The following is a 61,882-nucleotide window of genomic DNA, read 5'->3' on the forward strand; positions in this document are numbered from 1 at the left end:
ACTCAGCCACAACCCTAGCTTATTGAGAGCCACAGCCAAAGCGGCCCCAGCAAACTTCCAGCTGATTGGCTCCTCTGCGGTGATGCTCATGAGCTGTTTCCCCACCCTTTCAGACCACGGAGATGCTCACTGGGGGACTCTTTTGGCTCCGCCCATGCGACCCAGCCAATCGGCCTCAAAAGTGGGAGGAGTGGGGGTTGAGAGGCTCACCCAAAGCTGGTGGTGGCAGTTGGTCTCTGAGGGAATTCCTGAAGAGCTTGTGTGGTGCAGAGTGTGTTCTAAAAATAAAGTTCGTTTCTGCTTGACAAGTGGCTGGTGAATTGTGCCCAGCCAGACTGCCGCACCAGCCCAGGACAGTCTTCTTGACAAGTGACACTGGTACAATCCACATGCCCAAACATCCCTTTCTGATTATATTTTACACCACATGTAACAATCAACTAAAAAATGGAGCCTAGACCAAAATGTAAAATCCCAAATGGCAAAACCTTTAATGGAAAATACAGGAGAAAGTTCTTGTCACTTAGAGGTGGGCAAAGTTTCTTACTAGAACACACACACACACAAATACGATGCATAAAATAAAAAATTAATAAATTGGATTCATTAACATTAAAATTGTCTATTCATTTGAAAGACACTGCTACGGAAGAAAGCAATTTTCAGACTAGAAGAAAGTATCTGCAAATCACATATCCAATAAAGGACTGGTATCCAGAATATGAAAAATTTTCACAACTTAATAATAATGGTAATAATAAATAATAAATAGACAAAAGATTTGAACTAAAAATACTTTACCAAAGATATGCAGATGACAATGAAAAGATGCTCCATATCACTAGATATTAGGAAAATGCAAATTAAATCCATAATGAGATATCACCATAAATATATAAAAAGGCTTTTTAAAAAATCTGACGGGACTGGGGGTTGTAGCTTAGTGCTTATCTAGCATGCGTGAGGCCCTGGGTTCAATCCCAAGCATTTAAGGGTGGGTGCAGGGGGGGGTGCTGGGGGGAGGGAGAGCGGGGGGGATGGAGGAGTTGGGGGTGGAGAGGGGGGGATAAAAAAATTCTGACAATATCAGGTGTTGGGAAGCTTCTTGGAAGAAACTGGCCTTTATAGAGATAACTATTCACTTACGTATGGCCCAGCACTCCCACTCCTAGGACTTTATCCAAAAGAAATGGAAAATATGTCCTCACAAAAGATAAATACCTGCATGCTCATCTATATGAGTTGTGTATACATGAAGGTTTAGATGCATAAATGTTTATAAACATGAAAGTCACAGCTTTTTTTTCACAATTTTCCCAAACTGGAAACCAACCAAATGTCCATCAGTCAGTAAATGGCTGAAGTCCCTGTGGTCCAGCCATCCAACAAAATACTGTTCTGTAAAAAGAAATGAATGGCTGAGAAACACAGCTTCTCACATGTCGAATGCATTGTGCTGTGTGAAGGAAGACAGACTCAAAAGGCTACATGTGGTTCCACGCAGACGGCACTCTAGGAGGGCAGGAGGCTGCAGGGACAGAAGTCAACGGGGTAGTTGCCAGGGCCTAAAATCGGAGAGGAAGAGGCTGGCTAAGTTTGGGCTCTGGAAGGCTTCTCTACTACAGTGTTAGTAATGGCCTTGGTGACCGGGTGGTTGTTGCACAGATGTAGGAGGTTGTCAAAATTCATAGAACTGGATGCCCCCAAAGGACAAGTTGTGTTTTTTTTTGTTTTGTTTTGTTTTACATACAAATTATTCACCAATAAACCTGATGAAGAAAAAATTCCAAAAGGGGCAAACAGAGGAAGCCAGTGACCCTGAACCTTCAGGTTAAGGGTAGGCAGTTGAACTCCCATCTCCAACTACACTTCCTGTTCTCACGGCCAGGCCACAACAGATCTGAGTAAATACGTGAATAAAGAACAAATAAGCCAGGCGTGATGGTGCACACCTGTAATCCCAGCAGCTCGAGAGGCTGAGGCAGGAGGATGGTGAGTTCAAAGCCAGCCACAGCAACTTAGCAAGGCCCTAGCAACTCAGTGAGACTCTGTCTTTATATAAAACACAAAAAAGGGTTGGGGGATGTGGCTCAGTGGTTAAGGGTCCCTGAGTTCAATCCCCAGTAACAAAAAACAAAACCAACCCCCCCCCCCAAAAAAAGAAGAAGAAGAATATATGCGTGTCCACCAGAGACTAGAGCCTGATCTTGTGCAGTCTCCACAGCGCCCAGCCTCTCCCACCATGACTCCCAACACAACTTAATTCCTGCCCCTGGGAATTGCTTCAACCTCCCCCACCCCCATCCCAGACTCTGGGCCACTTCCCACCTTTGTGCCATTGCATGTGAGTCCTTGTGCCTGGGTAACTCTTTGGGGGAACCTGTACCTGTGGGAAAACACCCGTACCCAAGGACTCTGGGAAGTGCTATGTCCTACTCTGTCCCACTGGATGGTCAGGATTTCGCGTCGTGCCCTGTGCATAGAATAAATGCTGGTGCGAGCATGTCACGCAGCAAACACCCACTGGTCAAAGGAGGCCACGCTGGAGGACATTTCAAATGAGAGAGAGACTCCTTCCTCTGGGGGACAACCCATTTTCCCTTTCTCCTGCTAACTAGGTAATAGTCACGGTTAGTACTCGTGCTGTGCTTCCTGAGCCTTGTTCAGAAGCCCTTTACTTGTAGGAATCTATGTCACCCTCCGACAGCGCCATATATTATCATCATGTTCATTTACGGATACGGGGACGGAGGCACGGAGGGGTTCTGGGTGTGTGGTCACAGACACCAGGAGCAAGGAAGGGCAGACGTGGAGAAGGAAGTCTGGGTCCATGTTCACAGAGGCTACCACACTCTGGGGTGCCAGTCGGGGGGGAAGGACTAGAAGGGCTGAATGTGAGTCATGTCCTCCCAGAGGAGCAGCTGTCCTCCGTCCTTAGGGAGCCCAGCACCGGCAGATGGCTGGCATGCAGCTGTGGGCATAGTGACCACCCGGCTAGGCCCAGCCCGGAGACTGACTGAGTGGCCCCAGCCCTGTGGGGTCACCGGGGCTGGCACTGGCCGGTGGTGGCTGGCCTCTCAGAGGTCTGGGATCCCCGGCCTCCTCCAGCCGGGCTGCAGTGCGGGCTCCTCCTCTCCCTTCCTCCCACACAGCCCCTCCTTGAATCACGAAGCCAGACCCCAGCCCTGGTGTTGCTCAATGGCCAGGAGCCCAGTTTCCTGTGCGCAGCGCCTGACGTGTGGGTCCCTCTCTCTTCTGCAGTTCAAGGGAAAGACAAGATCTTGCACAAGGCACATCAGCCCTTGGCCAGGGTGGGAGGCATGGAGCCTCTCTGGCTGCTCATCCTGCTCTTTGTCACAGGTAGGTCCCCCCCCCCCATTCCTTCTTTCCCTCCCCTTCCTTGAACATATGACTAGGTGGAGGCGGGGAGCTGGCACTGGGCTGAACTATGAGGCAGATGGAAGTCCTTGCCTCGCCCAAGTGACCTGTTCTGCACAGCGTCCCCACCCTGCCGGGGGTCTTCGTGCCTGCCCCTCCCCCCCCCCCCGATCCAAACCCACATGGGCCCACCTTGGTGGGATGGAGGCTGAAGGGACTTCTGGCCCCCAGTCTTATGGGAAGGAGAGAATGCTGACGGTGGCATCTGAGGCTCTGGCTGGCAGTCGGGGGAAGTTTGGGGGGCACTGGTAGGAGCCCCTAAAATTATGAATCACTTAAGCACAAGACCAGCTTCCAGGGAGTGGCAGGGAGAGAGGGAAGGAAGGAGGAAAGACCTGGAACTGTGTCCTGCATCTGGGAGAGGACCCTCTCACCCTTGGAAGGTCCCCTTGGCCTCAGCTCTTGATGGGAGGTATGGAATAAGGGTTTTGGCCACCGAGTTGGGGGCACTGACACCCCCAATTTTGCACATGATGGCCTCTTCCATTGGGGAATGGTACTTCTTGCTCCCCAAGGCAGTAGAAAACCTGGGTTGAGGAGAGGTGATGGAGTCTGTTTCCGCAGCTCCTGGTGGAGGGGGAGAGGAAAGGAGGTGCGTGGTGGCCCCTGGTGGCCCGGCTGGAGGCAGGGGGATGGATGAAAGGGGATGCGTTGGGGGGCCACTGCGCATTGGTGTCTCTGGTTCCAAAAAAGGCAGATCGTCAGCTTCTTGGTCTGACCTTTCCAGTTTCTGTCACAATAATGGCTGGAGACGGGGGTGGGCAGGAAAGAGGCCCAGGCAGGAGGCTCCGGGTGACTCCCTGGTAGCCCCTGCCTGGCAAGAAGCGGGGTCTCCACGTCTGTCTCCTCCACCCCAAAGAGGATGCCCAAAATAGCAGCCTCATGCCTCTCCCAAAATAGTTCTGAAACAAGTCCTTCCTGAAAGGGGAACAAAGCCACAGAAATAGGGAAGCTGGAGGCTCAAGGTCAGGAGAGAGGAGACTGTGGAGCACTACCAGTGTGGGTGCCACAGATCAGGCAGGCGCGTTCCCAGCCCACTGGGAACCAGCCCCAGCCCTGAGGGGCCAGCGGCCCTGCTGTCTTGAAATGAAGACAGGACAGGAGGGGTCCTACTCCCCTAAGACAGGAAGAAGATATGCAGAAGAGAACTGGAGGGGTTTTAAAAACCATGTGTTTCTGGAAAGAGGCCCAGAGAGGGCCAGTTTCTTCTCTAAGGATGCCCAGCAAGTCACAAAGTGAGAAAACCAGCCTCAGGACCTAGGTTTCCCGGTTCCCAAATTCCCACAAAAACATGCCTGAGCTGTGCCAGGTACCTGTTTCTTCCTCCCCATTTGCACAAGCTCCTTATGGACAGAATTTTTGTCCATTTGGTTCGCTGCACATAGCAGGTGTTCAACAAATATTTGGTAAATAAATGGAGGAGTCAACGAATGTCTCCTCTGCAGAGTCAGGCGGAGCCCCCAACACCACAGTGCTCCAGGGCGTGGTGGGCCAGTCCCTGCAGGTCTCCTGCCCCTACGACTCCACCAAGCACTGGGGGCGGCGCAAGGCCTGGTGCCGCCAACTGGACCAGGAGGGCCCGTGCCAGCGCGTTGTCAGTACGCACAGCCTGTGGCTGCTGGCCTTCCTCAAGAAGTGGAATGGGAGCACGGCCATCACGGACGATGCCCTGGGCGGCACCCTCACCATCACCCTGCGGAATCTTCAAGACCACGACGCTGGCCTCTACCAGTGCCAGAGCCTCCGTGGCCGTGAGGCCGACACGCTCCGGAAGGTGCTGGTGGAGGTGCTGGCAGGTGAGTGAGTGGCTGTTGGGGCCAGGCCTCATGTTTTGGGCATCTGTGTTCAGGACCATAGGGTCCCTGGGAAAACTCACATTGTGAGTCCCATGGACGGTTTTGCAGGTTGCTCACTGTGCAAGGGAGCCAAGTCCAGCGGGGACTCCTCTTGTGCCCTGGTGCAGGGCTGTGTTACCTGTAGGCGGGGCATCTTTCTCTAATTTGCATTCATTGTCTGAGTTAGCCTTGGTCTTACTTTCTCAAATTGCATCACCCATTTGACATCTGATTAGCATGTGAACACCTACAGGTGGTCCTTAAGGGGCAGCAGATTAATCTATTCACTTGCCCACTCAGTCAAGGAAGTTTTCTGGTGCAGAAAAACAACCCTCAAAGGAATGCTTGCTCGGGAATGTGCTTCACTTCTCCGGTTCTCCATTTCCCTATCCTGAAGTGGAAATGATGGGGCTGGCAGTGTAGCTCAATGGTCAAAATCTTGCTTAGCATGTGAGAGGCCCCTGTTTTTTCCCCAGTACTGCTAAAAAAAAGGGGGGGTGGTTTAAATGGAGATGATGGCGTTTGTCCTGGTGACCCCAGGGGGTGACACCGGAGGCAGACCTCCTGACACTGAACTGAATTGAGATTAGCATTTCAGGCCTGAGGAGGAGAGACACCCTTGAGCTTTGCACAGGGACCACCCTTCTGCCTGTCTCTAGGAGACAGCTGTGTCCCAAAGAAGGGCAAAGATCCCTTCCTGACTCTCCTCTTTTCCGGTGACCCCCCGTATGGCTCTTTATCATCAACGAGGGTCAAACGTATCTCCTTAAGGAGGGGCGACTGCCAGCCCTGGACACCAATCCCCCCCTCTCTTTCATGGAGTCGGGGCACAGAGACGTGCATTTCCAGCCCTGTCAGGGTCTTAGGCTCAGTCGATTCTCAAGAGGATGGCAGGAAATGATATAGTAATAATAACCCGTTGCTTGTGCAGACAGCCCGACAGTTTAAACCCATCCACGATTCCATTTGGATGGAGGGAGGGAGGGATGTGTGATGGAGAGAGGGATGGCAGCCCCTGAGCGCCTGTGTGACACTAGATACTCCGCAGAGTGGCTCCTGCTGACTCCTGCAGGGAGGAGGTGTTCCTAACAGCCCTGCTGTCAAGGTGAGGAAATTGAAATTCAGAGAGGTTCCATGCAGAACAGGAACTCCCAGGGCCTCACTGACCCCACCTGGGTTCTCCCCACCAAGGCAGCTGGCCCGAAGGAGGGCAGAGCTGCAAAGTGACATCTCTGTCTCCCGCAGACCCCCAGGATCACCAGGACACGGAAGACCTCTGGGTCCCGGAGGAGTCCGGGAGCTTCGAGGCTGTCCCTGTGGAGCACAGTATCTCCAGGTACAGTGAGCAGACCCTGGCAGACTCCCGCGCTGCAGAGCCCACGCCAGGTGGGGACGGAGGTCCCAGGACTGCAGATTCCAGGACAATTAGAGCAGGAGAGGTCCTGTTTCCCAGGTCCTGTTTACACCCTGCCCGTCAGCTGGCATGTCTGGCGTGACGGTGCCAATGACAGGAGACTGAAATCCTTCTGAAACACTTTGGCTCTCCGATGCCTGACTGGGGAGCCCCCCACCCCTCCCCTGGCAGCCCAGGACCCCATGCCTCAGCCACAGCGAGAGTCGCAGCACCAGTCCCAGACTCCTGGGTCCCCGCCCTTTGGTCCATGGCTGAGTGTCAGTGTTTAAATGCTCATGTAACCACTGAGTGCATGTGCATGTGCACACACTCACACACCTTAGGAGACCACGGGCACAGCAGACAGCCGCTGGGCCAGGGAGGGAGGGTGGTGTGCAGGCCCCGCCAGCCCACCCGGGATGTGCTGGGCCGAGAGCTTTCCCAACCCTCTGGGGAGACTCCAGCTTCCAGGCCGCCTCGAGGTTCCCAAGTGTCCTCCTTCTCTTTCTCAAGGGAGACCCCGTTTCCACCTACTTCCGTCCTCCTCCTCCTGGCCTTCATCTTTCTCAGCAAGCTGCTGACTGCCGGCGCTCTCTGGGTGGCAGCCTGGCGGTGGCAGAAGCTGAGGAGCTTTCCAGCCAGCGGGCTGGGCTGTGGCTACGACCCAGGGCACCAGCTCCAGACGCTGACAGGTGGGCTCGGGAGCCTGGCCACGGCTGGGGGGGCGGCAGGGCGGGAGGGCTGAGCACGGATCCTTGCAGGCCCCACAGACACATGAGAGGAGAGGACCCCAGATGGGAGAAGCTGGGGAGAGGCCATCCAGGGGCCACCCCAGCCTGCACGCTCCAGACTCCTGGTTCTGCCCCAGCAAGACATCACTCAGCCTGTACCCTGCTTGCTCTGGGGCCCGGAAGGAGGCCGTGTGTGTGTGTGTGTGTGTGTGTGTGTGTGTGTGTGTATGTGTGTGTGTGTATGTATCTCTGTGTGTGTGTGTGTGTGTGTGTGTGTGTGTGTCTGTGTCTGTGTCTGTGTGTGGGGGGGTGTTTTGGGAGGCAGGTCACTTCTCAACTCCTGGGCTTTGGACATTAAACACTCTCAGAAGTCAATCCACGACTGTCCTGTTTTACTGGATTTGGGGCTTCCAGAAGGTCTTCTCTTTTGCTTCCTGGCTAGGAGAATGACTTTAGATGAAGGAAAGCTAAAGGATCTCACTGCTTAGGGCCTGGGGTCCTAGGTACCATGTCCCTCTATTCTCAAAGGCTCCCATCTGGCCAACCTTTTCCTTTTTCTCTTCCCTTCCCTAGATTCAGTCATTAAGTCCCCCTTCTCCTGTCACCCTCTGTGCTCATTCCCTCCCTCTCCTTCCCTCTCCCCACTCTCCCTCCCTCTCCCTTCCCCCTCTCTCTCTGTCTCTCCTCACCCTCCTCCCTCTCTCATCCCCTCCCCCTCCCTCTTCCTCCCTCTCCCTCCCTCCCCCTCTCCCTCCCTGTCTCTCCTCTCCCTCCCCCTTCTTTCTCTGCTCCCTCCCTCCTCTCTCCCCTTCCCTTCCCCCTGCTTCCTGGGACTATTGACAGCTGTTAGGTGCAGGACAGGCTGAACTAAGCTGTCTGCAGGGCAGGCTGAACCAATGTTAGCTGCAGGATGACCCAGGCACTCAAACCCCCTCTGTCTGGTCTTTTATCACCTGTTTGCGTCAAGTCTGAACACTCAACCCCACTCAAGGCTGAGCACTCAACCCCCACCTGTCTGGTGCGATGGAAACCCACATCTAGCCCCTGCCCCGTCTGCCTGAAGGCAGAAGATGACACCACTGTATGACCCAAACACTGCACGCCAACAAGGCAGCCTGCACACCAGAGACCCCATTAGATTTGGGCTATAAAAAGCTCCCTCCTGCAGGCCCCTCTCTCTTGCTCTTGTTCTGTCTTCTCTTGCTTTCACTATCCCTCTTACTCTCTCCTCTCCTCTCTCTCTTTGCTCTCCCCCCCTTTCTTCTCTCTTTCCCCGCTCTTTCTCTCTCACTCTTTTTCTCCTCTGTTGCACGGCTGCAATAAAGACCTCTTGGTGGCTCAGAGTGTTGTGGTCACTTTCCTTTCACCAGCCTCATCCCAGCCCCAGGCGTCCCTCCACCAGCCCCTCCACGGCTCCTGCCCTCAAGGCCCTGCACCTGGCAGGCGGCTGACTCATCCTTTCACCCCCTGAAGTTTGCATCCACCAGGCTACTTCCCTCCAGACAAGTGACGAGGGGTGGGCCACAGTGCAGCCCATCAGAGCTGAGATGTGGTCCAAGCCCCTCATCATATTAAAAAGAAACCAAGGCTCCAAGACGGGGCTTCCTTGGGTTCCCCAGTATTGCCTCGGGATCCAAAGTTCACTTGGCACTCAAGGGACCCTTCCCTCTGCTCAGTCCCACTCATTCATCCATTAATTTATTCAGAATGTCTGGTGGTCTCTGCCAGGAACCATCCTGAGCACTGCAGGGACAGCAGTGAACAGCAACTAGGCTTCCACCCCCACGGAGAGTGGTCTGGGGGAAGAAGAGGGAGAAAAACAGGAGCACAACACAGCAGGAAACCTGACCCGTGTGCCCTGCCTGAGGGCAAAAAGTGCCAGGGAAAAAATTAAACCAAAGCCAGGTGGAGAGTCCTGGCTGCAGAGGGCTGGGGAGGGGCTGCTTTAAACGGGCAGTCAGGAGGTGCCATTGAGGTGTCCCTGAAGGAGGGGAGGAAATGAACCAGGACAGCATGAGGGGGGGTGTTCCGGGAGGGGCTTCTTCATCTTACGCGGGAGTGAGGGGGAGACGGGGTGAGGTTCCTGAGGGCAGGCTGCAGCAGGAGGAGGAACCAAGTGGGCCACAGCCCTGGGCTCTCTGCTCCGGCCCCAGGTGGTTGGACTTGGGGTCACTGAGAAGGTGCTCAGCACAGAGGTCACGTTCTAGCCTCACGTCACTCCCCTGGTCCCAGCTGTGTCCCCACCCTGCCTCCCACCCCCCTCAGGCTGCTCCCTGGGCCCCCACCCTGGAGCTCTGATTCTGGGCTGAACTGTTTCTCGGGCTTCCCTGGCTCAGTGGCACATCAAACTCCCTCATTACATCCTGGGCCAGCAGCCTTGTCCCCACAGATTCTGGACAAAGTCTAAGTGCCAGGACTGAGCTGAGCCCTCGGTACCTACTCCCCTATGGGCACCAACAGGAGGAGGCGTTGGGGACACCTGGCGTCAGGCACAGTGGCCCTCAGCTCCAGCTCAGAATGGAGCTTCCTCAGCTTGAGAACGCGGACTTTTCTCCTCCCTGCTCTGCCCCCTCAGAGTCCTCCACCTCTGGATTGGGATCACCACTGGGGTCCCCAGCCCTAGGCTCAGGAGCACCCTGGACTGAGGGCACGCAGATCACTGAGCCTCAGTTTGACCTCTGCCCCTGGCCAGACAGGCTGAGTGCCTCAGACCCTCTGAGCCTGTGTCCTCACCCACAAACAGAACTAACCAACAAACACTCCCCCTCCCATGTCTGGCAGTCTTCACAGGGTTGTGAGGTTAAAACTAATATCATTTGTGAGAGTCCCTGGCCAGCTGTCTGGTACACAGTACGTCCTCAATGGACTCACTTCCTCCCGGTCTTGTCCAGCAACATAACACCTCCCTGGAGGCCAGCCTCCTGCCTGGCCACCTCTGTCCCAGCAGTGGACAATATTCATTTGAGGAATTCAGTTGAATGTTGAACATAATTCTGCTGTCACAAAGCACTCCCAGGTGGCTTATTAATGTGAAAATAACTTTCTTGCAAGGAAATTAAAGTGTTGGCAGAACAGATAAATACCTGGTTTGCTCAGGACTTTCTGCCATGTCCTGGGAAAACCTTCAGTCCCCGGCGTGCAGGGCTAGTGGGTCACCCTACCACCAACCTCACTAGGCTCAGCTTACCCTAGTTGGCCGTCTCAGGCTCCCAGGGCCAGCTTCCCTTTCTCGACTCCCTTGTGCCTAAAGGAAAGAAGGACAAGAGAGGGGAGAGGAGTGCTGCAGTCTGGCTGGGCACAAAATCACGAGCCACTCAAGCAGGAACAAACTTTATTTTTGAAACTGCCACCAATGGCCCCGTATGCTCCCACTCCCGGGAAGATTGCCGACCGAGCCACGCGGCTTCTCCCCGGTCCCAACAGGAAGTCCCTCCTCCGGAATTCCCTCCTACCGCACTTCCCCCAACCAATGGGAACTCTCCAGGAGTCCCGTAGCAGGCCAAGGTGAATAGCAGGAGTCCAATATCCATATGAATGCAAATCTTAACATAATCATATCATCTCAATGGCTAGCTGGCATCACCTTTCAACCAAAAATGCCATGCATCATATTACTTGGCTGTGGCTCTTAGCAGAGGAGGGAGGGAGGGTGGCTTTTCCAGTCCTATCTTAGGCCTCACCCTGCAAGGTGCCCCACCCAGGTGTCCCCACAGACAGCTCTAGTCTCTTTTTATTTTATTTTATTTTTTTAGTTGTAGATGGACACAATACCTTTATTTTATTTACTTGGTGCTGAGGATCGAACCCAATGCCTCATCCATGCTAGGCAAGTGCTCCACCCCTGAGCTACAGCCCCAGCTCAGCTCTAATCTCTTTGACGGCTGCTGTCCACCCTGGTGCCCGTGGTCAGTTTATTACTCACTTTCTGTCCTTGTTCCTCAGAGTCCAGGCACTGGGCTGCATGAATGAAGGCCTGGTGTCTCCAGTGTGGGAAGTGGGTTTGCATCCCAGGAGAGGAACCCCAAATTATGAGATTTGCAGTTTATGTAGAGCATCTGGGATGTTGGTCTATCTTGAGAGAGAGCAGAAGGGAAGGAGGGAGTGAGAGAAAGAGAGAAAGAGGGAGAACTTTGTTCTCCAGCATGAATGAATTTTCTCCAGGGAGGAAGGGGAAGGCTTCGAATCTCCCTGGAGGTGACACTGTCTCTAGCTTCCAAGGCAAGACTGAGCATAGTCACCCCCCACCCGCAGTGTTCCTCTCTCAATAGGCCTCTTTGCAAAAAAGGTGAAGAACTGAGAATTGTCTCCCAACAGAGAGGACAGAACATTCATGAAACAAACTAGTATGCCATCAGTAAAGAAAGCCTGGAGGAAAGAAAGAAAGAGAGGGGCGGGGAGGGAATGATCTTGCAGATTAAAAATATTAAAGAATAAAAATTTAAAAGATAGTAAAAGAAGAGGTAGAGAAAAATATGAGGAAATCTCCTAAAAGGCAGAGCAACATGGACACAAAGACGGAAATGAGCAAAGGTACGAAAAAGAGATGGATATGAAAGATTCCACATCCAACTAATTAATAAGTTGTAGACAAAATGGAGGGAGGAAAAGGAATACAGAGAAGTAACTGTCAAGGAAGTAATCTGGTTTCCAGAGCCGAGGAGCTTGGATCCCTATGGAAAGGGTCTGGAGTGTGCAGGGGAGACAGGAGCCAGCCCCAGGCCAGGTGCACCACGGAGGGAGGTAGCGGTACTGGCTGTGAAGGGGCACTCAGGAGGGGCAGTGTCCTGAAGCCCTGGGGGTGTGATGGGGGCATTTGTGAATAACTTAAAACCAGCTGGTCTTGGACATTAGTAGGCCACGTTCCTTCCTCCTTTGTAGCTTCCCATCCACAGATTTGGAAGACCCTGAAGGTCACCCTTCCTTCTTCTCTGAGATCCTGCCCCTACCTCCCCCTGTGGCTGGCCCCCGCCCTGGGCTCCTGCCTTTCCTCTGGTCTTCTCACCAGCCCTGCTGGCCCCTAATTGCAGGGTCAGATCCTGAGCACTAAGCCAACCAGCGTTTGGAAGAGCTCCCTATCCCCAACCCTGGAGATGCCCACCAGTCCCTACCTCCCACTCTGTGGTCACGGAGAGCCCCATGTGACCATCAGAGACAGATGTTTCCTTCCCTCAGGGGAATGCTGTGTCAGTGACCAGGCGAACCCCAGAACTGACATCTGCCAGCCCAGTCATGGGCCCCAGGCTTCTCCTGCTGCTGCTCCTGGGACGAGCAGGTAAGGCTCAGATGCAGCTACTCGTCCTTCCGTGTCCAGGAATAGCTGGGGTTCCTGCAGATGCCATATCCCCACGCTAGAGGCTGGGTTGGGAGGTGGCCCCAGCCCCCAGCCCACATTCACTCCCACCTCCTTTCCTTCCCTAGGTCAGGGCTCCGAGGGCAGCCTCCCAGAGGTACTGCAGGTGCCCGTGGGGGGCTCCATTCTGGTGCAGTGTCACTACCGGCTCCAGGATGTCAGAGCCCGGAAGGTGTGGTGCCGGTTCTTGCCTGAGGGGTGCCAGCCCCTGGTGTCCTCGGGGGTGGATCGCTCAGCCCCAGGAGACAGGCACATGTTTCTCACCGACCTGGGAGGGGGTCTGCTGCAGGTGGAAATGGTCACCCTGCAGGAGGAGGATGCAGGGCAGTACGGCTGCATGGTGGAGGGAGCCCTGGGGCCCCAGATGTTGCACCAGGTCTCTCTGGAGGTGCTTCCCTCGGGTGAGTTATCTTGGGCCTTCCATCACCCTCTGACCTGCCCTCCCAGCCCCCACCTGTGGCCAGGGCTCTTGGGCCTTGAGGGACGGGGGTGCCTGCGGGGAGGCCGTGGGAGAGATATCTTCATGACAGCCCTGTAGGGAGCGGAAACTGAACTGGGTGGGAGTCTGAGATAAATCACCTCCCACATCATGGGTTCCCCTGCCACAAGGAGGCTCCTCCTCACACACCATGGTTTTTGCTTCCTTTTCCAGCATACTCAATGCTATCTTTTTTTTTTCCTCCTTAGAAATGTTTTAAACAAAATTGAGTTTGAGCCGGGTGTGGTGGCGCATGCCTGTAATCCAAGAGGCTAGGGAGGCTGAGGCAGAAGGATCGTGAGTTCAAAGCCAGCCTCAGCAAAAAAGTGAGGTGCTCAGCAACTCAGTGAGACCCTGTCTCTAAATAAAATACAAAATAGGGCTGGGGGTGGGGCTCAGTGGCCAAGTGCCCCTGACTTCAATCCCTGGTACCTGTCCGACCCCCCAAAATTGAATTCCAGCATACAAATAAATTAAAATTTTTATACCTTTAAGATTTTTCATCCTGTAGTTACGAGTTTGATGACCTAAAATGAACTGAATTCATATCTTAACCTGACAAGTCTTCATGGAGCGTCAAGTGGGTATGTGACCTCCAGGCAGGGTACAACTCAACTATTTCAAATCATTCAGTTTTAAAATGGAAAAAGTGTCATTAATATGTAGGCCCAAATTCTCAACCCTAATTTCGGTATATAAAACACTTTGTTTTTACATTTCATTCATGCAGTCCACATCTTTCAAGTATTTAAGTACTAAAATAAACATTTTTTTAACCAGAAAAATAAGATACTATAATAAACTATACTGGAGGAAAATATCAGCCACCTAAAGTGAGGACTGCTGCTACTTTTCTCTGATGGATACTGACTTTTTTCCCCACTTTTTTGTTCCTCCTTTTCTCAAATCATTTGTGTCTAATCCCCAAAGAATAAAATTAAGAAATGTATTCCATAAATAAGAGGGTAGACTGAATGGTGAGTGGAATCTGCTCATCTTGAGTTGTTAACCTGTACCACAAAAATAGTGGTTAATTCACTATTAATGTCACTCTGTGGTCAAGGAATTCTTTTAAATTCCTAAAAGGCAAATTGTGATAAGCCTCACTGGGAAGAGGGGGCAGGGAGGCAGGTCCCCAGAGCCCTCTGCAATGGGTAGCAGCTGAGGAGGATGCAGGTTCAGGCAGCTGTGTGGAAATGGTATGGGGAAGCCAGGGGCTGTGGCCTGAAGCTCAGGCAAGCATCTAGCTTCAGAGAGCATTGACCAAGGCAGCCTCATGGCACCAGGAGGGCAGGACATGGGCAGCAAGATTGGCACCACAGCACTTTCATGGTGAATCTCTCAAGAATAAGGTGAGGCCCCATCCTAGAAGGCCTGAAAAGACTGGCCAGGTACCCAAACTGATGTTCTGGCCCAGGTCAACTAAACCTGAGACCTGTAGCCAGAATTCAAGCACTTTGTAGGGATGACAGTCACAAAACTGAGTCTCGGGTGCTAGTGAGGCTCTCAGAGGGTGTCCCCGTGTTGCCTCACATTAATGCTGACCTGAGGGCAGAGCTTGGGATGGGGCTTGACCAGCACTCAGGTGGGACCACAGGGTCACGGGTATATAGAGAGGCAGCATTTGAGGCCAGTGAGTTGGGAGCAAGGTCACCACTGAGGGTGAAGCTGGAGAGACCTTTCCTGGGTGGGGGCAGAAGACAGGCAGAGATTACTCAGTGGTTTTTCTGCATAGTCTGGGCAGCCTGGGAAGACTAGGGGGGTGCGGGGCGGAGCAGGCAAAGGAGAAGAAATGCAGGGGGACAGGGAGGGAGCTGGTGGCAGAGGAAAGAGGGTACATTTGCAACTAGGTAAAGATACAAAGAGTCAGCGCCATTCCCCAACCCACAGAGTGAGAGGCCCTGAGGACGTCCCAGCTGCTCCTTTGTGTCCCTTTCACAGGACTTCTCCTTCCTTGGCTCCATTTTCCTAGTCCCTCAGACCCCAACAACCCATGGAAGCCTGCCCACAGTGGGTGTTTCTCATTAAATGTTTCCTTCTGAGTTAGCTCCTGGCCTGAGAGAGGAGGAGGAGGAGACCCATAAGCATGGCAGTCTGGCTGAGGATCCCTCCTTGGACCCTGCAGGCAGTGCCAGCCCCTGGGAGCCCAGCCAGCAGAAGAGGTACTGGCAAGACTGGATTAGGATGGCTGGGAGAAGGTGACTGGTGAAGATGTGACTTATTTTGAGCTCTAGACTAAATTGAAGGGGGATTCCTTCCATCCCTGGGAGCTTCTGATTGACAGACAAACTGACCAATCTCTTTACCCCAGTTCAGCATTGGGTCCTTCATCCTAGAGGATCTTCAGCCAGGAGACCTTGATAATGTGTCCGTCTACCTGAGTCTACTCTCCCCATCCTGTTCCATGTCCTCTCAACCCTGGTTCCCCAAGAATGTGGCTCTCCTCTCAATGTTCCAGAGCTCCTGGTTAGCAACTCTTCATAGGGTTCAGGGCTAAGTCTACCTATTCCTTTCTGTCCCTCAGCATCCCCTTGATCTGGTGTGCTGTGTCCCTTCTGGGCCTTCTGGTGGCAGCTGTGGTGCTGTTTGCTGTCATGACCAAAAAGAGAGGTCAGTAGCTGTCTACCCACCTATCCCAGCCTCAACCAGTTTTGCAGATGAGGCCAGGAGTCTAGGTCTGTTCCCCTACAGAAAGACTTGTCTGGGCTTTAGTTAAGCACCCACACCCTAGAATTCCCATAGCTGAGGGGTGAAGAGGAGGGAGGGAGTCAATGGGGGCAGGCCTGGGGAAATATCAAATTGGAAAGAATGGGGGATGAGGATTAGAAGAAAGGGGATGGAATAAGTAGGGGAAGGGTTCTAGGAGGTAGACTGAATATGGAAGCAATAAATGGGTGAGGAGAGATGGGGAGACTGGAGGAGGGGTCTGGGAGATGAAGGCTAGAGGTTTAGCGGTGGGAAGGGGCAGGCAAATATGCACTAGGAAAAAAGTTTCAAAGGCTTCTGAAGGGAGTGAGGGAGTGGGAGTCAGCCCTGGAAGTAGACTGTGTGCTTTTGTCTGTCTTGCCAGGGAACAGGCCTGAAGTCTATGACCAGTTCCCGAGCCAGAGAGTTGCAGGCACGGTAAGAGGCCTCTGCAAGTCCACCACCAAATTCCCCCAGAGTCTCCATTCATCACAATTGCTGAGAGGTCCCAGGATGATAAGGTGGAGAAAGGAGAGGGACCCAGTCCTCTTCCTAAATGCTATAAACTTGGCCCCAGTGATCACCTGGGTAACTCACCTCCCTAGATCTGGGGAGTAACTTGGTCTTGAAGATATTCATCAACTTTCAAAGTCCTCCTGTCCACTGACAGACATACTTAGGATTGGAGAGAGGTGGAGGGATGGATATCCAGGGTGCTCCCAGGCTTCCCACTGAAGGTAACTGGGGCATGGGGGGCACTCCCTCTGCCTGACCTGCCTGCTTTTGTTGCAGGGCCCCTCCTCAGTAGTCCACCACATCGACGATTCTGGACCCACTGCTGTATTGCCTTTGGACGCACCATGTGCTCGGCTTGACTCATCAATTTCCTTCGACAATGCCGCCTACGCCAGCCTCCCTCTTGATTGCCCACCTGGGAAACCTCCATCCCCATCCTCACCTCCTCTGCCTCCTAAGGTTCTATGTCCTCCAAGTCTGTGACATATGCCACGGTTTTCTTCCCAGGAGGGGACAAAAGCAGAGGGGCCTCCTGGGAGTCTGTTCAGGATCTACCTAACAGTCAGACTCCACCCAGCTGAACTGCTCACCACACTGTACACGCAGGGGGGCTGACCCTGGGGGCTCTGCGTACCCATCCCCCCAGCTCAGATCCTGTATTCTCAGAACCTATGAACAACTAGGGATTATCCAATATCCTCACTTTACGGATAGGGAATGTGCTACTCAGATATGACTGAGGGGTCTTGGGGAAGACCCCTGCCCCACGCTGCTTCCTCTGCCATTACACATTGGGCTAAATAAACTCTAAATGATGATATGTGAACTCTTAATGGTTGATTTGGGAAGGAAAGGGACCAAGTTTGATAATCACTTGGGCTGCGAACCAAAGTTATTTTGGTCCAGTGTTTGTGCTGTGTGATCTCCTGGCTGTCCTGCAGCAGTTTCTTCCCTGGTCAGAACCTTGCAGTGCAGTTTGGGTCAAGGGTCACCCAAAAGACTCATCTGAAACTATTTTCTGCCTCTTCCCTAAGGCCTGGAAGTAGATTCATTTGCTTGAGTCAAGGAAGCTCTTTTGCTTCCTGCTTTGTGCCTTTTGAACGTGACATGTTGATAGCATATGATGGGACAGTGGGGCACTTAGTGACAAGTTAAAGGAGACCCAGGACAGATGGGATATGGGAGATGGGCCTGAAAAGAAACAGGAGTTAAGGAGAGAAATAAAAATAGACACCATGTCTGTTCCCTGGAAAGACAAAGGAGTTTCAAACATTAGGGTATAAAAGACCTTTGTAGACATCAGGCTGACCAGAACTGGCTCTCTTGGTTAGGTGACCATCTGGTAGCTCTGTTTCCTTTGGTCTGAACTATAGAGGCTGGGAAAAGCCCAGTGGAGAAAAGGCACAGCAGGTCAGGGAGGGCTGTGGCTATGTTCAAGTGTGAATGAAAGTTAGTCCAGGATGGAAACAGAAAAGCCTTTAAGGTCTCTGCCAGAACTTCATCTGAAACTGTTCCTTTGAAAACATCTGCCCAAACTGGGATATACAACTTAAATGCAGGAGATAAGTACTCAGGAACCTGGCCATATTACAATCGCAGAGAGTTTAGCCTAAAGAGATTTTCCCTGGTCAGGTGTGGTGGCACATGCTTGTAATCCCAGCTACTCAGGAGACTGAGAAGGGGGATCGTAAGCTCAAGGATGGTCTGGTCAACTGGTGAGATCCTGTCTTAAAAAAAGGAAGGAAGGAAGGAAGGAAGGAAGGGAGGGAAGGGGCAGGTTCTAGATGTAGCTAAGTGATAGAACACTTGCCTAGCAAGTGTGAGGTTCTAGATTCAGCGTCTAGTACTATAAACAAGAACAATAACAACAACAAAAGTGGTTTTCCCCAGCTGGAGGAACCCTAAGGTTTGACTTAGGCACATTAAGAGAAGGGTCAGGGGCTATGCCTAAGTCTAGGGATAGTGTTTTCAATGAGCTTGGGCAGGATGTTCTGAGTTTCCTGGGGATAAAAGTTTCAGGTGGTGACAGAACCTATTTAACTTTTTTTCCTTGTGGACTCAACTGTCAGGTTACTCACCAATCAACTAAGCCCTAATTTTCTCTGGATAAGATGATTAAAAACTGGAAGAGACAGGAGGCAGACAAAGGAGAGAATAAAGATTAAAAACAACCAGAGGGAAAAACGTGCTCTGAATGTATTTAAAACTTTTTACAATTTGGCAGAAGTAAAATGTCTATTCAACAGTGCAAGGAAAATACTAAGGAAGATGATATGATCAAGTGAATGGTGTGGAAGTGGGAAAATGAAGAGTAAGTACTCCTCTACTTACCATGGGATTATGTCTCGATAAACCTATTTTAAGTTGAAAATATCATAGTTCAAAATGCATTTAATCCAAGTGACCTACCAAGCATCATTTGCCTAACCTACCTTATATGTTCCCAAAACACATTAGCCCATAGCTGTACAAAGGCATCTAATGCAAAGACCGTTTTATGCTAAAGTATTAAATATCTCACATACACACACACGTGAGCATTTTGTAGACTTGATGGGATGCGAGAACTCAAAATTCAATAACGTAAGAGCAGTGGCAACACAGTGCACTATGGATAACAGTGGTTTTCCCTCGTGATCCTGCAGCTGAGTGGGAGCTGTGACTCATTGCTGCCACCCAGAATTGTAAGAGAAGATCTACTGCATATCACTAGGCTGGGAAAAGATCCAAATTCAAAATTCTATGTATGGTTTCTACTGAATGGGTAGCACTTTTGCAACATTGCAAGGTTGAAAAATCACAAGTTGAACCATTGTAAGTTAGGAACTGTCTGTATATAAATTCTGTCAGTGCTCCTGATAAGAAGTCTATGAATAGAAACCAGAGCCATAGTTATAAAGGCAACTTCTAAGATGCAAATACTGACTTTCTAAATTTTATCATAAGAAACCACATGCAAAACAAATGCAAGCTGCCTGGTAGGACAATTTCTTCATATTAGAATCTTTGGAATTCAGCTAAAAACGTGCTCTGAGAAAAATTCACACCTTTACCAGTGATTAGGCATCTTATTCAAATAGCTAATTTTAAAAGAAAAAAAATAATACATACATAAGACATAAATAGTCCTTCATAATACATAAAATAAGAGAACTGATTCTTTGAAATGAAATAAAAGACAAAGTTATTACTCAAGAAGGGTCAAATAAGAAATTAAAAGTGGGAAATAACACAGATTCAAAGACAATGAAAAAACAATAAGTATTTTTTGTCTTTTTTTGGGTACCATGGATTGTACTCAGGGGCAGCAACCACTGAGCCACATCCCCAGCCATATTTTGTATCTCACTGAGCTGCTTAGTGCCTTGATTTTGCTGAGGCTTGCTTTGAACTTGTGATCCTCCTGCCTTGGACACCCAAACTGCTAGGATTATAGGCACGAGCCATTGTGCCCAGCAACAATAAGAATATTTTTGTGCTGGACTTAGGGGTATTGATAGAGTGGGAATGATGATAAAGGAGCCTGAAAGAATTTTTATTTTATTTATTTATGTGTGGTGCTAAGGATCAAACCCAGTGCCCTCACACTGTAGCTCTGCCACTGAGCTACAACCCCAACCCCTGAGAGGAATTTTTTGATTGAAATGTTCTCTTAACCTAATTGTACTACTAGTTGTATTGATACTAGTATATACATTTGTCAAAACCCATTATTAAAATGGGTATATTTTCTTATATGTAAAGTATATTTTCATAAAATTGATAAAAACATACCTTTTTTTTTTTTTTTTTTGTATGTGTGTGGTTCTGGGGATCGAACCCAGGGCCTTGTGCATGTGAGGCAAGCACTCTACCAGCTTAGCTATTTTCCTAGCACAATAATATATACTTTCAAAAACAAAACAAAACAAAAAAGAAAACTTTCAAGATTCAGTGGGGAATAGTTAAAATAATCTTAGAGGAAAAGGCCTTTTAAAGTATAACACAAAATTAAGAAGCATAAAACACTCTCGGATACATTAAAATTGCTACATTAAGACACATTAAAAAATACTTGGAAATCAATCTAACAAAAGAGGCAAAAGACCTCTACAATGAAAACTACAGAACACTAAAGAAAGTAACTGAAGAACTTTCCTTAGAAGATGGAAAGAATTAATATTGTCAAAATGGCCACACTACCAAGATTTAATGCAGTTCCTATTAAAATCCCAATGACATTCTTCATAGAATTAGAAAAAGCTATCATGAAATTCATTTGGAAAGATAAGAGACCCAGAATAGCCAAAGCAATCCTTAGCAAGAAAAGTGAAGCAGGTGGCATCACAATACCATCTGACCCAGCTATCCCACTCTCAGGTCTACACCCAAAGGACTTAAAATCAGCATACTATAGTGATGCAGCCACATGAATGTTTAATAGCAGCACAATTCACAATAGCCAAACTGTGGAACCAACCTACATGCCCTTCAATAGATGAATGGATTAAAAAAACCCCGTGGTATATATGTACAATATATATTACTCAGCATTAAAAGAGAATAATGACTGGGAATATAGACAATGCTTCAATAATAACCCCAAATGTGAACGGCCTAAACTCCTCAATTAAAAGACATAGACTGGCAGACTGAATTTATGAAAAAAAAAAAAAAGACCCAACAATATGCTGCCTTAAAGAGACTCATCTCACAGGAAAAGACAACCACAGACTGAAGGTGAAAGGATGGGAAAAAAAATGTATCACTTACATGGACCATGTAAACAAGCAGGGTTTCCATCCTCATATCAGGTAAAGTGGACTTCAAACCACAGTTAGTGAAAAGGGATAAAGAAGGATATTTCATACTGCTTAAGAGAATCATACATCAATAGGATATAACAATCGTAACTATCTATGCCCCAAACAATGGGGCATCTATGTTCATCAAACACACCCTTCTCAACTTCAAGAATCAAATAGATCACAACACCATAATAATGGATGGCTTTAACATACTTCTCTCACCACTGAATAGATCTTCCAAACAAAGCCTAAACAAAAATATTATAGAACTCAATAGAACAATCAATAATTTAGACTTAATAGACATATATAGAATAGTCCATCCATCAAAGAGTAAATACATTTTTTTCTCAGCAGCACATGAATCCTTCTCCAAAACAGACTATATATTATGCCACAAAGCAAGTCTTAGCAAATACACACACACACACACACACACACACACACACACACACACAGATACTACCCTGCATTCTATCTTACCAGAATGTAATGATATCATGATAAAACAAAAAAAAAAAAAAAAATAGAAGTTACTCCAACACCTGGAGTATGAATGAACAAAGGATTGCAGAAGATATCAGGGAGGAGATAAAAAATTCTTAAAAGGCAAATGAAAACCCTGATACAAAATATTAAAATCTCTGGGATACTATAAAGGCAGTATTAAGAAGAAAGTTCATTGGATGGACTTCATTCCTTAAAAGAAGGAAAAAGTCAACAAATAAAATGTCATACCAATACATCTTAAAGCCCTAGAAAAAGAAGATGTTAACACAAGTTAAACAGATCAATTTCAAGCAATGAAATAGAAGACGCTATCAAAAGCCTACCAACCAAGAAAAGCCCGGGACCAGATGGATTCACAGCTTCAAAGAAGAACTAATACCAATACTCCTCAAATTATTCCATGAAATAGAAGAAGAGGAAACTCTTCCAAACTCATTCTATAAGGCCGGTATCACCCTGATTCCAAAACCAGACAAAGACATATCAAGGAAAGAAAACTTCAGACCAATATCTTTAATGAACATAGATGCAAAAATTCTCAATAAAATTCTGGCAAATCGAATACAAAACCATATTAAAAAGATAGTGCACCATGATCAAATGGGGTTCATCCTAGGGATGCAAGTTTAGTTCAACATACAGAAATCAATAAATGTAATTTATCTCATCAATAGACTTAAATATAAGAATCATATGATCATCTCAATAGATGCAGAAAAAGCATTTGACAAAATACAGCACCCCTTCGTGTTCAAAACACTAAAAAACCTAGGGTAATATGAATATATCTCAACATTGTAAAAGTTATCTATGTTAAACCCAAGACCAAGATCATTCTAAGTGGAGAAAAATTGAAAGCATTCCCTCTAAAAACTTGAAGGAGACAGGGATGCCCTCTTCACCACTTCTATTTAACATAGCTCTTGAAACTCTAGCCAGAGCAATTAGACAGACAAAAGAAATTAAAGGGATACGGGGCTGGGGATGTGGCTCAAGTGGTATGCATTTGCCTGGCATGCGCGGGGCACTGGGTTTGATCCTCAGCACCACATAAAAATAAAATAAAAAAGATGCTGTGCCCACTGAAAAACTAAAAAATAAATAATAAAAAATTTCTCTCTCTCTCTCTTAAAAAAAATAAATTAAAGGGATACAAATGGGAAAAGAAGAATTTAAACTATCACTGTTTGCCAACAACATGATTCTATACTTAGAGGATCCAAAAAATTCCACCAGAAAAATTCTAGAACTAATAAATGAATTCAGCAAAGTAGCAGGATATAAAATCAACACCCACAAAATCAAATGCACTTCTATACATCAGTGATGAATCCTCTGAAAGAGAAACTAGAAAAACTACCCATTCACAATAGCCTCAAAAAACAAACAAACAAAACAACAACAACTTGGGAATCAACAAAAGAGGTGAAAGACCTCTACAATGAAAACTACAGACCACCAAAAAAAAAAAAAAAAAAAAAAAAAAAAAGAAATTAAAGAAGACCTTAGAAGAGGGAAAGATCTCTTATGCTCCTGGATAGGCAGAATTAATATTGTCAAAATGACCATATTACCAAAAGCGCTATACAAATTTAATGCAATTCCAATCAAAACCCCAATGACATTCCTCATAGAAATAGAAACAGCAATCATGAAATTCATTTGGAAAAATAAGAGACCCAGAATAACCAAAGTAATCTTTAGCAAGAAGGGTGAAACAGGTGGCATCACAATACCAGACCTTAAAAGAGCCATAGTAACAAAAACAGCATGGTGTTGGCACCAAAATAGACTTGTAGACCAATGGTACAGAATACAAGACACAGAGACAAAATCACATAAATACAGTTATTTCATATTAGACAAACGTGCCAAAAACATATATTGAAGAAAAGGTAGCCTCTTCAACAAATGGTGCTGGGATAACTGGAAATCCATATATAGCAAATGAAATTAAATCCTTATCTCTCACCGTAAACAAAAATCCATCTCACAGTGGATCAAGATCCTAGGAATTAGACCAGAGACTGTGACTAACAGAAGAAAAAGTAGGCCCAAATCTTCATTATGTCAGATTAGACCTCGACTTCCTTAACAAGACTCCTAAAGTGCAAGAAATAAAATCAAGAATCAATAAATGGGTTGGATTCAAACTGAAAAGCTTCTTTTCAGCAAAAGAAACAGTGAGGTGAGCAGAGAGCGTATGGGAGCAAGTTTTTGCCACATGCAAATCAGGCACTAATCTCCAGGATATACAAAGAACTCAAAAAAAATACCAAAAAACAAACAAACAAACAAAAACAAAAACAAAACCCACAAATAACCCAATAAGTAAATGGGCTAAAGAACTGAACAGACACTTATCAGAAGATATACAATTGATCAATAAATATATGAAAAAATGATCTCATCTCTAGAAATCAAAATCAAAACTACTCTAAGATTTCATTTCACTCTAGTCAGAATGGCAATTATTAAGAATACAAGCAACAATAAGTGTTGGCAAAGATGTGGAGATAAAGGTACACTCCTACATTGCTTGTGGCAAATTGTTGCAACCACTATGGAAAGCATATGGAGATTCCTTATACAAGTTGGAATGGAACCATCATTTGACCCAGTTATCCCACTCCTTGGTTTATATCCAAAGGACTTAAAGTCAGCATACCATAGTGACACAGCCACATTAATATTCATAGCAGCTCAATTCACAATAGCTAAACTGTGGAAGCAACCTAGATGTCCTTCAACAGATGAATGGATAAAGAAAGTGTGGTATATATACACAATGGAATATTACTCAGTCTTAAAAGAGAATAAAATCATGGTATTTGCAGGTAAATGGATGGAGTTGGAGAATATCATGTTAATTGAAGTAAGCCAATCCCCCCAAAAAACAAAGGCCAAATGTTTTCTCTGATAAGTGGATGCTGATCCACAATGGGTGTGGCCAGGGGAGCAGGAGAGGAATGGAGGAACTTTAGATAGGGCAAAGGAGAGAGAGAGGAAGGGAGGAGGCATGGGGGTAGGAAAGACAGTGGAATGAGATGGACATCATTACCCTAGGTACATGTATGAATTCACCAATGGTGTGACTCTACTTTGTGTACAACCAGAGAAATGAAAAATTGTGCTCCATATGTGTACTATGAATTGAAATGCCTTCTGCTGTCATGTATAACAATTTATAACAAATACATTAATTATTAATTTTAAAAATAATAAGTAAAATAAAGCAAAAAAAAATGGACAAAGAGGACTGGGGATGTAGTTCATGGTAGAGGACCCCCCACTTCAAGGAAAACAAAAGCAATGATTTTCATTAGATTTCTCCAAAAAGTTATGCTCAGCATCATTAGTCCTTAAGGAAATGCAAATCAAAACCATGAGATACCATTTCATACCTATGGAAAGGCTACAAGAAAAAGATACACAATAACAAGTGTTAACAAGGCTTATGGAAAATTGGAAATGTCATATATTGCTGGTGAGAAAGTAAGTGGTACAATGACTTTGGAACAGTCTTGCAGCCTCTCAAAAAGTGAAACCCAGAATTTCTATATGACTTGATGATTTCTGGGAATTCATAAATTACATACATATATACCCAAGAATATATCCAAGAATTCACACAAAAACTTGTACATGAATGTTTATAGTAGCATCATTCATAATACTTAAAAGTCAAAACAAGCCAAATGTTTAATAACTGATGAATAAACTGATAATTAAAGTGTGGCATATTTGGGCTGGGGCTGTAGCTCATTGGTAGAGCACCTGCCTTGCATGTGTGAGGCACTGGGTTCGATCCTAAGCACCACATAAAAATAAAGATATTGTGTCCAACTATAACTAAAAAACATATTTTTAAAAAGTGTGGCATATTTACACAATGAAACATTATTTTGCCATAAAAAGTAATGTTACAACATGGATGAATCTTGAAAATGTTAAGTGAAAGAAGCCAGATGCAAAAGACCATATGTTCTGCCAATTATAATAAGTATCCAGAACAGGCGACTGTATAGGGACTGAGAGTATACTAGTATTATCAGGGACTAAGGAAAGAGGAGCAAAGGATGACAGCTCATGGGCACAGAGATCCTTTTTGGGATAATAAAAATGTTCTGGAATTAGATAGTGATGATGATTGTATGACCCTGCAAATAGAACTTAAAATATTGAATTGTATACACCAAAAGGGTGAATTTTATGTTATGTGAATTCTATCTTCAAAAAAGTGCCAAAAGGGAAGAATGCAGCAACAACAAAAGTATGTAGTGGCACTGTGTATCACCACCATTTGTGGAAAAGAAGGGTGTGATAAATATACATGATTACTTGCATATGCATAGAAGAATTTTGCCAGGCTTCACAAGGAAGTGTTAATACAGTTCACCTCTGGAGAAGCCAACTGGAGACAGGAATGGGAAAGACTTTTTTAAAAGTGTTTTTGTTCCTTTTGAATTTTGTACCATATTATAAATGCATTATCTATTTTTGAAATATAAAAATTGAATTGGTAACAATAGCTAACATTTGCTGTGTGCTTACTATGTGCCAGGTTCTATTCTAAATGCTTTGTATTTATTTCATTTTCACAATGACATTATTTTGTGCTCTTTTTATTCTCATCTATAGTAAAGGAAGTGGAGGCATACACAAGACAAATTACACACCCAAACAAACACAGCTAATAAGTCCAGTCCTTGCTTTTGACTGCTACTCTATAGTGCCCCTCAGAAATTTAAAGCAGTGAAGAAGGTGTGGGGGGAAATGTTGGTGAGGAGAGAGAAAAGAGTGGGCAAGGGGGAGATGGAGGAGTGCAAGGGGGAGATAGAGGGCGCAAGGGAGAGAAAGAAGGGTGGCAAGAGGGGAAAAGGGGTGTGAGGGCCTGAGCAGACTGCACAGCATGATTTATCGGGCAAGTACAGCTCCCTCTTTGCACACCTTTCCCTCCTTGTCCTTCAATTTCCCTTCTTGGCCATTTGCAGAGAACAGTGAAGACTGGGTATAGGACAGGTTAGTATAGGCCAGCTCCTGTAAAAGCCTATACAGCCTAGAGGTTAACTTCTGGAATGAAATCTGAACTAGAATCCCTGATTTCCATTTGTGGCTGTTTCTTTTCTTTTTTTAAATATTTTTTTTAGTTGTTGATGGACATTCATTTATTAATTTATTTATATGTGGTACTGAGAATCAAACCTAGTGCCTCCCACATGCTAGGCAAGTGCTCTATCACTGAGTCCCAGCCCCAGCCCTTGTGGCTACATTTCTTGGGTAAAACTTAGATTCTAAGCTTCTATTTCTTCATCTGTAAATATGGGATAAAATCAGCTTACCTCTCAGAGAGTTGATGCAAGTATTGAAAGACTCCATTTCAGGCATAGATTAAGTAAACTACACAACACTAGGCAAGTGACTCCATGGACAGCAGGTGACTGAGGTATAAAGCATACAAAGTCAGTGGGAAGATCACACCCGTGGATGAACCACCACCAAGGAGAAAAGTCCAATGGTGGCAGCTCCAAAAAGGAAGATGAAAAAGGAAGACGGTGGGAGTCCTCCACCTTCTGGCAATACCACAGTTTCCCCTGGGAACACCAAATCACAAAGCACAGAAGGGAACAGACTCCTACACCTCCTGTACCTCTCAAAAGAATCCTTGACTTTTTTGGATTCCCCCTGACAAATCTCAATCAAAAGAGGGCAACACCCAAGTACCCCACTGCTGGCCTTCCTGAAGTAATGACAACCTCTTTTTCTTTATTTTGTTTAGTTTTTTTAATGTGGTGCTGGGTATTGAAACCAGTGCCTCAGGCATGCTAAGCAAGCACTCTACCACTGAGCCCCAGCCCCAGCCCCCTAATGGCAACCTCTTTATTAGGGGTGTAGTTTCCCAACTGCTAGTGGATCCCACCTTATATAAGATAGAACTGGTTCATTTCAAAGCCCCCAAGTCTACCTCTGGTTCTCACTTCTGTTGCAATTGTGGTAATGACTATAAGAGTTAACGAAGATGTCAGTGCATGCTTTAGAAACATAGGCTTTTATTTTGACAAAGACATAGGCTGCAGTGACTATGAAGGTTAGTCTATTTAGCATGCATATGGTGAACATGGAGAACTCAGGGCATTTCCTTGCATTATATACAATATGAGAATCCTGGTCCCATCAGGTTATTTTTCTTTTGTTTGAACATATATATTCTTTGAGTTTCTTCTGTGTCCTTATTCTCCTTGACATCAGCCATACTGTCAAATCCTGAAAGAAGGAACATAAAAAAATATCACAAACCAGCCTCGAAAGGAGGAGATCTGCAGGGCCCTGAGGCAAAAAGTTATATTCTTTCTTTCTTTTTCATGCCTACATCTTCACATACATTACTCTGTGAATTTTAAGGCCTTCTTTTTTATCCTTTGTGACCATCCAGCCACAGAAACAACCCAGTTATTTAAGCCAAGTCCAAGGAAAAATTTTCTATGACTAAGAGTTTTAGATGTCAAAACAATTGAAGCAATTTCTTCATATAACAATAGAATTGTCTGGGCTGGGTCCAGCACTAGGGAGAGGATTATACTTACCTCTGGAACAAAGACTAACTTCTTATATCTGTGTGTCCTTTTTTTACATTAGAGGTACAGCCTTTGACTGCTTCTAAGAATCTGAGACTGTTCTTTGTGTCTCTCACACAAGGGTTCCAGGAAGGAATGCTTACTCTGTATTCCTAATTTTTTTTTCATAACAGTTGTTTTTCTTTAGGAATTCTCCCTCTATCCAAATCCTGGTCAAGCTGGTCTCAAAAGGTCTGATGGAGTTAGTCAAGGTCATGGATTCTTTCTTTCCATACCTCATCACAGAGGCCTTAAGCTCAGAGACCCACTCATTATAGACAGGGCAGGTCACACACCGAGAGAAGAACTCCTTAAAGTACTGAAAGAAAGGGAAGATCCATTAGCTCTGGAATTAGTACCCTCTTCCCCTACACACCACTGTGGCAGAACATACAACAGTTTTCACTCAACATACTCACTCAGGGCTTAGGGGACAGGGAAGAGTTACTGATGGCAAAATAAGTCTGGAAAATTGGTTCTGGGATACAGTAACTTGGAATGTATCTTATACTCAGAAGGTAAGGTTGTAGAAAGATGTATTTAATCACAGACTGAGTCACCGAGTAAGCCCACTGAGGAGGGCTAAATATTAACATTTTAATGATATTGGGTAGTACCTGTGTGAAGGCATAAATATAAGGAACCAAGTCCTAATCTAGATATAAAAATATCTAGGAAGGTACATGATGTTGATAGCAACTTTCTAGGTGGATAAACAAAGTATTCAAGGAGAAAAGGGAGGCAGAGACAGTGAGAGAAGAATGTGGAGAGACGCAAGTGGCAGGAAGTTTTACATTAGTTAGGTGTTAGTTGAATGACAGAAGAGAAATAGCTACCTGGAGGGTTTGGCTGGGGGTCTCTGGGGAAAGACCAGAGACCTCCTCTGGCATTTTCTGTAACATCAGCACACGGCACTCTAGGAATCGCACAAAGCCATGTGAACCAAATAGTGAGGCATTGGCTCTTTTCACCAATCGGCAAGCCTTGGAGAAGTGATGCTCAAATAGGTCCCACTGTGAGTTCTGGGCAAACCTAGAAGGAAAGAGTCATAACTCTCAACTCTACCTCCCGTTTATAAACCATGTTTCTTTCATGAACTGTCACTTCTTTAAGGCCCTGAGGCACCCAGTCAGAATTATGGTGCTGGAAAATGTTGAAGTCTAGCTCACATGCAAGGAGACCAAAGAACAGACCACGATAATCAGCCTTGCCGTGGGACAGACCATGATAATCAGCCTTGCCGTGGGTTACTCTAGCTCTTAAATATAACCCTCAACTTATGGGCCCAAATCTACAAAGGGCGAGAAGAACTGTTTTAGTAAGATATAGGGGGGATAGGTGATGAATGGTCTTTAAAAGTAAGATGTTGAATTGTCCTGCTTAGAGGGGTGAGGTGCCGAAATGAGTTCAGGAGGACCTTAGAATTCTACCCTTTCCCACAGATCCTCAGTGGGACATTACCACATGGCCAGGGAGGAATGGACCCCCAGCATGACATTGCTTTGAGAAGTTAGAACACAGCTGTGCCCATAGTGTTGAATGAAACACAGACACTCGCCAAAGGGCCGACACAGCAATCCTGTGGACAAAGAGAGTAACCGGGCTAGTATATACTGTTGACATAGAGAGTGAGGTATAGAAGGGGTGGTACAGGGAGGAAACAAACCAGAAAAGCAGATACCCTCTAAATCACAACTCAGACTTTAGGAAAAAGGGACCATGCCCGAGGGATGGGTTCATATTGCCTATGTTCCAAACCTAGTGCCCCATCTGACGTTTGCATCCCTTAAGCATACAGCAGAGCCCTGTGCAAGATTTACCTTTTCCATACAACAGCAGATCTAAGCAAGCAGAGTAGAAGCAGGCCAGGCCGAGGACATCATGACCCTGGGAAATGAGCGCCCACTGACTCTCCAGCACATGGACACACAGATCATATCTGCCGAGAGACAGAGCCACTGGGACCAGCTAGGGAGTGGGGGAAGATGGGGCAGGAAAGGAGGGGATCTTAACCTTCAAAGCACCTAATACTCCCAAGAACTCCTCTCCAGAGCTCTGTTTATATAGAGAACATAGGCCTGAGATCAGACCTTTCTCTAGGTAAAGGAGGTGGGAAATGCCTCTGAGGGAGTTTCAAGGAACCCGAGCTGTTGTAATCCCCTATCCTCCCTGCAGGGAAATGGGGGGTGGGGAAACAAAGTTTGCCCACTAGGTCCAAGTGGAGTTCCACTCTGCATTTCCACTCCTGACACCCTGCACTTAAGATAATGCTTCTTGGAGGGGTCAGGGTAAAGAGCCCTGGCTGTGGAAATGGAAAAGCATCTCCCATTCCACCCCAAACTTCTCTGAAGGACATCTCTCCCATTCTTATACAATGACTACAATAACTGAAAATGATCTTAATACTTTTTCTTCAGAAATGCAGATCTGAAAAGAACTGAGAGAACTAGATTCTCCAGAGCCGGTTTCTTGAGGTGTCTGCATAGCTCATGAGCTTGAAAACCTAAGGAGGTTAAAGAGCATTGTGTGAGGTCTAACTGTGAACCTGGACTCTGTGAAATCTCTGGGCCCACCAGCCCCAACATCCCATTACCCAGCTTGATGGAGAAGTCAAGATGGCCAAGGCAGAGCTTGGTGTAGGCCAAGGCCTGCATGAGCTGGGCTGTAGCCAATAATCCTTCCCTGGAGAACCAGCACAGGCTACTCTTCTGAATGGCTATCTGTTCACAGTGCAGCCACTTCTCCCTATTGCCCATGTTCTGGGAGAACTGGGAGAGGTCCACGTAGGTAGAGACAACCTGTAGGTAATAAACAAATTCCCATTGCCCATTCATGTGACATTTCCATTTGGCTTCTTTCCTGTTTAAGGGCCTACTATGGTGCCTTATTGCTCTCAATCTGGACTCCTGGTGTTGCTACCACACTCTTCTACTCCACCTAGGAAAACATGCTCCTTTTACCCTTCCACTTCTAATTTGATCATGCCCCCTGCCTGTTCTTTAAACAAAGCACTTTCTCTACATGCCCCTCTTCTCCTTCAACCCAAGACTTATCGAAACACCCCCTTTTTCCCCCCTCCACTTAAGGCCTCTGAGTCTTGCTCCTTATGGCTCTTCAGAACAGCTGCGTAGATCTCTATTACAACTATGTACTCATTGGACATGTTAGTGGCTCTCTTCTTGAAATACTGTATTCCCAAGGTTTCCAGGACATATGCTCTTTTGGTTTTTCTCCTGTCTCTCTGGCAACTTCTCAGTTTCTTTTATTAAACCAGCCCTTATCATCCTGACCTCTAATATTGGAGTTATATGAACACAGTCCTTGGATTTCCTCTTTTCTATGCTTATTCCTATTCCTTTGATGTTCTCATCCAGTTTTACAACTTTAAATAGCATTTATACACTGTGACTTCCATATTTCCATTTCTAGTTCAGAAAGGTCCTATGATGTCCAGACTCATATATTCAACTGCCTACTCCACAGCTCCACCTGGATGTTCAACAGGCATTTGAAATTGAATATCTCCAAAGTCTAGCTCCTAATCTTCCACTGAATATGCAGACTTCCCTGTCCAAACGAAGAGCATCTCTATGCCTCTAAAGGGCAGGACGCAGATCTTGGAATTATCCTTGACTCTTCTCTTTTCCATCCTATAAGAGATCCACGAGCAAATTTTGCTCATTTTATTTTGACAAAAGATCACTCTTCCTTCTCCTTCTGCTGCTGTAACAATCTTAGCTATCACCATCTCTTGCCTAGATGACTGCCAACAGACTCTGAAACGGTCTTCCTTCTTTGTCCTCTTCAGTTTGTTCTTGGCATAACATCTAAAATATCTTATTAAAACTAAACCTTGTACTGCCCCCCCCTTTTTTTTGGGTGTGTGTGAAGCACCAAAAGCTTCCCATCTCTTTTACAGTAAAAGTCAAACCCTATTTTTGGCCTACAAGCCTGCACCATCTGCCATCCCCTTTCCCCAGTCCCTCTGATCTCATCTCCTGGTTGTCTCTCTTCCTCTCCCTCCCCTCCAGTCACACTTGCCTCCTCACCATTTCTCGCACACAGAGGATATGCCTTGTGCTTTCACTGTGTCCTCTGCCTATACAATCTTGCCCCAAGACAGCCTGGCTTCTCATCTCCTTCAGCTCTTTGCCATAATGTCACCTGATCAGCAAGACATTCTCTGACTACCCTGTTTAAAATGGCAACCTAATGGGTGCGGTGGTGCATGCCTACAATCTCAGTGGTTTGGGAGGCTGAGGCAGGAGGATCACGAGTTTAAAGCCAGCCTCAGCAAAACTGAGGTGCCAAGCAACTCAGAGAGATCTTGTCTCTAAATACAAAATAGGGCTGGGGATGTGGCTCAGTGGGTGAATTCCCCTGAGTTCAATCCCCAGTACTCACCCCTCAGTAAAGGCAACCCCTGCTCTCAGAACCCTATGCCTCCCCGTCTCCACTTTATTTTTAGCCATTGCACTTATCATCACCTAACAAACTATATGTTACTATATTTGAACATACTACATGTTTCCCTGGAGCCAAGTTCAGTACGTGACATATAATGTTTTCATCAAATATATGTTGAATAAATGGGTAAAAGAGAAAAACAGATGGGAACTAAAATTAGGAAGATATACACCATGTTTCCCCCCTTAAGTCAGCAGTTCTAATCCCTTTTTAGATCAGGGACATGGAGAATCTGAAGAAAGCTATGACCTTTCCCACTCCTATTACCCAAGAAATGCCATTTTGAACATAACACAAAATTCTGCATTCAGTTCAGGGTGATCCCACATAGCCCCACACCTGGAAATCTTTCTATAAACTGCAAATTGAGAAGCCCTTCTCAAATACATGATCAATGATCAATGGTATCTCGTTAAGTCTGGGGTGTTGGGGAATGATGCTAAAAACAGGAACTTGGCAGGGTCTTTCTTTCTAGCACTTGAGGTTTCTCAGTGAAGTCCAAGAATTGCTCACCTGGGCTTCATTTGCAAACTCCTCAGCTGAATTTTTCTGCATGAGAGTGGCCAGGCAGGCAAACCTGCGGCTACTGGCTGTGGCCTCCAGGTTATAGAGTTGCCAGAGCAAGGAGAGGCAATGTACCCGTTGCTGTAGAACTGCCAGCTTCTTCTTACTGTTGTGAAGCACGGGGTGGTTAGTCAGCACACCCTTATTCTTCACCATGCCCAACTCTTCCTCCCCACAAGAGTCCTAGGTCTACTCATTAGGGGCCATCTACAGATTGTCAAACACAGAAATGTTCCTGGAACTCCACTGCTCCCAACCCCACGGACCATTTTAATTCATCCCTCTAAACCAGGAAAAGTCTAGAAATGAGCCCTTTTTTTAAAAAGACTCATTCTTTGACTTGCTATTTGTCATACTTAATTAGCTGGGAGAAGAAGGTGGGAGACCTAGAAGTGTTATACTTATCTGCTCTGCTATTATAGATCTTGTTATATGTTTTTCTGCTAACATGCTTGAAAATCACTTGATAGCAAGAAAAAGAGGACTCTTAGATCAATATAAGAAAAGCTCTAGGCTGGGTCCTACTTTAGCTGTGGTTCTCTGTAGCCCTAAAGGGAACCAGGACAATCTGGACTGTCTTCTCACTTCTCACTGGGATTATTTGGAGATTGGCTCAGGAAACAGGAATACCAATACTTTTCCAGAAATGTTTGGAAAAAGACACCAATCCAGGTCCAAGGGAAATTCCTTTTCAGCAGTCGAAGGGCTTGCCTAGCTAAATTTTTGGCCAAGGTGATCTGTCCCATGTTGAAACAGACCTGGAGTTGACAAAATAAGAAATGTGGGTAAATGTGGGAAGGATACCATGGACTACGTTTTGTTTTGTTTTTTGGAACTGGGAATTGAACCCAGGGGTGCTGTACCACTGAGCTACATCTATTTTGAGATAGGGTCTCACTAAGTTGCAAAGACTGGCCTCAAACTTGCAATCCTTCTGCCTCAGCCTCCCTAGTCACTGAGATTATAAGCATGTGCCACCACATCCAGCTATGGATACAATATACTAGCTCTTCATTTGGAGATGTGTATGTAGCTGGAATCACTGAGGTGCTAGAGTGAACTGAGTTGGAGAACAGCCTGGTTAGAAGTCACAAAAACAAGGACCAGGAGGGCAATAAGCATTAAAGGGATGAGAAAACAGAATTCTGGAGAAAGCACCTTCCTTTCTCATTGCCTACACATCTGTCAGTGGGCAGTAGAGACAGACTGAAAGAAAGTGGTGTTGGCTAGATTGAGATGGCATCATCATTTGGGCAGAGTTCCATCCAAGTACTGAGAAAAACAAACAAACAGCCACCAAAAAAGATACTCTCAGCTGCCAGAAGGCATCTGAAAGAAAATCCCATATCTTTCCTTCCTAAATAGATTGTACTACCAGAGATGTGGATGTAGGTGTTGGGTTGCAAAACTACCTTGAGGATATCCTATAACTTCATGTTCTAAGGCTCAATCTCCCAAGAAAGTGATGAAGTTTATGTGATTCTTGAACAATCTTGGGAGAAATGACAAATAATTTCTTTCCAAAAAAGGAAAAAAATGTTTAACTTTACTCCAAAGACCACTTCATTGAAGCAAAAATAATGCAACACTGGAAAACTCTAATATTCTCTTTAATCTACAAAGGCCTATATATTGAAGTTCATAACCATATTATCTTAGTGTTTATCTTAAAATTAGTTTATTTACTCCAGAGGGCAAAGGACATAAATGGATAATTCACGGAAAATAAACAGAAATAACCAATGAACATAATAAAGAACCTTAGTAATTAAGAGGTACACATTAAAACACAATATAACTTGTCTAGGAATTACCAAGTTTAGAAAAGACTGATAATATCTGATGTTGTTAAGAATATGAAGAAATGGGAAAAATTCAAATTTATATAATATTTTTGGTGGTCAATTTGATGATATATTTAGTAAAATTGTCCATATCTTCTGCCTTAGCATTTCTACGTTTGGGAACTTCTCAAAGAAGTTCCTACAAAAAGGGAAGAGAGATATATAACAAGAACATTCACTACACCAATTTTCAACCCCTAAATTAGAGACAACATAAATGCATATGAATAAAAGGAATAAACTATGCTCTATCCATACAATATACTTGGAGTTCTTGGCAGTTGCAATTATTTGATGGATAAATATGTATGCACATATGCAAGTATATGTTCAATTGTACTATGAAAAGTAAAATTAGCTGCAGAGGAAAAAGAATATGGAATATGATCCTATTAAAATGATATAATTGAAAAATGACATGTTTGTGTATAGTTGGAAGAATACAGATCAAATTTTTAACTATGATGGGAGTGATGTAAGATGAGTGGGGGCTATTTCATTTTCTATAACACATATTTCTATAAAATATATCCAACTTTTTATCACATTATCACATTTACAACCATACAGAAAAAAAAGACATGATGGAATTTAAAAAATAGGGTAATTCTTAGAAAAAACAAAACTTGAAGGTTATGCTCATCCTTACCTCTGACCGGAGCCTGCAGAAAGTGGCCTCCTCAAACTGACAGATCTTCACTTTGTGCTTTTTCAAGAACGAGAATGCTGAGGGTTGGCCCAGAAGACTGCTTGCCTTCCTTAAATAAAAGAAGGCCTTCAAACAGACAAAGGATGAAGAAACTGGATTAGGATTAGGATGGTGCTGGGGGTAAGGTTAGGATGATGCTGGATAAGGTTAGGATGAGGGTCAAGATCTGAATTTGAATCAGGTTTAGGATTTTGAGGTACAGTGAGGGCCCAGACTGCTGTGCAAGTCAAGGGCAGGGCCAGTGTGGGTCAGTGCTCTCTCTCACCACATTCCCATTTCACGTCTTCTCCTAAATCCCTCCAGCTTCTCTCTCTCCCATTTTCCTCCACTTTCTATTCCTACTTGACAGGAAGCACTCTCAATCAAATTCCCAGAGTAAAAAGGCTCAGTTCAAGAGCAGAGAGCTGAGCTTGCTCACCATGTAATTATCAGACAGGTCCAAGGAGGCAGCAGCAGCCTCCAGCAGGTAATAAAATGCACAGTTGGTTTCTCCAACAACCAAGCAGTGCTGGGTGAGTGGTGAGAGCACTAGTTTCAGGATTTCCTCACAGTGGCAGGGCTTTGTGGTCAACAGGTCTTTCTTGGGGCTGGTCTGAGCCAGCTTCCTGTTCACTCGCTCTAGGAACTCTTCCTCTGTTCTTTGTGGAGAGAAGATCAAGAACTGAGAGTGGCCACAAAGCTGCCACTTTTGTTGGGGCATTACAAGGTCTCAAAACCACTTTTCCCGGGAAGTGTCTGTATAATTAATTACTCTATTACTCTATAAAATTTAATAAGTCAGAAAACAGAGCTATAACTGCAATACTCTATTAGGGATTTAAAAAAATTAAAGCCAGCCAGGCACATTGGTGCATGCCTGTAATCCTAGCTCTTCAGGAGGCTGAGGCAGCAGGACTGCAAGTTCAGGACTGGGCTGGGCAACTTAGCAAGACCCTGTTTCAAAATAAAAAGGGCTGGGGATATAGCTCAATGGTAGAGCACCCCAGAGTTCCATCCAAGTACTGAGAAAAACAAACAACCACCCAAAAACAAAGATAAAACACCCCCAAAACCTAAAACTAACCTAAGTACTTCATAATCTAAATGGGGAAACATTACGCCTAAAGAGTAAGCTAACAAAATAAATGTTAAATAAAACAAAATGATACAAACCAATATGTAATAATACATCTTCTAGTAGCATATTTCAATTTTGTAAAAATATGCAATTTCATAGAATATTTAAATATTATTGTATATAGCATCATCAATCCTATGACAATTCTATCAGGAAGGCAAAAATTACTTCTCTTTACTGGTGAGGAAACTAATGATCAGAGAAATTACATGACTTATGATATCACAGCTAATGAGAAATAGAACCCAAACTAGAGCTCACCTCTCTGACTACTAGCATGTACTTTCTAAAGGCATCCTGAGGTCAAAAGAGGTCAGATATTTCTGAACCACAATGATCTAAAACAGTAAAAATTGAGGAGGGGCTTGAAGGTTGGTCAACATGCTGATAAATGGAGGGAGGCAGAGGCCACTCAGCATTGAAAGAGGAATAGCTGGCACAGGTGAGTATGGGTAGTTCATGAGGAATACAGGGTTTTTTAATAGTTTGTTTGAAATCAGTAGAGTAGCAGGTTAGGTAAGTGGAATGAGAAACTATGCCTAGAGCAGCTGGTGAAAATGAAAATTTAAAATTGATGGGATAGGCATTAGAAAGTCAGGAAGTGCATGGTTAGGAAATACACATTTTCATATCATCTGAAGCAAAAAAAAAATTGACAGATTTATAGCTGAAAAAATCTGCTTTGTATACAATGTTTGAAAGCTTAAATAAAATTATTCTTGACCCTTAAGAAATAATTTCCCTTTAGAGAACGGTCATTCTGAATTTTGGGCTGATTATAAGAGTTCCCACTTCTTTGCTGTGCATTGCCTTTTTAATTTGATGCCATCCCAAAGGAAATAAGAATGTGAAGACAGAATCACTAGAATGGGACAAAATATTTGCTAACTATTCTTCTGACAGAGGATTAATATTTAGAATACACAAAGAATTAAAAAACTTAACACCCTCCCCCCTCAAATAACCCAATTAATAAATGGACAAATGAACTAAACAGACACTTCTCAAAAGAAGAAATACAAATGGCCAACAAATATATAAAAAATGTTGAACTTCATTAGCAATTAGGGAAATATAAATAAAAACTAAACTGATATTCTGTCTCACTCCAATCAGAATGGCAGCCATCAAGAATGGTAGCCATCAAGAATACAAATAATAATGTATGCAGGAGAGGTAGGGAGAAAAAGCAACACTTATACATGGTTAGTGGGATTGTAAATTAGTGCAATCCTTATGGAAATCAGTATGGCAGTTCCTCAATAGACTAGAAATGGAACCAACATATGACCCAGCTACACCACTCCTAGTTATTTATCCTAAAAAATTAAAGTCATCAATGCATGTCTATCCATGTTTATAGCAGCACAATTCATAGTACCTAAACTATAGAACCAGCCTAGGTATCCATCAACAGATGAATGGGTAAATAAAATGTGTTACATATATACACAACAGAGTTTTATTCAGCCATAAAGAAAAATAAAAGTCATTATTGGGAAATAGATGGAACTTGAGAACATTATGTTAAGCAAAATAAGCCAAACTCAGAAGGTCAAGAGTTGTATGTTTTCTCTCATATACTGGAGCTACATTGGAAAAGGGAAAAGAAAGTTGATGGTGGGATCTTGTGAAAATCAAAGGGAGATCAATAGAGGAAAGGGACCATGAGAAGAGAGGAGGAGAGGGAAAGGGAAAATACTGGGGAATGATTTTGGCCAAATTATATTGTGTGCATGTCTGAATATGAAACAACAAATCCAACCATTACACATAATTATAATGCACCAATAAAAAATGGAAAAAAAAGAGTCTCTTCCAGAGTGGTCAGACTCCCTCTGGTATGAGGGTGAGGTGAGTACCCCAGTTAGATGGCTATCTGTTTCTCATTCTGGGACCTCTGTGTCCTCCCTGGGCATCTTCATCTACCTGCTGTGCTGTTCACTTGAGAAGGTCTCCTGACTTCTGAATGTTTTTTCCTGGAAATTAAAACTATCTGTGGGGAGAAAAAATACAATTATTTTTAATTATCCATGTTTGGATTAACTGAGAATATTTAAAATTCCTAACTACCTTTTTCTCTGCAACTTACAATACAAAATTAAGATGATACATTATAAATTTCTAATGACAATTATTTGTGATTTGCATAAGTAATCCTCATTGTCAATTTCCTCAAAACAGTTCCCAGCTTGAAGGAGGATCCTCAATGTCTGCTAAATGAAGGAAAAAATGAAAGAAGTATGTGTCCATTCTGGCTTGATGGATACTTCCAATGGGGGAAATCCCTAAATATATTTGGATCAAGTAGATGACCAGATCAGATTGAATTGTAGGGCCAAAGACCAACAGAAGAAAACTATGGTAAGCACAAGATGCTGCAGTCTACTAGCTGACCTTAACTAGCCTTTATCTTCCACATTTGACCTGCGGCTGCCTTTCGCAGATCAAAACAGCAAATATTCTGGATATTAGTGCTCTATCTGATGTGTGTATAGTAAAGATGTTCTCCCACTCTGTGGGCACTCTCTTCAGGTTACTGATTATTTCCTTTGCTTAGAAGAAGCTTTTTAGTTGGAATCCATCCCATTTATTGATTCTTGATTTTATTTTTTGTGCATTAGAAGTCTCGTTAAGGAAGTCAGAACCTAATCTGATATGATGAAGATTTGAGCCTACTTCTTCTTCTATTAGATGCAGAGTCTCTGGTCTAAAGAACTCAAAAAAACTTAACACCAAAAAAAAACACAAAAAAACAAAACCCAATTAATAAATAGGTCAAGGTACTGAACAGACACTTCTCAGAAGAAGATATACAATTGACCAACAAATATATGAAAAAATGTTCTCATCTCTAAAAATCCAAATCAAAATTAATCTAAGATTTCATCTCAACTCTAGTCAGAATGGCAATTATTAAGAATAGAAGCAATAATAAGTGTTGGCAAAGATGTGGAGAAAAAGGTACACTCATACATTGCTGGTGGTACTGCAAATTGTTGCAACCACTATGGAAAGCAGTATGGAGATTCCTTATAAAACTTGGAATAGAACCACCATTTGACCCAGCTATCTCACTTCTTGGTCTATACCCAAAGGACTTAAAATCAGCATACTGTAGTGACACAGCCACATTAATATTCATAGCAACTCAATTCACAATAGCTAAACTGTGGAAGCAACCTAGATGTCCTTCAACAGATGAATGGATAAAGAAAGTGTGGTATATATACACAATAGAATATTACTTAGCATTAAAAAAGAATAAAATCATGGCATTTGCAGGTAAATAGATGGAGTTGGAGAATATCATGTTAATTGAAGTAAGCCAATCCCAAAAAACCAAAGGCCAAATGTTTTCTCTGATAAGTGGATGCTGATACATAATGCAGGGGGGTGGGTGTGGGGAGAATGGAGGAACTTTGGGCAAAGGGGAGGGAGAGACTGGGAGTGGGGATGGGGGCAGGAAAGATGGTGAAATGCGATGAATATCATTACCCTAGGTACGTACATGACTGCACGTATGGTGTGATTTCACATCTTGCACAACCAGAGAAATGAAAAGTTGTGCTCCATTTGTATACAATGAATCAAAATGCATTCTGCTGTCATGTATAACTAATTAGAACAAATTTAAAAACGTAATATGGAAAAATGATGATAATAATAATAATAATAATAATAATAATAATAATAATAATAAATAGCAAATATTAAGAATGATGGTGAGATTTTACCTACAGGATAAAATCTGGGCAGGATTGATAGAGTCTAAGAGCATTTTTAGAAGAATGTTTGGGTTAACTAAAAGGACTGGCTCTCTCATGGTAATGATCTTTATAATAGATAAGGTAATTAAGGAAAAGGGTTTGGCAGCACTATTGTGGGCATAACTCCAAGTGGCACTTTCTCCTTCTAGCCTCTGGGAGTAGTGCCCTCTGGAGTTGAGTAATGTCAAGGCTGTATGGCCTGAGTCTGGGAAGCCCATTCAGCATTCGGCTGGGCTCTGGAAGTCTCGAGCCTCTCTCTTTCAGACTGACCAAACCATATAGTCTAAAGCTGACACTGACTTCTCAAAAGTAAAGGGGCCATACAGGAAATATGATAGCACAATTTCTTTACAATACCAGATTTTGGAAACTACAAAAAATGCAAATGCCCACAGAATTGCTCCAAGTCACTGGTTTCACCTTCATAGAATTATGTTATATGTAGAATAGGTATTAGGATCATAGGTCAAATCTCTCTCTCACTTTAGCTGTCCAACAGGAATAATCTACCACTTTTCCCCTAGTGTCCCTGCCCCTAACCCTCTACCCAAACCAACTTCTAACAAATACAGAAGGAGAAGATTTGGTTTGATCTTGACAGCTGGTTTCAGTCACGGAAGATGGCACAACTGGGAAAACTAGGTGGAGTGCAAGAAGGTAGATCCCAGCCTGATGAAAGAAGAAATTTTTTGATAGGCTGAGATAAAGAAATATGAAATCCTCCAGGTAAGCGAACTGAAGAGGTTAAAACAAAGATGGATGAACCCTGGTCTGGTTTAAGAGGCTATGGTGAACATCTATCAACTAATACAAGATTCTTCAAATGGCCAACTTCATTATCTCACAGATTTAATTCTGGCATTATCTCCTTCAGGGAAGTGTCTTCTCTGAAACATTCCTCAGTCTGGGTTAATGGTGCCTTTTTCTAGGCATCCCTAAACTCGATGTGTAGGCCATTTTCAATGTTTTTACCATGTCATATTAGAATTCTCAATTTATACCCCCAAAACTGACAGCTTCAGGAGTTCAGAGGCTGAGGCTTACCCACATTGTATCCCTAATATCCAGTGTAGCATCGGATACATGTAAGGACTCAATATATGTGTAGTGAACTGAAAAATAATGAAGGCAATTACTAAACTGTACTGAGTACCCAACATGTGCTTGGCAATAAAAGCTGCATATTACATATTTTAACCAATTCAATTCTCAAAATGATAATATGAAGTTGATATTACTTTTTCCAATTAATTGAGATCAAGTAAGTTTCCCAAGATAATCAAATATTCCTTGGAACTCTGAGATCACATTTTTTAAAACACTCTGTACTTCAGGGTTAAACAGTTCCCTTCTATGTACTCTCTCCCAATCTGAATCTCAACTCTTTGATGGAGAGCTCCAAGTGCATGGAAAAAGAGAAGTGCTGCCCACATGAGTTCTTTCTGCCTACTGGTTTACCTTGGGGAGAAGGCAGCTGCAATTTGTCTGTGGTCACTTGTGTTAGAACTGAGCCTGTATCTTTGTAAGTACAGAATCTAAAGGTCCCCCCAGAGCGCTTAGTAGAACAGATTGCAAAACGATGGAAGGGGACAAAGTCCCCTCCATGGCAGCTCCCACAGCGGCAGGCCAAATCTTGGAGAAAACAGGCACATTCAAGGTGCAGCGCAATCTGTTGTTCCTTGGGCCACAGCTCCCAAGCAGCTTCCCGCAATAGAGGCATTCCAAATTCTAGAACATCAGTTTGAGGCAGGGATGGTTCTTTTTGCAGCCGGAGAAGAGAGGCTGAGCCAGCGTCTGAAATTTAGGAAAATCCAAGTGAGACTCTCCCTTATAGTCTTTCAACGCTTCAGTATAGCAAACTCCCAAGCACATTTTTGCTACTTTATAAGATTTTATTTACAACTCATGTTTGGTGTGTCTGCCTCCTTTGTATAAAAAATTTTGTACCTATCAGAAAGTGGTATTGACCATTTCTACTTGATGATAAGGTACAAAATGGAAGAAATTATTAGTTTTACTGAAATACATTGGGAAGATTTCTTGTCGGTTCCTCCTAACTGAGCTTTTTTACTTTAAATTGTTACAAATCTCAAATCATAAGACATATTCTGTTCAAATATGAGTGCAAACATCTCAAAGTCAAAGAGAAATGATTTGTGGATTATATATTCTTGGATCATCCATGCTATGATTTTATTCTTTCATATGGAGAATTTGAGATCATAAGCTGTTCAATTGATATTTTGCTCTGTTCAAGTCTGTTTCAATACCACATGAGTCATTTTCCTCATAAATTTCTAAAATTCAAAATGATCTATCTTTTTTTTCCTTATTATTTGTACCTAGAAAACCAGTAAATGATTATGACAATATTTTATGAACCAAAAAAATCAAAACACAAATACTAACACAGGAGTTAACAAGGAGCTGGAATAAGGATAACTCTGATACAGGATATTTTTCTATTATAACCATGGCTCCTTCATAGATAAACAAAAATTTTCTTTCCATTTCTGAATTGCCAGCCTTCAGAGAGAAGGCCCTAATACATGATATTAATGGTCTTTCTAAACACAGAATACCCCTGCCTTCCTCACCTGACTTTTTCTTCTCTTTGGTTTGATCAATGATGTCAATAATGGAAGGTACTAACATGGACTCAGCAGGAAGCTCAAGCCAGCGGAGCACATGCATATCCACAAGAGCCCCCAACAACTGAAGTAGCTTGTTTTTATCCCAGCCAGGTAGGAGGTGATGCAGCAGATTTATATGGAAGGAGTGACCAATGATTGCAGCACACTTCACTAGCAACTGTTCCTCTGGGCTCAGTTGATCCAGTTGGTTTACTGCTATTTCTGTACCCCCACCAAAAAAAAAAAAAAAAAAAAAAAAGGAAAGCAAGAAACAGCAGTGAACAATGGTTCTATAAACCTGGGATACATTATGTTGATAATTTGTACATCTTAAAAATAAAAAAGCTTGCTTCTTATATACCCCTATTTATTTCCTACCTTAATCCCTACTTATCTAGTCAACCAAACCTCTTGAAAGAGTTCTGTCTCCAAGTTCTTGTTTCCCATTAATTGTTCAACCAACAACTAGGTCTCTACCACACTACTGAAACTGTTCTCCTATGATCACCAAAGCCCTTTGCTGGTAGACCAAAACTGTGCTCTGGATCACTCGGCTACACTAATCCTTTCCAACTTCATGACCTATTAGTACTTAGATCCTTATTTTTTATTTATTTATTTTTTAGAGAGAGAGAGAGAGAGAGAGAGAGAGAGAATTTTTTTAAATTTATTTTTTAGTTTTTCAGTGGACACAACATCTTTATTTTATTTTTAAGTGGTGCTGAGGATTGAACCCAGTGCCCGTGCACGCCAAGCAAGCGTGCTACCACTTGAGCCACATCCCCAGCCCAAGATCCTTATTTTAAATTAAACTTTCAAGGCAGATTTCCTGGTCCTAGATCTCTAATAACTGTAAAGATCTTAATAAACTCCAAGGATTTCATCAAGTTCAAAAACTTGAAATCATCCTAAACTTTGTTCTTTCCCTCACAACCTACTGGTCATCCATCCATCCTCTTTCTAAATGTCTCTTGGATATATTTCATACTAAACAATTTTAAATGACTAGCAAGCCATTTTCACCTGGATCACTATAAATCCTGTTTTGCACATCTCCAATTTCTTTTTATTCTCATCCCAACAATATATTATTAACTAGTGGTAAAATCAGATATCTTAAAAACACAATATGATCAAGTCAGTCTCCCTCTCAAATACCTTTAAAACTCAGTGAGATCTTTCGCAATCTAGCTTTGGCCTTTCTTTTAGACCAAGGCTTTGCTGACCTATTCATTTTAGCTTGCAAGTTTACAACCTCTTTTCCTTCCCTGACAATGTTGACTTTGGGTTAATTTTCTAGCTGTTTCTTGGGATCCCAATAAAATTAGAACGTGAGCAGTATTACCAGGCAACATGGCTTTTGCTAAGAATGACCTCTGAATTTGGACCGGGGAAATGTGAATGAGCTGATTGTGAGATACAGTTTGGGGCTTCCTTGAGTGTAATAATTCTTGTAATAGATCATGATCCTTGCAGGGCCAAGTCCTTATCTGGGACTTGTTGTTTCTAAGAATCCATGCTTCATGGGTCTCATTCCCGATACTGGGACTATTATTCCTTGAGGCTCCAGAGAATAGTCCCTGGGTTGCCAGGTAAATTGTTGTAAGGACTCCCACTGAAGAAAACCACCTGCCACTGTCCTGCCAGCATGCTGCATTTACTTCTAACTAGAGCCAATGCCAAGTTTGGCCTGTCATGGTTAGAGCAAAAACTGTCTAGTTGAACCCAAAATCTCCAGGACGAAGAACTATGGTGTCATACATTAACAGAATATTATGTGACATTATTTATTTTGCTAAATCCTCAACAGAACCCATGACGTAGGGTCTATTGTTATCCTCACTTGACTGACGAGAAGACTACAGGTAACTTATCAAAGGCCTCCAGCGAGTAAGTGGAGGGGCCAAAAGTTGTCCTCATTTTTCTAATTCCAGAGTCCCAGCAATTGACTAGCATGTCTTTATGGTGGTTTCATGTACATGTCTTATTTTCTCAACAAGATGATATTTTACTTGAACTATATTTATCATAATATTCCTTAAGAGGGCTTAATATAGTATCTCCCCCACCAAACACTTGGATAGAACATTTGAAAAACAAAACATAATAAAGAGAATAAAATCATGGCATTTTCAGGTAAATGGATAGAGTTAGAAAAGATAAGACTAAGTGAAGTTAGCCAATCCCAAAAAACCAAATGCCGAATGTGTTCTATGATATAAGGAAGCTGACTCATAGTGGGGTGGGGAGGGGGAACATGGGAGGAATAGATGAACTCTAGATAGGGCAGAGGGGTGGGAGAGGAAGAGAGGGGACATGGGGTTAGAAATGATGGTAGAATGTGATGGACATGAATATCTAAAGTAAGTATATGAAGACATGAATTGGTATGAATATACTTTGTACACAATCAGACTTATGAAAAATTGTTCTCTATATGTAATAAGAATTGTAATGCACTCTGCTGTCATATATAAATAAAAATTAATAAAAAAGTTAAAAACAAAAAAGCCATAATTAATCTCAAAGAACATCTCCTCTCCAACTATGCCTGCCAAATTCTTTGTTCCTTATCGGTCAAAATAAACATACTTTGCATTCTTTTTTATTAAACTCTTGCTATGTACACAACATTATCAGCATCATAGATTTTCTTAAATCTCAGCAACATCATCTCCCTTGCTTATTGCCTCCTTTGGCAGAGGAATTTTCACAAAGGGAAACTCAGGACCTAATTTTTATTAATAAACTGAAAAAGTTTCCAGATCATCAAAAGAAAGCAAAAGGCCATTTAAGTAAACATTATTCATGTCTTCAAAAGGCTCTGCAGGCCATGCTAGAACTTATTTCTGGAAGACAAGTTTCCTGTTTAGAATAAAATGAAACCAGAATGATAATGAGAGACTTGTACTCATTCACTCACCCAATTACTAATTGCAGTGACACCTGTAATTGATTCACTGGTGGTATTCAAAGAACTTGCCTTTTAACAGTGGTGGGAGAAGCACTGTATCCAAGTTTACATCATCTTTGACTGTGCAGACATAAAGTTCCTGATCTTCTTTGGAGCTGGCAGGAGAAATACTATACATTGTGGATTTTATGGCATTGGCTGTAGGAGCAAAAAAAAGGACCATGACTGAGGAAAACACCAAGCTCAGTGACTGTAGCTTTAAAGGCACAGAAATGCAAGATTAAGTCAAGAGACTTCAGGATGAAGATGAATGGAAAACACGTTTTTTTTTTTGAGAGAGAGAGAGAGAGAGAGAATTTTTTTTTTTAATATTTATATTTTAGTTTTCGGCAGACACAACATCTTTGTTTGTAGGTGATGCTGGGGATTGAACCCGGGCCGCACGCATGTCAGGCAAGTGCGCTACCGCTTGAGCCATATCCCCAGCCCAACACTATGGTTTAACATGCTTCACACCAACCCATCCTGCTTGTTCTTTAATTTTCTCTTATAAACTAATAGCATCCTTTGTACCATATTATATTTCATCACTGTTCATTATTCCTGCTTACTTTATACTAGCCCTGTTTCTATGATATCACAGCTCTAGGATGCCTTTCTGGATATACATGTAATTCTACCCTTTCCTCCTAGCCCATCCTCCTTCCTTCTCCCATCCCCCATCCAAATCCTCAAGTCCTCCTCATCATTAATATACAATTCTCTGTTCTGGACTCTCATCGTTAAAAACCCTATTTCCTACCTGATCTCCTAGGCTACTCAAAATAAAACTATTGCAGATTGGTTGACTGAATTAAGTTATCTGAGGCAGCGATTTAGTGTTTTCACCCTAGTTGCATAGTATTTGTACACTGTACTTAGCTGGGCTTAATCTGGCCCACAATGTCAACAGGGAATGACCACAAGCTTCATAAAGACTAGGTAATGCCATGATGGAGATCAAATGTCAGTGGTTGCAAGGCTAAACTTACCTGACAGGGTTTCCCACTTGCTGTTCTCTTCCTCCTCCTTTTTTAGGTCATGAAAAAGCAATATGTCCTTAGAGAGAAGGTCCTGGCATAGGATCTCACAATACAGGGGGTTTCCAAAGCACCTGTGCAGAAGGTAGCTGCAGAAAGTAAGTAGGTGATTGTTGACTAAAGATAACCACTTGAGGGGAGCCAAATATTAAGGGTACTTCATACTGAGGAATCTTCTTTTGTTAAAGTCAGATCTTGATGTATATACACTAACAGATGGAAGCAGCTGCAGGGAGAAACGTAGGGAAAAAACAATTTCTTGGGTTGTTTTTTTTTTTTAGGGGGGGGCACTGCGGTTTTAACTCAGGGGCGCTTAATCACTGAGCCACATCCCCAGCCTTTTAAAAATATTTTATTCAGAGACAGGGTCTCACTAAGTTGCTCAGAGCCTTGCTAAGTTGCTGAGGCTGACTTTGAACTTGTAATCCTCCTGCCTCAGCCTCCCGAGTCGCTGGGGTTACAGGTGTGCACCACCATTCCCAGCAAGAAAAACAATTTCTGATTGGCTTTGAAATATATTTTGGCAGTAACTTTTTTTTTTCTTAACTATTTTGCTTCTACTGATGTTAAAAGGAGCTAACATCTCCTTGCTAAAAGGCTTTGCAGAAACTGACACTATAAGCAAGCCATCCAAGTCCTAACTGTCTTGTTAAAACTTGAATGGGCAGCCGGGGAAGTAGCCCCTTCATAGTTTACAAGGAGACTGAAATCTCATCTTGGGCTTCATCATGCTTACTAATGCCACTCTCTCCCCCAACTCTGTTGAGCTCTGAGCCTTCTCTTTTATATTATGGCACTGGCTCCTCTCTTAATGAAGTGCCCAGCTGATCCTAGCCACTCACATCTGCAGCTCTTGGGGGATGCTCACCACCCCTAGTTCCCAACATGCCATTCTCAACAGCAAGGTTGCTGCCAACTTTGAAATGGGCACAAGGATAGCCTGAGGACTCTGTAGGAAGTGCTGGGCCCAGCCACACAGGGTGACAGGAGGGGTCAACGTCATCACCATGATGATGGGCACACTGGAGAGCAATGTTCCCAAAAACTCCCAGGAAGCTGCATCCATATACTGGGCCTCGTCAATGAGGAAAATCAGTGGTGTTTCCCTCACTGCCTGGAAATAACAGCAAAGAAACAATAACAACCTCTGATTAGAAATAAAGATCTACTGCAAATTTTCCATCAACAATTTAAACAAAATGTCAAACAGGATGGAATTTTCAGAGTAAAATGTATTTTAAGTCCAGGTAACATTTTACTTTCTAAATATAAAATATAACCTACATATCTAATTCCTAAATAAAAAATGTATGGATAAAATAAGTGAACAAGAAAATGCTCTAACTAAAAATAAGTATCGAAATATTCTCTAACTCAAACTTGAAGCTTTCAAATATTTCATTTTGACAAAGACTTTATTCTGTATGAGAATTTATAACATTTTAAAATGGCAACTTTCAAACCCGGCTGCACATTAGAATCTCCTGGCAGTGCTTGTCAACACTCTCATTACCAGGCCCCACTCACTGAACACTCTGAAAAAATTATATCCATTTTTATCCCCACTCCCGCTCTGCTTCCTCTGCTTCCCATGGTGTCAGGTGATTACTCTAATGTGTTTATCCTATAGATTTTTGTTTGCATTTTGTTCTTTCAAAATATGCATTGTTGTTTTGCCAAATACATTATTTTTATATAAATACTACTGTATTACAGATCTCATTATTTTTCCTCTTTTTTTATTCAGGACTGTTTTTATTTTTGCGGTGCTTGAGATTGAACCTCAGGTCTTGCACGTGCTATGCAAGCCTTCTACCACTGAGCTACATCCTCTGGCTTCAGACTATTTTTTAAAAAATATTATTATTAGTTGTTGATGGACCTTTATTTAATTTATTTATTTATACACAGTGCTGAGAATCAAACCCTGTGTCTCACAAATGTTAGGCAAGCACTCTACCATTGAGCCACAACCTCAGCCCTCAGAATTGTTTTTATATCACTCCACATTGTTAAGTTTTCATCTTATTCCCTTAGTTCTAACTTTAACATTTACTTCACTGTGTTCATCCATGTGTTCATGCCAGTACCTCTCTGGCCTCCACAAATAAACACAATGGACATGTTCCTTGGGAGTTCCTAGATTTAGAGGATACATGCTATTAAAATTTGAATTGTTACTTTTAGATTGCTTTCCAGAATGGTCACATCATTTTCTCTTCATATAGATTTTTGATTCTGTAATTCTGAGGTAGAGTCTGTGTATCTGTGCTTTTAATAAATAATAGGTAAAATAGCTATTCACCTGCACTGTAAATCATTGTTTTACATCAAATTACTAAAATTTCATTAAGAAACAGGACCAAGAAAGAGCCAAAACTCTTTTGTGTGCCATGCCATGCTGTGGAATGAATACATGTTTGCAGATAGACACAAACACTGAAGATATCAACAAATGGAAGGCCAAGAAAAGCCTAAAACAATGTATGATGCAAACTGGTTAAACATAAACCATCTCCAAATATTAAGAATAAATGGTATGCAGCAAAAGTACCCACCTCCTGAAGCACTTCAATAAAACACTCTTTAACCTTTTTTTGTCTGGCCAGGTCATCCATGTGTGAAACTTTGAAGGACAATGGAAACTGATCAAAAAGAAATATTATGTATTAGCATTTAAAATGGCAACCTAATAAAAATGTGCATATTCTCCAAAGGAACAGAAAACAATTCTATTTTAATGAAGAGTAGGTTTCTGTGAGATTGAGCATAGAGAGACAAGGTCCAATCCAATATTAATGTATAGCTCAAAGTGTAATACTGAAAGTTCATTGAGGGTTAAAGACAGATACTTACATCTTTTTTTCTATACCAGAGTCTAGAAAATTATTAAAGGCTGTAACTAAGGAATAAATGACAGGTTGTACTTAGTAATGCTACTTTGGGCAGCTCCAGTATATAAGTTACACCAAATATACCAGGATGAATCTCTACATGCAACTTGTCAGAAAGAGATGCAATGGATATCACCTAACATTTTTTTACTGTGCTAGGTTAAGGCACATAAGCTACCATGGATCTGTTAGCCAAAGTGAGATTCCTGCTTGACCATATGAACAAAGGTTAGAGCCCAGACAAAACTTAATAGAGGGCTATACTGAGAAACTGGATAGATTTTAGTATTCTCTACTTTATATCAAATACTTTCTTTGGAGGTAGATTAGAAGTTAGAAGTGATGGAGAATGAACAGGGTATCTTTAGTTTGCTGGCTGTTGGGTACCACATAAACCCTAGACCACTGGAAGATTTTGAGATTTAAATGCTGGCTCAAGGGATATACTCCATGGCTAGGGAATAGGAAGGCAGCTTTAAGGAATAAAAAAATCACAACTGACTTAAGAAGACATGAATACAATTCCTAGGATCAGGATCACCTTAACACATGTAGCTGTTTAAAATTTATAATACAATCTCTTATACACTATCTTCTTTAAAATTTATGTAAAATCATATAAAGTATGTAAATCATTTACAGATGAAAAAATTGTGGCTCAGAGAGGCTAAGTGATTTGCTCCAGACCATATAACTAGCAAGTGTCAGAGTTAATCTTAGAATCCACTCTAAAGAAAACAAACAAACAAAAAACAAACCCTGGGTTTTGGTGAATCCAAATCTTAATCCTCCCAAGACTATGTGTTCTTAAGCTACATATATATGTCCTAAGGGTATTAATTATGTTAGAAGACAACAGTGGATCTGACTATCCACAAAGAATAACAGTAACCCAATTCAGAAAGTCAAAGTCTTTGTTACCTTCACAAAGAAGAGGTCATTAAAAAGGCAATGAAGTGGTTCATCCACCATTCCATGGAGCTGTCTGTTCAGGCACTCTTGCCGATAATAGGCTGGGCATGTATCAATCTCAAAGAAGATGGCCATGAGGGTCTGGATAACATAGAAGCACTGCTGGGAATCTGCTTCCTTCAGTTTCAATGGCAACACCCTGGTGAATATTAGCATGGTCACTGGGAGACCCCAGACCCACACAGAGATTACTCATTCCACCAGTCCAAGGTTGCTGAATCTAATGACATGTAGTTGTACCAATAAGGTAAAGAAGCCCCCCTAAAAGTAGGTTTTGAGTCAGAAAGCAGGTGTCTTTACCTTTGCCCTTTTTTCTGGGCCAAGAAGTTTATTTCAGCTAAAAGCTGGCTTTTTCCATAGCCTTTTCCACCTTCATACAGAACTGCCTGACCCTTCTTCTGTTGCAAACATGACTGCTGTGCCGATCTGAAGGCCTCCAGTTCCTTTTCCCTGTCTGCAAAGAGACAAGAAGCACTCTGTGCTTTATAATAGAGACTATTTGAATTGATTTTCAAAGCTAGCTCTCTTAAAAGCTCTATCACCTCCCTGTCCCAGAATCCCTGGCAGAATCCAGAATCCCATTCTTTGATGGAATTTCATATCTAGGTCTAGAAAATCAACTTGAGACAAACAGAAGTATGTGCTGAGGAACTGGATAGATTCAGGGTTTGTTGTGGAGCCTAAGCAATAACATTCAGAACAACCAGGCACCATATGGATGTGGGGCTACTATTATTTTCTTAGTTTGTTATAAAAATTTCCATAACAACAATTTAGTCTTCAGGGTCTGAAACTGTTAGGTAAAGATAATGGATTAATAAATGTAGATTAAAATAAAAATAGGGACTATATAATGCAGGTGGCAGAAGAGACCCCAGTAGCAAAACCCTAACTTACAAAGATTCTAACTAAATGTTGGTACTTCTCAAGCAAAGTGGTAGAACTTGACCTGAAATCTGAACATTCAACATGAAAAAGAAATGACAGATCCTCTTTAAAACAAATATAAATTCACTAAGAAGGCTGCTCTCTATTTTTTAATATAAACTTAAAATCATTTAGTTTGCATTCCATTTTATTTTTAAAATCATGTCTAGCCATCTACAGGTGAAACAAATATGATCTAATTAGAAAACTCACCTAACAAAGGGCGATTTTCATTTCTTGTTCTGGCCAAATGTCTTTTCCCAAACATTCTGCAAAAAAGAACAAAGAGAAATGTTTTATTAAAAATAGCATCAAGAACTCTTGTCTTCCTAAGCAAGTACTTCAAATAACTGAAGAGGTACAGAGATCTGTGCAAAAGTGTTTTTAAGAACTAAAAATTGTTATGGAGTGAGAAAAGGAAAGTAGTATTGATATCTGCAGGCTCAGAGAGGTAAGTAAATTGTGAAGTACATGCGCACACACACACACACCCAAAGAACACCTAGATTAGTGATTTACTGCTATTTTCTTCCTGTTGGAGAGAAAGAAATTCCCCAAAGAAGTAGCTAAGAGCTAAACAGACAAGCTAAAAATCTCAAGATGAGAAAGCCTCCTTTTATGTGTCTTATTCCAACAGGGAAGTACTAGTATTACTAAATTTCATACAACTGAAAATTTACCATTCTCATGCCTCTATTCTGTAAGAGATGAGAATAAACTCTCACCAATAATACTCACATACATCTTCTATGGCCAAGATATTCATAAATCCTCCCGGGGTTGGAGATGTTTTTCATTATTTTCTCTGGCAGTTTCTTAAAGTTGTAAGCAGGAAGCATGGACCTTAAATACGTTACCTCATCACAGGATACCAAGCCTGGATAAGCAGCTATCATTCTGGCCACAAGGCTCACTTTTGGGCCAATAACTGTGTTAGAAATAAAGTAAAGGGTGGAAAATTTTTGGACCACCTCTTCCATCTTCATCCCTTAAGTCATAGAGCTAATAATCCAATCTATTCTACCTGTATATTCATGTCTTGCTACTGCCCCAACCAGGCCACAGAATACTGGTCCATTGGTGATACTGATGGAAACAAGCCTGGGGATCAGAAAAGTAACAACTGAGTAAATATATAGTCAGAAGCCTCCAAATTCAGGCACAAGATCTGCCACTCTCTAGATCTAGAAGTCTAGTTTTAGAGCTCAGAATGAAAAAAGGTCAGTGGCTTATGCCAATCTGCGTCACATGATGAATATGAAGAACTTAATAAGAAAACCACAAAACCTACAGAATTGTCTCCCTCTTTTAGGAGTTTTATTTGGGGTGTTGTTATTGGTAAAAAGATTTTAAAAAACCACTTTTATCTGTCAGCAGATTTATATATGCTTTTTGAGGTACTTTCAAATTGATTGCCTCATCTGGTCCTTTGAGATATAATTAACAACAAACTTGTATGACAGTCAAAGCAAATATTTTAATAGGCTTTGAGAAAAGAGGAAAAAACTAAAGGGGTTAATTTAACTTTCCCAGAGTTATACAGCAAAAGTCAGAATGAGAATCTAGATTTCCAGATCCCTAGATGAGTGTTATTTTTGCTATTCCATGCTGCCCTTAGATAAAACCCAAAAAATGAAAAGTAGAGCAACAGATGGCAATACAGAGTTGAATCAAATAATGCAATGTCAGAGTAACAGAATAATCAGAATGTCAGGGCTGCTGGTGGAAGAATTCTGAAGCAAACTAATCTTCGGAATATACTTTTTCAATGAGTAACTTTTTCATCATTCACACATGCATAAAATTATTCATTCAATAAGCACTGAGAAGTATGCACAGTGCCACACACTTAGCTGGATGTTTAAAATGTTTGTCCTGGAGAAGTTCAGGCTGGGGAAGAAGAAGGTTGGGAATAAGGGAGGTGAAGAAACAGTTATATGATGTCAAGACAAATATTCTTATTAGAGATCAGTAAAGCACATTCATAAAGCAAATAGAAGGTGTATTAACTTTCTGTACTAACTCGTACAGAAAGAGTATTCATAAGGGAGAGGACATTAGTCAGACTTTGAAAGTTGAAGACACTGTCAAAACAGAGAAACAGCATTTTTTCCAGTAGAAAAAGGCACAGGCTTTGGAAGCCTGGTGTAGTTATGAAAAACTAAGTACTTCAAGATGGCTAGAGCACCGATGGTGTTTGGAGTAGGGAGAGGTGAAGGGAGAAGTGATCTTACATAGATGAGAGATGGGAAAACATGCGCAATATGGATTACTTAAAAAGAGAGTATAATAGAGAATGGGCAGATTTACTTGACTGACATGACAGGTCACAGATATGTGGATGGAGAAAGAAGGAGCAATGAGGCATAATTAGGCTCAAGCTAATGTACAAACAAACAATTTTCAGTGGTTCAGAGAGAACGTGAAAAGTAGTGATCATGTTAACATGACTGTCTCCTATACCAACCAAATTCTCCTGGCTTCCTGAGGACAGGATTGAGGGCTCTCACCATTCATATGCTGTACCCACTGTCCATGGTGAATAAAAGAAGTGCACAAGACAAGAACCAGGTAGTCGATTCTATCATCACCCCAACAGCAAGACTCAAAATCTTCTACTGGTTTAAGATGCTTCCTCAGGCTAAAATGACATTTCTCACTTTCTCCACCTGCCAAACTCCTTTCTTTTTCTACCCGGCACAGAAGTCATCTAGAGTCAAGACTTCTTTGATATCTCTGGGGATGATGAACTATCTCTTCCTAAAGCTTCTTGCTTTAGCTCCCAGAGAATTTTATTCCTGCACTTAAATTTCATTGTACTACAAGAAAGGTGTTTACCTGGATGAGGAGGAGGTGGTCTCTTATTGTTCTTATGTCCAAGGCATAAGAATACTTAATGAATGCATTTATGCACATGAGAAACTCAAGCACTGGATCACTAACAAGATAAGACACACTGTACTTTTCTCACTTGGTTGTTTCTTCTTTTTATTGTATTTTATAACTACCCCCTGTTCTTCCTGGCAGTCCATATTCATTTTTTATTTTAAAAACATTCTCTATTGATGAAGAATATATTCTTTATTTGACATATGCAATTATACATAGTATTTGTGGTACTAAAAACCATCCTGATCACTCCCTAAGTCTCCAAAATATCCTGGAGACTTGTTCAGGGAATCATCTTTTCTCTAAAGGAGCTAGAAACTAAAGGGTATTTTTTCAGATTCGAAAGAGGAACTTACAAGATGACTCAAGGTGAACAGGAGACACGGGATGCAGTTTAGGGTCTGAGTGAGAATTGATGTGATGCAGACAGACATGAACAATGACATTTGTTACTGAGGCTCCAAAAGTACTGCTGAAGCTTCAGCATTTGATTAGTGTGGCATTTCCCAAAATATATTCCAGAACACTAGTTATTCTGGATATTTATAGGTCCTTTTAGAGAAAAGAGTTTGATGATCAAGTACATGTAGAAAATTGTGATTAAAACTAAATATATTAATTTTCTTCATCATAAGACTACCCAGACCCTTTTATGTATAAATGTATACTGTGAATCTCTAGGAAGGAAATAGAGTTTGTTTCACTACCCATTAGTATGATAAGGCACTAGAGTTCTACCAAACATTCTTAGGGAAATGCTGAATTGGTAATTTGTCTTCAAGGAAAAAATAATGACCTTGAAATCTAGCTTTCAGGTTGTGAGATTGTCACACTATTTGTCTTAACAACATAATCTCTCTGGATCTTAGTTTCCTTAGGTTAAGAAGATCAGATTAGATGAGCTCTAATATTCCATCATCTAGTTCTTAACATCTATTATATTATAAACTAAATAAGACCAAAACGACAAGGTTATGGCCTAAGAGTCACAGAATGTAACTTTAGGGCATTGTAAGACAGCCTCTACAGGCCAGAGAAATGAGTATCTCACTCAAGGGTAGCACCATTGAAGGCCACAGGTCAAAGCAATATTCAAGAACAGAATAGATCAGTACTAGAAGAGGAGGCCTTGCATAAAACTGGTAGGTAGGCTATGAGAGTCTCTGCAGATCCCACCCAAACTGAAAGAAGTGACAACATGTATTTGCCTTGGGCTGAGAATTTGATTATGTATTAAGAAACTATAGCATCTTTCTTTTCTGTAAAATCAGGAGTTAGGTCAGATAATTTCTAAATTCCTTTTCATTACTAACATTCTATGTATCTACAATTATATTAATAATATATGTAATCCTTTGGGGGTAACCTTTGCATATTGTAAGAATCAGCTATGGAATAATAAACAACATAGGATTTGAAAACCAAAGATCAGGGTTTAATTTCTAGCTCTGCTATATGCTAGTAAATTCTCTTATACAGTCTTAGTTTCTTCATGTCTAAAAGAGGGATATAAATTTTCACACTGGTAGAATGTACCTTAAGTAATCTATAAATGCTCAAGTGCTATATACATGTGTGATAAAATTTTTATTCATTCTTTTTTTGGGGAGGGATTGTACTGGAGATTGAACTCAGCAGCACTCAACCACTGAGCCACATCTCCAGCCCTTTTTTGTATTTTATTTAGAGACAGAGTCTCACTGAGTTGCTTAGGGCCTCACTAAGTTGCTGAGGTTGTCTTTGAACTCTGTGATTCTCCTGCCTCAGCTGCAGAGACAAAGGGATTACAGGTGTGAACCACTATGCCCAGCTTTATTAATCTTGAATAAGTTATAGCAAGTAAATTAATCTTTGACTCAATATTAACACTGGAAACAACTGTTTTTCAAATTCATTCATTCATACTTTTCTTAAGGCTTTCTATTGGAAAAAAAAAAGGTCACTCGGGAAATTCCAACTAACTTTGTCATAATGCAACAAGGGGCACTTTCTATGCCTTCATTAGTATTAGGTTTTGTAGAAGGTGGTGTGGGTGGACTGGGAGTGAATATGAAAGCAGGAGATCAGTTCAGTGTGAAGTCCAGAAAAAGCAATGGGATCTGGGAAAGACCAAGAGTGAGAGCCAAAAACACAAGTGTTAACTAGCTGTGGTCCCCTCCTCTCTAGGTAATAATTATCCTACAACTTCTCTCATCTTCCCTCTTATAAATAGGTAGCTGTGTTTGCATCCTTTCCATATACAGCTATGTTATTTGCACTATATAAATTTCCCCATTTGCTTATTCCTTTACAATGTTCTTGAATTCTGTCATGTATATTCTGTTCCTCTATCTTTCCTGCTTCACTAAATGGAAACCTATATTCCCCACCCCTGGGTATCCAGTATAGAATTCTGTATCTAATAATTTCTGAATATCCTGTTTGCTGACTTTCCTTAGCAAGTTCCCTCCCCATCAAGCAGATTCTGAATACTCTCAACCCCTGCTACTTGTTACTGCCTCCTACCCTGCCTGAAGAGCCCCCTGGGGCCTGAGAAGCTCCTCTCTGCCCCACTTTCCTCCTCACTTGGTCTCAGCAAGATTCTCCCAGCAGAAGCTGAAGATGCTGAAGGAGCTCTCCAGGGCATGTGCACATTCATCTGGCTTCTTATCTCCAGGAAGGCCGAAAACACAGAGGAACATGCAGCCCTGGGATAGATGACAGAGGAAGAACAGTTTATCTGATGAAGGAATATGACTTGCCTCAACTACGTTACTGGTTTGCAACAGGGAATAGAGTATTCTATATGATTTGTGAAGTGGGTACTCTGGGCTACAAAACCAGGAAAAAAAATCTTGGCCGGAGGTGTGGCTCAGTGGTATGAGCATTTGTGTAACATGCATGAGGTCCTGGGTTCTATCCCGTTTCATGAAGAAAAAAAAATCTTGATTTAATGAACTACTTCAAAAATAGGAATTTAAAACACAAGAAAAGGTGGTATCAAGAACCATTCAAGTTGGGTGCAGTGGTACATGCTTGTAATCCCAGCAGCTTCAGAGGCTGAGGCAGGAGGATCCTGAGATCAAAGCTAGCCTCAGCAACTTAGTGAGGCCCTAAGCAACTCAGTGAGACCCTGTCTCTAAATAAAATACAAAAAAGGGCTGGGAATGTGGCTCAGTTGGTTGAGTGCCCTGGATTTCAATCCCCAGTAATTCCTCCCCCCCCTAAAAAAAAAGAACCATTCAAGCCAGGTACAGTAGTGCATGTTTAGGGTACTAGTTACTTGAAAGGATTGAAAGGAACCCAAGTTTGAGGCCAGGCTGGACAACACAGCAAGATCCTGTCTCAAAACAAACAAAAAAACATGCAATTGCTAGTGTTAAGTCTATCTGCCCACATTTTCTTTGCCTATAATGTCAAGTATTAATATGTTGCTCTTTTTCAAGCTCAATTGGTTGAGAAAAATATGATTATTTACTTTGTTATTAGATCCAGTAAAACACTCCTAATGCTTTCCCAAGGCTTTTTCAACAAGAACTGAATAAAATCTTCAGTAACCCTGAAAATTAAACTAACGATAACATGGCATTTCTTAACTTACATTACTTGAAGTTTTAATGTTATATAGAGGCCTACAAAATAAGCAGCAGGAAATCTGATTTACACTTGTGTTACATGGGTGATAAACAGATCGTACAAGATGTATTATTTCTCACTCACCTTTAATACTTACTTTCTCAAACATAAAGATCCGGCTTAACTGGCCACCACCTTTCTCAATGACTGTAGAGATATATAAGGCAGCCTCCTGGATAAGATGACACAAATGCAACATCCACGCTGTCTTATGGAACTCAAGATTCACCAAAACCATAGTCACTGTACGGAATTCAGATACATACTCCATAGGTTGGCCTTCATCAATCTACAAGACACAAAGAGTTACTATGCCTATGTCTTCAACTCTCAGTATCATGTTCAGGCATTGTAATTATCCATTACACGCTAAATATAAGCAAATAACTTATGGGTGCCAGGTGAGATCTAAAACTTCAGGTTTGAGAGGTACAGAAAAAGTATAAACCAGTGGGCTTAGAATTAAATTATTTGACTTTAAACCTAATTCCCTGATGAAACTGCCAGGATTTTATATTTTCTAAGTTTGATATGCCTAACTGTGCTAATCATTGTATTTATCAAATGTTCATATTCATACATACACAATCAAACAACACATATTTACCAATCATGTTTTCTAAACCCTGCTTACAGTGTAATAAATGCTTCAAGGACAAACAAGAACAAATGTGGCTTTTACTTTCTAGAACTGAGAAAGCCAACTAAAAGACACATTCATACAGTAATTATATTAGTGCAGATGGTAACATCTGCTGAGATTAGAGTGGGGCACAGGAGATGAACTAGATCAATATTAAACATTATCTCATTTAATGTACACTTATTTACACAAACACACACAGTTTGTGTAATGATTCAAGAAGTAGGAAATAACCTTCTTCAAAAGGTTTTTCATTATGTATTTCCGCAGTGTTCGCTCAAGTGCAGAGTCTGGATCCAATTCCAGGGCAGTTCTTAGTGTATCTAACAAAAGAAAAACAAAATGTCTCTAGCCATATGGAAAATTAATCTTTAAAATTTCAGAGTTAGGTAGAAAGGACACGTAACTTACCAGCACTTGTACGGTAATGTGGCAGATAATCAAGGCACTTGTCAAAATGCTCATCAAAATCAAATGGGTTAATGATCCGCATATCTCTTAACTAGAGAAAGGAAAACTGCTCAATTCTGTGTTCATACACCAACTTGATTACCACTGATCCCTTAACAGAGGGGCTGAGGACTCTATCTCCCTTATTTATCTTGTATCTCCCCAGCCTTACTATTCTGCCTTATCTCTTTTCTGGGAGAATATCCCTGGCCTCCCTCCAAATTTGCGTTCCAGTGGTTACTGGTTTGTTCACATAATATGTGAACACCACCAGAGCACTGCCCTATGTAGTGGGAAGTTTTTCAGGATGTGCTATGGACAGAACCAGCTTCCTACCTTCACAGCTTCATCCTCCCTCATGATTTCCACTTCAAACATGTACTGCTCACAGAGCTTCCAGCAGTTCCAGGACAGGACAATCTCATTTGCCTGAGCCAAACGCTGAGCTAACTGGACACCATCTACATCACGCCCAATCACCAAGAGGTATTGCCGTTGCTCATCTCCAACAATAACTTGGGATATCCGACCTGCAGACAGACCTATCCAGAAAGAAAAAAAAAGAGAGAGAGAAGCAGAGAATAGCCAAACTCAACTGGAAAACTATACAAAGGGAGGGGTCTAGAATCCCACAGGGCTTTATGTATCATGCCAATCTTGTCAATACTCTTAGTTGCAAAGTCTTAGGTGAGCTCACCTTTAAAAATAACACCTTGTCCCAGATTTCCTTTTCACTTAAATAGACCTAGAGGTTGAAATTCAAATACCCCTGGGTTGCATGGGGGGAAGAAGTAAGAAATCTTATCTCTCTAAATTGCTCTCAAAATTACTATTCTAATGTATAGCTAGGTCTGATAGCAGAGTACTGAGGGAGGAGACCATATGGTTATACTAAGAAATTGCTACTATCCCTCCTCAGTGTTACCAGGACTGAGTAACTAGGCAATCAGTATTGTATCAGACATGGGTCCTTTTGTTCTACTTCCATTTTTCTGACCCTGAGGGATTTCTTACTGCTAATACAGCAGAAATACTGGTTTGCTTATCAAAAAAAATATATATATGTATAATAAAACCAATAGAAGTCTACCCCTAGCTAAGTCACTTAATCTGAGCTCAAAGCAAAAAAAAAAAAAAAAGGAAAAGTCAAGTACAATGGCACATGCGTATAATCACAGCAGCTCAGGAAGCTGAGGAAGGATTGCAAGTTTGAGGCCAGCCTCAGCAACTTAGTTAGACACTGCCCCAAACAAACAAATAAAAACAGGAAAAAGTTTTAAAAGAATGGCAAAGATTTATATGTTCAGCCAAGACAGAATATTTCCTAATACTTGAAATAACTAAAGGACTGGAAAAAATATATGAAACAATGGTTTTCAAAATACTGGACATCAGGTAATAAAGAACAGTGAACCCCAAGAGACAGGAAATAAGCTGTTATTCTAGTTTACTTTTGGAGAGTTTCCAAAACACATCTCAGGAAGGAGAGAAACCTAGGTACAGTGAAGAAGACTCCAAGTTGAGAAGTCAGAGCTGGGAACATGAGAAAGCCTAGATAGCTAGAGTTCACAGGGCACTGACAGGAGTATTGGAGCAGTAAGTCATGTACAGAGGAAGAATCCTACATATCTGCACTAGGTCCCTTCCAAGTCTTTAGCTGAATATTGATATGTACATGAATATGAGAAAAATGTCTGATGCTGAGAAAAAAAACTACATAAAAAGATTAGAAAAATAATCTTTGTTATTACACAATGATGGGAATAGTACTTATTATCACTAGCCACATGTCAAATTTAATTTACAGGACATCAGGGATGGTATTAAGAAGACGTCTGCCTCAGGAATGGGGTAAAACTAGCCTTAGACAAAACATTCTCTGGTCTCACCTGACAAAGTTGACAAGCAAATCCTGAAAGAATTAAATTGACCATATTCCAGAACTAAGCTCAGGAATACTTTCAGAAATATTAAAAAATCCAGCACCAAACAAAGTAAATTCATGTCTGGCGCCCATCTCAAAAACTATTGTGCAGGCAAAAGAAGAATATCTGACTT

General features: G+C 42.6%; 2 protein-coding genes and 2 long non-coding RNA genes across 9 annotated transcripts; 1 reads left to right on the forward strand and 3 right to left on the reverse strand.

Moving 5' to 3' along the window:
• The first annotated feature begins 3,215 nt into the window (after positions 1-3,215).
• LOC114099276 (triggering receptor expressed on myeloid cells 2-like) lies at positions 3,216-17,052 on the forward strand. 6 transcript variants are annotated; one of them, XM_027943530.2, is made up of 8 exons: positions 3,287-3,360; positions 4,884-5,234; positions 6,519-6,609; positions 7,180-7,358; positions 12,570-12,669; positions 15,750-15,835; positions 16,296-16,348; positions 16,703-17,052. In XM_027943530.2, exons 1-8 carry the CDS (start codon positions 3,321-3,323, stop codon positions 16,907-16,909), a joined length of 1,107 nt encoding a protein of 368 aa, XP_027799331.2. In that variant the 5' UTR covers positions 3,287-3,320; the 3' UTR covers positions 16,910-17,052. The 6 variants fall into 6 exon arrangements, 5 of the variants coding, with proteins under 5 accessions (XP_071469524.1, XP_071469523.1, XP_071469521.1 ...); XR_011707735.1 differs by lacking the exons at positions 16,296-16,348; positions 16,703-17,052 and adding an exon at positions 15,273-15,387 and having other exon boundaries at positions 3,245-3,360; XM_071613420.1 differs by lacking the exons at positions 15,750-15,835; positions 16,296-16,348; positions 16,703-17,052 and adding an exon at positions 12,816-13,032 and having other exon boundaries at positions 3,258-3,360.
• Positions 10,893-12,589, reverse strand: LOC114099277 (uncharacterized). The gene is made up of 3 exons (XR_003583869.2): positions 12,506-12,589; positions 11,320-11,469; positions 10,893-10,980 (listed from the first exon to the last, which is right to left on the reverse strand). It is a non-coding gene; the product is annotated as an uncharacterized lncRNA (long non-coding RNA).
• A 12,242-nt stretch (positions 17,053-29,294) lies between the features above and the next one.
• LOC114099388 (adenylate cyclase type 10-like) lies at positions 29,295-50,050 on the reverse strand. Its single transcript, XM_027943697.2, has 15 exons — positions 49,993-50,050; positions 48,277-48,548; positions 47,387-47,523; positions 46,425-46,553; positions 43,406-43,663; positions 42,267-42,602; positions 38,968-39,034; positions 36,340-36,559; positions 35,862-35,987; positions 33,954-34,126; positions 33,318-33,474; positions 30,931-31,135; positions 30,744-30,840; positions 30,158-30,224; positions 29,295-29,916 (listed from the first exon to the last, which is right to left on the reverse strand). The coding sequence occupies exons 2-14, from the start codon at positions 48,498-48,500 to the stop codon at positions 30,179-30,181; spliced, it is 2,175 nt and encodes a 724-aa protein (XP_027799498.2). The 5' UTR covers positions 48,501-48,548; positions 49,993-50,050; the 3' UTR covers positions 29,295-29,916; positions 30,158-30,178.
• A 1,559-nt stretch (positions 50,051-51,609) lies between these two features.
• On the reverse strand, positions 51,610-53,042 carry LOC139706243 (uncharacterized). The gene is made up of 3 exons (XR_011707875.1): positions 52,966-53,042; positions 52,441-52,496; positions 51,610-51,754 (listed from the first exon to the last, which is right to left on the reverse strand). It is a non-coding gene; the product is annotated as an uncharacterized lncRNA (long non-coding RNA).
• Between the last annotated feature and the right edge of the window lie 8,840 nt (positions 53,043-61,882).

Source organism: Marmota flaviventris, chromosome 6, assembly GCF_047511675.1.
Source record: "Marmota flaviventris isolate mMarFla1 chromosome 6, mMarFla1.hap1, whole genome shotgun sequence".
NCBI lineage: Eukaryota > Metazoa > Chordata > Mammalia > Rodentia > Sciuridae > Marmota > Marmota flaviventris.

Coding starts and splice junctions, on each gene's coding strand:
- LOC114099276 (XM_027943530.2), top strand. CDS start 3,321: ATGGAGCCTCTCTGGCTGCTCATCCTGCTCTTTGTCACAG. Junction 3,361..4,883: donor CATCCTGCTCTTTGTCACAG/GTAGGTCCCCCC, acceptor TCTCCTCTGCAG/AGTCAGGCGGAGCCCCCAAC. Junction 7,359..12,569: donor CCAGCTCCAGACGCTGACAG/GTGGGCTCGGGA, acceptor TCCTTCCCTCAG/GGGAATGCTGTGTCAGTGAC.
- LOC114099388 (XM_027943697.2), bottom strand. CDS start 48,500: ATGGATGCAGCTTCCTGGGAGTTTTTGGGAACATTGCTCTCCAGTGTG. Junction 46,554..47,386: donor CAAGTGGGAAACCCTGTCAG/GTAAGTTTAGCC, acceptor TTGCTCCTACAG/CCAATGCCATAAAATCCACA. Junction 42,603..43,405: donor CAAAGAGAAGAAAAAGTCAG/GTGAGGAAGGCA, acceptor CCTAAATTTCAG/ACGCTGGCTCAGCCTCTCTT.